This window comes from Camellia sinensis, chromosome 5 (assembly GCF_055761805.1).
Source record: "Camellia sinensis isolate YWXY chromosome 5, ASM5576180v1, whole genome shotgun sequence".
NCBI classification, from domain to species: Eukaryota; Viridiplantae; Streptophyta; class Magnoliopsida; order Ericales; family Theaceae; genus Camellia; species Camellia sinensis.
In genome coordinates, this window is record NC_138965.1 from 169,619,548 (window position 1) to 169,691,636 (window position 72,089).

At 35.6% G+C, this 72,089-nt stretch overlaps 2 protein-coding genes and 1 long non-coding RNA gene across 4 annotated transcripts; 2 read left to right on the plus strand and 1 right to left on the minus strand.

Moving 5' to 3' along the window:
• The first annotated feature begins 34,112 nt into the window (after positions 1–34,112).
• On the plus strand, positions 34,113–45,714 carry LOC114310972 (sugar transport protein 14-like). The gene is made up of 4 exons (XM_028257065.2): positions 34,113–34,834; positions 35,819–36,141; positions 37,157–37,786; positions 45,169–45,714. The coding sequence occupies exons 1-4, from the start codon at positions 34,693–34,695 to the stop codon at positions 45,604–45,606; spliced, it is 1,533 nt and encodes a 510-aa protein (XP_028112866.2). The 5' UTR covers positions 34,113–34,692; the 3' UTR covers positions 45,607–45,714.
• LOC145790980 (uncharacterized) lies at positions 36,895–49,247 on the minus strand. Its single transcript, XR_014330481.1, has 3 exons — positions 49,036–49,247; positions 45,150–45,580; positions 36,895–37,779 (listed from the first exon to the last, which is right to left on the minus strand). It is a non-coding gene; the product is annotated as an uncharacterized LOC145790980 (long non-coding RNA).
• Positions 49,248–54,815: 5,568 nt separating this feature from the next.
• LOC114287507 (putative gamma-glutamyl hydrolase 3) lies at positions 54,816–57,217 on the plus strand. Of its 2 annotated transcripts, none has more exons than XM_082870401.1 (4): positions 54,816–55,123; positions 55,887–55,976; positions 56,164–56,226; positions 56,975–57,217. In XM_082870401.1, the coding sequence occupies exons 1-4, from the start codon at positions 55,073–55,075 to the stop codon at positions 57,020–57,022; spliced, it is 252 nt and encodes an 83-aa protein (XP_082726527.1). In that variant the 5' UTR covers positions 54,816–55,072; the 3' UTR covers positions 57,023–57,217. The 2 variants fall into 2 exon arrangements, with proteins under 2 accessions (XP_082726527.1, XP_082726526.1); XM_082870400.1 differs by having other exon boundaries at positions 54,817–55,123; positions 55,822–55,976.
• The last annotated feature ends 14,872 nt before the right edge of the window (positions 57,218–72,089 follow it).

Consider the following 72,089-nt stretch of genomic DNA (forward strand, 5'->3'; position numbering starts at 1 on the left):
TGTGTCACTTAGGCCCGTAGCCCGATTTAACAAGGACCGTATCCTTTTATACTTAGTACTGCAAAAGTTTAGAGTCCTCTAGCACAAGGGACTTTCCGAGGATAACAATCAAACAAGGCTATCTATTCATGCTTAGCAAATACCCACGTCAAAGCAAACAAAACAAGATTTATCAAAAGCAAGTGTAACATAGCTTTATTAGAAATACCACTCACCTAGTTCTTCAGGTGTAGATTCAAGCAAATATCAAGGACCTACAATCACATGGCAAGTCACATTCTCAAAGCAAGCTCCATATACATGCAAATGATCTCGGCATTCTTGCCAGATCCAAGTCAAAGACAAAGCAAAACAAGCTGGGAGCTTAATCACTGCTCCCGTTTCTCGAAAACACACTGGGTACCGTCCAGGACTAAGCCGAGGTTCCGCTAAACGAAGTCAGGAAAAACCTGGGTTTTCCTTTGAAGAATATGAAGAACATGATCATTTGAAAGATGGATGCAAGCTCACAACTTGTTACAAAAATCTGAGTTTTTATGCCAAGAGTTCAAAATATATGGGCCTGGGTACCTCTTAAAGAAAGTTATGCAAGAACAAACACAAAAACATGATTTTCGTTCCAAACTTTTCGATCAAAATGAGACTTTCTTCAAGAACACATGGAAAACCATTTTCTCTTACCAAAACCAACTTCAAAACGATGCATGACATGCAACACAATTCGATCATGCAATGCAGCTAGATAATCCATAACAACATTCAAAGTAGATCAAGAATCTTACCCCAAAGCTCGAATCTAACGGTTCAAGCCTCGAAGATCAAGCTTGGAAGACTTACTCTCACTCAAGAACTTCTCTAGAGCTTCTCTCTCTAAAACAAAGATTGAGACAAGAAAATGATTTGTTTCAAGGTCTGCCGGCTGCCTTAACAATCAGCTCGGACACGTGGCGTTATCAGGTTGGTTCGGCTCCAAAAAGTGATTGATAGACAAGACAAGTCTCTGACAAAGCTTATGCAACAAGCTCGGGTAAGACACATCGGCAACAAGATGACATCGGCTCAAATCAAGGATCCAGCAACAGGATAGAAAAACATCGGCTAGGGAGGACGACACCTGACTAAGCTGTGCCACACCTTGGCCGGGGTGTGCCACATCTCGGCCTAGGCCATACCTGCCCAAGGACAAGGTTCACTAAGTGCGAAGCATCTCGGCAATGAATGCCCGAGGTGAAGATGGGTTGAACAAGATCTCAAGATAGTTCTAAGTACAAAGGGTCAAAGGCGGACTAAGCTCAAGATGACCTCGGCTACGCACACACATACACTAAGCAAAGAACAAAATCATGCAAGCAACTTTAAGCAAATCAAGGAAAGACAAAACCTTCAAATTAACATAACAAGCAAGACCATGCAAGAATGTATGCAAGCATGACAAGAATAAGGTGAGGGTTGTTACAGAATGAGATAGATAGAATGAGTTTTATGCGGACGGGTTAGGCAGGGGCAGGTTAAACCCGCAACCCACCCACAACCTAAAAATTAGATAAAATTCAAACCGCATTCTACCCTAATGTGCTTGCGAAGCCACCCATATATGCGTGGTTCGGATCGGGTAGGGTGGTTCGGATAACCCTATGTCCAGCCCTACCCAAAACCCAATCTGCATAAACACTCAAATATCTCAAAATAATTATCAGAAATTCAAGTTAATTAACTCATGCAGAAGCAATTTAGAAAGAAAAAAAAAAAAGGGATAATTATTCAGGTCCCAAATTAACATATTTACAAAAATAAGGTAAGCAATAACAGAAGAATCATTCAAGACTAACAACTTAGAAATATGAAGAAAAAAAATGACAAATTCAATTTATAAATAAATCTCCCATCACCAAATCATGCATGTAAATCCAACAAATTAGCAACACAAAGGTTCACGAATGACAAAATGAAAAAAAGAAGAAGGGGCACTACAAGAATTCACACTTTTGGCAACAAAAAAATTGGTCGCTAAAAGTCTATTTTTGGTCGGCAAAAGTTATCCACGACTAATTTTTTTGGTCGCAACTTTGGTCGCCAATTGAGGGTCGGCAAAAGTAATTCGCAACCAAAATTTTAGTTGGTCGGCAAAAGTTGGATTTGTCGACTAAATTTTTGGTCGCTAAATATTTAATTACCGCGACTAATTCATTTTGTCGCTAAAACACTTTGGTCGCGAAAAGTGATATTTTCCCGACCAAATATCTTAGCCGCCAATTGACACATTTCGCGACCAAAAAGTTTGGTCGCCAATTGTAACATTCCACAACCAAAAAATTTGGTCGCCATTTGTTACTTTTCGCGACCAAAACTTTTGGTCGGCAAAATTGAGATTCCACGACCAAGAGCTGTTTTGGTCGGCAATAGATGTATTTTTTGCGACCAAAACTCTTGGTCAGCAATTGTCATTTTTTGCAAAAAAAAATTATTTTTTTGTCCCGACTAATAAATTGGTCGCCAAAAGCAAGAAAACAATACACCTGTAATTCCTAATAATTCATTCAATCCATAATAAACGTATAATTTTAAAGCATCATCCATGATGTGAATGACACAATGATTCATCACATCCCTGTAATCTTTGAAATATTTGATAGAAAACAATGCACAATTATCTATTAATAACATTTCTATTCACATTCATCACAGATCAGCTGCATGCCTGCATCACCATCTTCTTTGCCATCTTTAAAACACAAACTAGAAGTACTCAAGTGCTAAATATTGATACAATATAAAATAAACTTTCTATATATACATATGAGAAGGTACCATAGAAACATTGCAAATTCCAAATTCAAGATGTTATGCAAACACCTTGACTAAAATACAAAGCCCAAAAAACTATTAGGCTGTGAATAAGCTAGATATGTTTCTAAGCAATTGCAACTTCCTCCTGATAAGAGTCCGTTTGTGCTTTACTACAAGATTCCAGAGTATCCTGTGCTGATTCGATGACAACCTACCCATTGACATAGTGCTGGCGGCAGACAGGCATATAGACATCAGAACCACCAATTAGCTTAGTCTTTGTCTCATTAGTCTTCCTTAAGGTAAAAAAAACCCGCTTGCCACAGAGCTCGCACCGAGCTGTCAGTTTGGTTAAGGAAAGTCATTTGTAATCTAGTCCACCCATAAAAGATGCCATACAATTCAACATGGTCAGGCAAATGCACATTCTGAACAAAACAGAACTCATGGAACTCCTTCCACAATCTCGAAAGCAGAGTAACTAAGAAAAGTTACATAATAAGAGATGATATCCAAGTGAAAATCAAGTAGACATAAAATTATATATGGACATAACAGTGGTCCAAGATAGGAATTCACTTCACGCTCAGTTAAAATGTTTGGCTTGAAGCATCCTGGAGCACGTCAGAGAGGTCTCTCTGGAAGACATTTGTCATGATTGTCAAAATAACCCAAACGGCAGAAAAATGATGTCCTGTACAGATATCAAGGTTAAAAAGGACCTTATGCATTGGGTGGTCATGACCATCCTACATGAGCAAATGGCTTAGCAATGAGGGCAGCCGGCCTTTGATTCAGATTTGTTTCACAAGTGAAGATAAAATTTCGCCTTTCATATTGTCCATTAGCATATTTTTTCCCTCGTCATTTTCTTTTTATAAGTACAGCATTGAAAATACCTAACTACAATAAGAAAAGTGATAAATAACATTAGTTAGAAGAAATCGAGGGTGCAAGAGAGATTAAAGATTGGAACAATTTATATAATGTAAAGACCAAGACAAACAACAACTGAGTACTAATTAAATAGTGACAACTAATGTTGCTGCTTACTTTTTTGGCATAGCCTTCTCATCAGATTTATAACTCCATTCTATTCCCTTAAGTGCAGCCTTCTCAAGAGGATCACCGACCTACAAGCAACAATGAATGATATAGTAACTAAAGCATAAGGCAATTCAGTACAAAAAAGTTCTAATTAGAGATCTGAAATATGAAATTCTCAGTGCTCAATAAACTTTTAACAACGATTCTATATGTATTAGGTAGCTGCCTCTAAGCACAAGGCAGTTTAGTACCAAAAAGTTACAATTAGACAAGACTGGTTTGCTCATGATGTAGAGAATGCAATAAAAGATAGTGTTCAATCCTGCATCAAATCAACCTAAACAATACCTGCAGGATATGCGAGAAATGTCAATCAAATCTAGTAATAATTTTTTGGCTGATATGATTGAAGCTCTCACCCAGGTCATTTTGTTTTGACAGGTCCAGTTCTTTAAAAAAAAAAAGTTTATTGCCCCATAATATAATAAACTGGACAACTGATATTAGTGGCTACCTCAGTGCTCAAAAAAGATACCTCAAATTTTCTAGGATATTACTTTATGTGGGGAGTTGGTGGATATTCTTGGCTGCCTTTATGCCATTCTCCACATTGGAGGGGAAGAGGATGGGATGCATTGGACGAGATCAAAATTTGGAAGCTTTAAAGTAATAACTTATTATAAAGTCTTGAGCAGTCAACATTGATCTTTCTTTTTTTCTTGGGAAGGAGTTTGGGTCTAAGGCTCCAACTAAGGTGGCATTTTTTTTGGGGTAGGTTATGCTCCATATGTTTTACATTGATTTTTTGTGAGGTAGGTTGACAGCAACAATTAGTAGCACCAGATCTTCGCAATTAATAGTCTTACAGATAACGTCAACTTCTCTATCAATCGAATTAGCCCGTTGGTTAACTTTTGGCATATTAGCAAGCCCAAAACACAAATAAATAAAGTTTAGAAAAAAAAAAAAGAAAAAAAGGGCAAGTTCTCCAATATTATCCTTTCAAACAAAGATTAAATCACAATTATTATTGATCTCCAAAAAACTATTTAAAAATGAGTTTGAAAAAGGAAAATAATGGTTGGATGAGCTAAAATCTTTGTTAATAATATAACAAATAATAGTATTACCGTTGGCAATGGTCTAATAAAGAACAAATAAAATTTGGGTAATGATCAATGAAAAGAAATAGGTTGGCCTTTTCTTTACTACCTGGCCAACATGCTCTACTTCAACCTTGTCTCTCCCAACAAAAATTCAATTCTCAATTATTTGTCAGCTAACATATTGGAGATTTAGATAAAGCAATCACTACAATGTACAAATTGCCTGCAAAGCACAAACCTATCAATAAATTACAATCATCATATTTCTCTATATCATATTAATTATATATATATATATATTGTCAATTAGATTGACATATCAAATGATAAGATTAGATGGTTAAAGTAGATAGTCATTGCAATATTACTCCAAATTTATTCTCTTCAACATGCCCACTCATGTGTGACTAGACTCTCTCCAAACACGTTTACAATATTATATTTTTTAATTTTTTTTTGTAGGAGGTGAGATTCAAAGTTCTCCAATAGAGCTTCCTTGCCCCCTATGGGACCATTAATTCCATATCAAAGCCAGTCCTATTCTCCTACAACTTAAAAGGGATATCTCTCTCGTCTTGTGGGTTTTCGAAATACTATTGATTAATTGTCCCTCTTTTGTCTCTTGTTCTAGTTCATGGTTCCTCAAGCCAACCCCCAAAAATCTAAACACAAATATCAATATCAACTAACAATCAGCACATACAAGTATCAATAGTACTTTATTACTTTCGCTACCAAGTCATCTCGGTGTATAATAATTAAGATCCAATCAATTAACATAACATGAAAGTACCAAATATCAACAATCATTTCTTATCCGTAGCCTACACCAAAAACTCACAAAGATAATTTCCCTAACAATGCAAGCTTGCGTATTCAAAGATTAGAAATTACCTTCACAAAGAGCAAGCTTAACCTTCCTTCCCTTGCAATTTTTGAAAGCAAAAAGCTCGTATATATCAATCTCTACTATGTGATTCATGGAACCTATATGTGACTGTGAATCTTAAATGCATCCCCATTATCACATTAAAATGCTTATGAAATCTAAAGAACAAATCATGAATGTTCATGGAATATTTTTTTTCTTTTTTAATTGGTAGAAAAATATGAAAAGAATTACATTCAGAATTATAGTCCAATAGTTGTAAAAACTCTAAAAACCAATCTAATAACTAACCAAGTTAAGAAAGAACACCATAATGGGGATATAATAAACAATACAACAAAGACTATCATAATTATTAAATTTAACATTAAATATTGCATAATTAAATTAAATATGATACGATGAGATATAATACAATATAGGAAATGGATTGTCTACTCTTAACAAATAAAGATAAGCTTTTTAATTCTAAATTAAATAATTCAAAATGAATCAAATCTTTCCCAAGGTAGATACATTTGATCTTCATTTAGAAAAAAATAAAATTAGTAATCTTATTATTAAGTATAAAGCTTTTCCCACGCTCTATTTATATGCAACATATACAAATTTTTCCTACCAACTTTTCATCTAATCACCAAGAGAAAACAAGCATTAAAAAGTGACTAAGGAGAGAAAATTTGAAGACCTTCAATCACTTGACATGCACCATCAAGATCCTGAAATGTCAATGAAGTGCAGATAATGTGAGAAAACCATCCCTTCTCAAACCCACCACCCAGTAACAAAATTAAAAGGAAAATCATGCCAAGCCAAGGAAGCATATTTCACGAAAATTCACAACATTGAATTCTCTGATTCATCAAGGACATGAATCTCTTAAGCCAAGGAGGTTACTCTATAGCATATTAAGAGACTGAATTAATATGTTCCTGATACCAAAATGAGCTTTTGCCCAAAGTTGTAATAGAAGGATGCTAGATGAATATTAATGCTGTTAGGGGCTCTGGTTATGTCTTGTAATAAACTGACAAAAGGAAAGAAAACGTTGAATAGAATAAGAATGCCAATCTTTTTTTGGTTCTTCAGTTGCATCCAATGAAAAAATTATGATTCAAAGGATAGTTCCTTTACCATCTGACATTTACTAATAATCACGGTGAGGTAAGAGTATTCTAGTTGCACTTTTGCTATAAAAAATTTAAAACAAAAAAAAAAATTTCCAACAGTTATTCAAATATGCATTTTGTTATTACTATGATATACATATTTTATTAACTACATATGCATCCACACAAAAAACCAACATAAAATTGAAACATCTTATAAATCCTTCCTTTTGTGATGTAGGATGACATGACATTGACATACAAGGAGAAGAAGAAACCCAGATGCAAATCCAACTCAGTTCCAATTCATTGTTGAAGGCGAGAAATGATGATTATGGATTTCTAAAAATCGACCAACCAATAAAATAAACCCAACTTAAGAAGTTCAAATCATAAGATCAGCCATTAAAAAATAAAAATAAAAATAAAAATCAGAAACCCATATTTAGTTGCTCAGGGAAAAAATGTAGAAAACACAACATATATTATAGTATTGGCAGCACAGATTTTTCATCAAATGAGAACCAAGAATCCAAAAACCCCGATCCCACTGCACCTAGAACGAGATTTTCACTTTTCAATACCCAAATTCAAACAATTACAGGAGGCAAAAACTACCCAAATTCACTTTTCAATACCCAAATTCAATACCCAACTAAGGGGTTTTCTTCAATCCATGTCAATCAAATTAATTACAGGAGGCAAAAACTACAGGTTTAGCAAATTCAAGGTGAAGAAACTCTTGAGAGGCAAAGATCTGAAAAGTTGAAAATTATAGTTACGGTTTGAAATTGGGGGAACGAGAGCGAGAGAGAGAGATAGAGAAAGAGAGAAAGTGTTTACCTGATACAAGAGGTCTGAAATCGAGAGGATTAGCAATGGTAGAGTGTAGGCGGCTCCACGCACTGCTACCTAGTTTGGTCAGTTCGCCGCGACCTCAGTTCGCCGACCTCTGCCTTGGTCAGTTCTCCGCCGACCTCACGGTGGGAAAATAGGGCGACGCCACCACGGCGTGAGACATTTTTGGTGGTGGTGGTTTTGAATGGTGGTCTAGGGTTTGTGCTTGTGTGAATAATAGAGAGAAACAGAAACAGATGGAGAGAGTGAGAGAAACAGGGATACATTGTGGGCATATTTTGATATATTTGTTTGTTTGTTTGAGAGAAACAGATGAGAGAGGAGAAAATGAAAATGTGTGAGCTAACAGAACCCTAAAGATAAAAAATTTCAAAATCCGCCCCACATTTCAAATTTCCCTCACAAATTTTTGGCAACCAAAATACTAAATTAGTCGCAGAAAAGGTACCCTTCGCCGACAATTTTTTTTAGTTGCCAAATCTCAATCAACGACGACTAAAATATTAGTCGCTAAAAGTGCTAATTTGGCGACTAATTTTTTTTGGTTGCTGAAAATAAGTTTTTGGCGACCAAATTTTTGGTCGCCAAAAAAAATGTCACCTTTCGCGACCAAATTTGTAGTTGGTAGCCAAAAGCATACCACTTTCTGCGACCAACTCTTTTTTTGGTCGCCAAAATATAACATTCTGCGGCCAATAATATTTGGTCGCCAAAAATAATGATCATTTGCGACTAATTAATATTTGGTCGGCAAATGTCATTTTTTTGCGACCAAATTTTTTTTGGTCAGCAAAAGTGGTCGGTAAATGTGTGAATTCTTGTAGTGGGGGAGACACAAAAATCAAACCCACCTCAGATAAAAACTAATTAGTGAAAACCCTAGAAACTAAGCGATCAAAAATCTATAAAATCATCTCAATTTTAACAAGAAAAATCTAGAGAATTGTGAGAGAAGGCTGCAATAGCATACATAAAGAGATGATGATACGGTGTACAATACAAAACAAGAGACAGAGAAAGTACCTGAATCATGAGAGAGAGTCAATCAATCCGTAGGATAGAGATAGAGAAGACATGGAAAAATTGAATTGGGTCTCCGGTGAAGAAGGCATTAGGTCTCGTTCTGTAGGGTACTGCTCACGGATCACATTTCGATAATCTGAAACTGTTGAATGTGTACAACTCGTCGAATACTGTATACTTGTAAAAAATCATATTAATTGGATATCGATAGCTACGTAATCAAATTAGTTTTGTATTAAAAAAATAGACGGTAAAAAAATAAATGATTAACAAAAATCTTATCCGATGAGATAACTATTAATATCTGATCAATGTGATTTTTTACAGCCATATAGTATTCGACGAGTTCTACACATAGAACGGTTCGGATTATCGAAACAGATCTCCATAAGCCCAACCATACCTTTCAATTTAATCACGAATTAGAAGGAAATCAATTCTTTTTTATTAATGACTTTTTATTTTTTTAGTTAAAATGTGAGATGGAAAAAATTATATTTGTGATAATTTTTTAAATTTTTTATGAAAAAATATATAAAAAATAAAATAAATATAAAAGAATCTTTGACTGTTAAATATTTATTAATTTTTTTGACTTTCTCAATAATTTTTTAATTTTTAAATTAAAATGTGAGGCTTACCTTACCATTGGTCCAAACACGAGGTTGTCATATAGGAGAATCATTCTCCTCATGTTTAATTCAAGAATTTGGAGGCATATTTCGAAAAAAAGAAAAAAGAAAAAGGAAGGTAAAATATATATAAAATATACTTACATTTCACTTAATTTTACATACTCTTTTACATTTCTTTTATAAATTCAATTGCAAATTTATGAACCAAATACAGTCTTAGAGTAAGTTTAGCCGGTGTTCCAAAGCAGCACTGATTCGGTTCAGTTTGGTTTGATTTTCAAGTAAGTTTAAGTTTTTTTAAGTTTAAATCTAAACTTGAGTCAATTTAAGAGGTTTAAGTTTCTAAATTCCTTCTCAAATTTATGAACCAAATACAACTTTAGAGTAAGTTTTAGCCGGTGTTCCAAAGCAGCATTGATTTGGTTCGATTTGGTTTGGTTTTCAAGTAAGGTTTAAGTTTTTTAAAGTTTAAATCTAAGCTTGAGTCAATTTGAGAGGTTTGTGAAGTCTATCAGGCTCCTATTTTGATGGTTTTAACTGTTCATTTATAGAAAAAATTAAATTGATCTAATAATCATAACTTTTTTTCATTTTATCATAAGATTTGGAACCAAGCCGAAGTATGTAAACCTTAGAACCAAACCATACTGAACCAAAAAAAAAAACGGTTAGATTCAGTTTGAAACCACGATTTTTATAAAATACATCATTATTCACAACATGATCACAATTTGCTCTAATATCAAACAATATATTATCATTTTATAAATAAAATTGTATAAATGATTGTTTAAAACTAATTCCACTATTATATAAGAACACACTTGCAAGAGTTTAAGGGTTACTAGCTTATGAATATATACGAGATACTAATAAACCTTTCAGGTGTCTATCTACCTTGATAACAAATTATATATAGTCTTGCTAACAATGTCTCTTAGGCACAAGTAAAAGATAGAAAATTTAAAGAACACACAAAACACTTTTTTGCTAATTTCAATGAACTTTTATTGAAATCAATACACTTTTTAAACATTTTTACATGTTTGCAAGATACTTTTTACACTTCCTAACATTACACAATATCTATGGGACACTTGTTAACATTTGCCAATTATATATCTATATAATAAGTCACAAAGGTTTTTGAATTTATGTCAAAAATGTATGTGAGATACATTTTGATCCAATGGCTGAGATGAATCCTAAAAATATATTAAGGGTGCAGATCAATTTGATTCCCGCTCAAACCTTCTCTGCTCTCTCTCTCCCACGTCTGCCCAAGCACGTCTCTACAACTCCCTCCCTCTCTCCCGCAACTGTCCCTCTTATCTCTCTCTCACTCTTTGTACTTCTGCTTTAACAAACCCTCTTCCACTCCCTCCTTCTCTCTCTCCCGCAACTGTCCCTCTTATCTCTCTCTCACTCTTTGTTCTTCTGGTTTAACAAACCCTCTTCCTCCTCAACGATAGGAATTTAATCTCTCCCCCGCTTAAATTCGATCACTTTCTCCCTCTACTTCTCTGTCTCTCTCCGTTTCTGTATTTCAAAACCCTAGATCTGGATTTCTAGCGATGAACCGCTCACTCCGACGTTCGCAATCAGGACTGCTACCTACCCATCACCAATCGCCAACATCAGTCGGATCATGAAGAAGGCGTTTGGCACTGTCTCTATTCACCTTCTCTCTCTGCTGAAAGAAAATCACAAACCTTTGCTGGCAAGCACCTCCTCTCCGCTACCCTCGAGAAGGTCGGCGTCTGGCACGTCCACCAAGGTGTCTGCACCAAAACCCTAGCCCCTTTCACTCCCTCTCAAGCCCCCCTCGAGCCACCCTCGTCGTCACCACCAACGCTTCCTCTCCCTCCTCTCTGGTAATCTCTCTCTCTCTCATGCTCTATTTCTCTCTCGAAGAACACAGTAAAAGAACTATAATTTGCAGAAAACAGAATTCAGAAGAAAATCAAAGTTTCACAACTCTGCCATGGAACTTCTGATTCAAAGAAAAAGAAAAAAGTTATTTCCAAATAAAATACATCAGATTACACCCCTTTTTCCTCTTCTTTTATAAACTTCATAACCTAATTTAACTGGGTATAGTTTCCTTCTCTTCGGCTTCACTTCCATTTGTATCATATAAATTTTGTGTATTTGAAATAAAGACACTTGCCACCATAGAAATATTCATAAACTTAATTTTCTTGCTGAGGAAACGGGAAGAATGAAATACTGTTATGTTTTGGCTCGGGATTGCCCGTCCACATCCTTATTATTTTTGAGAAAAGGTTGTATGTGGTGCTACGGTTTTGGGGTTTCTATGTGACAACATTAGATGCATACCTTTTGCCTTTAATGTCTAATTTGGTACCTTTCTTTTCTTTTTTTTCCTTTTTAATTGGATTTCACCAGAATAAATAGAGCCTGATTGCAAATGGTATGCTGGTAGAAATAGTTGGTCAAAAAAATGAGGTTAAAAAAAATGTAAAAATAATGGTTAAATCAATTTATGATTGCATTTGGATTCGTGGATTTCAAATCAAGGGAAATGGTGTTGATCATTTAAATGTTTTGTATCCAATTTAGATATATAATATTAAGTTATAGATTTTAATAATGATTTAAAAGCTTCATATAAATGGTTTTGAAATAATACTGCAATAATAGTTATTTGGATTTCTCCCCAACAAGGATTTTAGAAGCACAAGGATCCTTATGGGATATAGATTATAGATTTGTCTACCTTGACCTCAAATCCCCTAATTTCAAATTCATCCATCCAAATGCAACATAAGGTTTTAAAATTTTTATCATCTAATGCTTATGAAGCCTTAAAAGTTGCCATTTACGTTAGACATTAAGTCTCAAGCAATCAAGCTACAGTTAAGGAGGGTTTCTTATGTTGGTGGCTGTTTTAAAGCAATGTTCTGGCCTATAATATCAATAATAACCTTGGAAACCCCCTTCCAGAGGGTTTATAGTATTGCCAAATTTGCTTATATGTCATGCAAAAATAGTTGGAAGGGAAATGCAGCTGAGTAGGTTTTCTATAACTTTTTTATTCTTTCATTTTTCAATTATCTGTTCTGGCTTCAATATGTGGAATTATCACTTCCTTTTTTCCGATGGGATGAATCATCTGGGTACATACTCTCACATGCAAATACTTTAATTGTTGATAATTTGAGTTATAATTTTAGTTTGGCCCTCAAAATTTATATATCTGGGTTTATATACTCTGGTTAGCCTCCATCACTGCGTCGCCTCCATTAGCTTGCTGTGTTTTTTATTTTGAAAAAATTTGAAAGAGGATAACTCCAAAAAAAAAAAAAAAAAACCCTTATTTTTCAGCTATCAAACAGAGGGTTTGGAAATCTGCGTAGATAGGGTGCTTCTTTTGGGAATTTAATTGTAGTAGAGCTGAGGTTTAAAGAGTAATGAGATTTGTTGTTGTGCTTATGTTATTATATGAACCAGAAGCACGCAGATTTAAAGATGCATTTCTTCTGTATTTGTAACTGTTTTTTCTTGCTTTGTTAATTGCAATGTAGTTTTGTTGTTTCTTATTTGTGGCAGGCATTCGATTTGAGTTTTTGTTTATGATAGGCATGCTGTAATAGAGATGGAAGAAAGTCCCTCATCAACAGTTTGGGGTGGGAAAATAACTGGAATCAAGTTTGGTTTGGATTTGTGTGTGTTTGGATTTGTTAAAATAATCAATTGGTTTTGAATTGGACATGGAGGGTTTGCTTTTGGTTCGAAAATGTTGGAAGATTTGGCATTTGTTTTCAAAATTCTCACCAAATGTGGATTGATTTTTAATTTTTAATTTTTTTGGTTATTTTGGTATGGGCTAAAAACCTCTTTTGGTACCCCACAGGGCATGGATGTTTGGGAATTTTGGCTTTAGGGATGTTTGGGTTTGGGTTTGTGTTTTCTAAACCTTAATCCATATATTCAATGGAATCACAGTTGATATATACCTCAATTTGGTTTGTTTCTAAGATTTGGGTTTCCATTTGTTTTTCTAAGATTTGTTTTTTTAAACATTCAAATTGAAAAAGAGAGGAGAGTGAGAAAAAGAGAGAATGGGTGTTGATTTCCTATGAGAGGAGAGAATGAGAAAGATAGACCTTTGTGGAGAGATTAGTGAGAGAAAGTGGGGAAGATGGAGAGGGAGAATGAGTGGGAGACAGTGTAGAGAGGTTACGGGGTCACTCGGCATAACACCATACAAAAAAAAGTGGGTTTAAATTATTTTTTTTTTTAAAATCCACTCTGTTTGAAAAATGTTTGTAAAAAATGTTGTTTTTTTTTTTTTTGTGGATAAATTACTCAAAATTTAAATGGAGTTTAAATTGAGTTCTGTTAAAAAAAATGGTGAATTTAAATTTGTATGAAAATTGAGTTTAAATTGAATTTATGAGTTATGTTTATGTAGAAAATGTTTTTTGTTTGTTTGTTTGTTTGGTTTTTTTGTTTTTGTTTTTGTGTGTGTGTGTGTGTAGATAAATTTAAACTCAAAATTTACATTAGGTTTAGATTGGGTTATGTTAAAAAAATGATCATAAAAGTGAATTTTGAGAAAGAGAGGAGAAATAATGGGAGTTGTGTGATTTGTGAAAAAACTGAAAAGAGGAGTTTTTTTATTGATAGAATTTTGGCTTCAAATTCTTATAATAAATTATATTTTTCAATTTTTACTTTAATTTCATTGGGGTGTATTTATGTTTGAGTACTCTTACAAAATTCATTTCAAACTCAATAAATTTGATAAATTACATTTTAAATCAGTACTTTTAAATTTAATTATATTTTAATCTTATAATTAATTTAGACACGGATATACACTAGGTTACACATTACTATTATGAGTAATACATTTTTAAACCTCCAAACCAACCCTGAGGACTTGCCTGGTTAGAATTTATTGGGAAATCACAATACTATATTTATTATTATTTTTATTTTTAGAATCTTAATTTATTTAGCTTTTATTGTTTGTTGAACAAACTACAAAATTTAAATTCTGAAACAACATAATAATTATTTATTTGGTAGTATTTTATATATCAATGGGTATGAACAACAGAATAATTATTTGTTTGTCGGCAGTGGGAGTATTTCAGTGCTTCTCTGTGAGCTGCTTCACTGGAGTTTTGGGTTATTTCGTTGTTATTTTATTCGAGTTTTATAAAGCGTATGACACAAGTAAAATTGTTACAATTTTTTAAAAAGAATACTATTTCTTTATATTTTTTCAATATTTTTGTCAAAAAATATTGCAGACTTCATAAATTTTAATATGATACGTATGAATTACAATTGTATTTTGATCACAACATTATTTACACCGTGCCTTTAGGTGTAATAAGATAGGAGGGTTTTTGAAAATGTATAAAATGTTTCAGAGATACATTTAAGGCTCGGATCAACTCTAATAAACATCAATGGTTCAAATCAATAGATGATTCTTGCCCAAACAATTCCCCCCATCTTTCCACCTACCCATGTCTCCTCCCCACCTTCCCTCTTTATCTCTCTCTCCCTCTTTGTTCTTCTTTTGGATCAGTTGAAATCTGATCTAGGTTGAAGAAGAAAAAGCAAGAGAGAACAATCGCAGGGGAGAGCAAGAGAGAAGAAGTAACGAAATCGCAGGGGAGATCAATCTCAGAGTTGGCTAGGGTTTCCGATTGAGTAAAAGAGAAGAAGCAGCTGTCAAACTCACCGAGTTGGCTCCTCGGTTCCCTACCACCAACTTCACTACCACTACTACATCGACACCGCCGTCTTCTTCTCCTCCCTCATCGTCTTCTCTTTCTCTCTCTGCTTCGAACCCCCATGGGAGCTCTCTGGTACCCCTCTCTCTCTCTCTCTCTATATATATATATATAGATATATATATGCTTCAAGTTTTTTATTTTTAATTTTAGTTGGATAAATTGTTGTTTGTTGGTGGAAGGTTATCAAAGAGACAATTGATTTTTTAAATTGTAGTTTCTCACATTTTAAATTGTAGCCAATTCAAAGGTTATCAAAGAGATAGCTTTTTTCTTGGTTAGTAAATCTTTCTCTTTCTCTCTTTATATGGATGTGTCTGTTAATATTTTTGTGATATATCATAGTTTCTTGGGTGGAAGCCACATTGATGAACTTTGATAACTCCTTTTGGCCCTAAATAAAAATTGACATTGTAACTGTGTACTGAAATATGCTTCAAGTTTTTTATTTTTAATTTTAGTTGGATAAATTGTTGTTTGTTGGTGGAAGGCTATCAAAGAGATAGCTGAATTTTTAGATTGCAGCTCCTCACATTGTGAAGCTGAAGATATCCATGTTATAGCCAATTCAAAGGTTATCAAACAAATAGCTTTTTTCTTGGTTTGTAAATCTTTCTCTTTCTCTCTTTAAATAGAAATTGACGTTGTAACTGTGTACTGAAATGTATATATTGAAATTTCTGACTGTAGGGGCGAAGTTTCAAGATCAAAAAATGTACCCATGTGTGCTCCCTACCACAGTTAGAGGGACTGTGTGTACTGAAATTTCTTTCATGAGTTGGCATATCTAAGTTTATACTTCAAAGAAATGTACCCATGTGTGCTCCCTCACTCTAAAACTCATTAATGTACCGATGGTTGCTGATTTTTTTTTCAAGTGCTAAACTTTTTCTGTGTTTTCGTTCTCTTCTCATTCTTATTTTATTATTTTTTTTATAACTTTGTTTTCAACTCCATGAGGAGTTATCTTTGTTTGCTGCAACATTGTCATCTAATTGTGATGATATAATAGATTTTACTTGCAAGAGTGATTGTGTTTTTCATGTTAAAAAATTGTCACTCACAATGGAGGGTTGAAACAGTGATTGTATTTTATTTTATTTTTTGATCAGAGTGATTGTATTTTATTTTATTTTTTGATCAGAGTGATTATGATTAATTGCTATTTACTGTCTGTTGATGAGAACCTTATATAATGGTCTTTCTAGCATGATTGTTAGTAGCTGATTGGTGTGCTTGGTTTAGTGTGTAGTATTTTCTTTTTATTCATTTTTTTTTGGGGGGAGAGGTCCCTAGCAAGAGTGCTTGGTTTGTTTTTCTATATGCTCATAGAAATTATTTTTGTGCTTTTTTGGCACTCATATTTGCGATTTGTGATGTCACATTTGTTTGGTTACTTATTGGTAGTTGTAAAGAAGTAACCTCACTGTAAAGAGATGGAGGCTTCCCTTCCCTTGCATTATAAAAGGGAAAGGTGAGAGAAATGGATAAAAAATTTAGCTTATATTTCATTGACATTTCCCTTACCTTTTTTCGGTTTTTTTTCTTTAAATTCCTATCCAAATCCATGATCTGTACTCTCATTTGGAACATATGATTTTGTTTTTATTGTTTTATAGGTGTAACCTATGTTATTTGATTTTGTTTTTGTTTTTGATGATTATTTGAGCTTCGATAGAGTTGTTCTGTGGCAATTCACTTCCCCTCTTCCAAATTCAATTTTTTTCTTTAATAAAAATGTTTTAGTTGAACTGAAGGTGTTAAATGTTATGGTGATTACAGAATTTATCATTACTTCTTATTTTTAAATTTTTTTGGGCCTTTTATGTTATGGTGATGATGACTTAAATGCTTTTTTAAAAAAAAATTGGATACAAAAGACATAGAGCAATTCAAGTATTGGTTTCTATTGTGGGTTAATATTCCTTATATCATAGTGGTACTTTTATATAATTTTCATTTTGTTATTCATATTTAGGGGCTTCTCTAAATTTCATCAATTTACATACAAGTTTAATTGTACTAATGCATTGTTCACAAGTTGTTTGACAAAATAAGTATGAGAGATTTTTTTTTTTCTTTTCAATCTCTGAGATATATTATTTTTGAGTTTTTGCTGAAGTTCAAATGGAACCAACCGTTGGAATAGAACAGTAGGGATTCATTAACTAAGGAAAAACGACAATGGTGCTATAGGGAATGCTAGCTTTAAATCTCCTCTTGAAAAGGCACAATTTTCTCCTAACTGGTTTTTAGATGAGTATTTGCTCATAAAAAAAAAAAAAAAAATTGTATGTTGTTTTTGTGTTTGTTAATGGAGCAGAGTTGAAATGTTATAATAACAACAGTGGATAGTGGAAGGAGAGCTCCGCAATAAATTTCTAGGCTTGAATGAGGAGAAGAGCTCTATTGGTTTTGATATAAGTGGGATTACCTTAAAAGTTAGTTTCTCGAACTCGGCTCACAAGGTAACGTGAACTGGTTTGTATCTCTCTATCTGGTTGTTTGACTATGCCAAAATCCAGTCCAATGTTTTTTTCCTGGTTTCATTCAGATTTTAGTTTTTTTTTTCTCGATTTTCCTTGCTTTGTTTTCGACCCAAAATAATCTACTGTTGTGTGTGCAATCTTTTTTTATTTTGTAGTCAAAGTTTGATTTTTTTTATATGGAAAAGTATTTGTAGATGGAAAGTAATTTTTTTCAAAACATAGAATCTGTTTTGTTCTCTCATTTTTGGGTGTTTGGGTTGTTTTCATGCATCTTTTCTTTCCAGGTCAGTTTTTTTTGGGTTTTGTTTCACTCATCTGTGTTTTTATTTTTGTTGATTGATTGTTTTAATTGATAGGAACGTTCCAATATCCAGGTTAGTTTTTTTTGTTTAATTTTTAAATGGAAAAGTATTTGTAAATGGAAAAGCATTAAACTTAAATCTGTTGGGTGTTTGTTCCATTGGGTTGTTTTTTTTTATGATTTCCCTGCTCTGTTATTTTATTTTATTTTATTTTTGTGTTCAAAGTGTGATTTTTTTAAATGAAAAAGTATTTGTAATGGAAAAGTATTTTTTTAAATGGAAAACTTAGAATCTGTTGGCTTCAAATTCTAATGGAAACTTAGTATATGTACAGAAAAGCATTCAAACTTAGAATTTGTTGGGTGTTTTGTAACATTGGGCTTTTTTTTTTTTTTGACGATTTCCTTGCTCTGTTTTTTTATTATTATTTTGTATTCAAAGTTTGATTTTTTTAAATGGAAAAGTATTTGTAATGGAAAAGTATTGATTGCTAATGAAACTTCCAATCTGTTGGGTTCAGATTGTAATGGAAACTTAGTATATGTATATGTATATGTATTTTAATATCAAATGGGTTTTATTCTGTAATGTGTCCATTCATATTTTTTTTAGAATCTGTTGGGTTCAGATAGTAATGGAAATAACCTGTTTGTTTTTTAGAATTTGTTGGGTTCATATTTTTTTTAGAATCTGTTGGTTTCAGTCTTTTTCCCCTTTCAGTGTTGTTGTCTCTCCCTTTCTCTCTCTGTCAAGCTATGACTGATATAAACAAACACGTTATTTTAGGGTTTTGTTTACGGGTCATTTATGTTTTTTTTTTTTTAAATCAATCTAATACATATTAGTTCACTGGAAACTCCCACAACTTTTGATTTTGTGATTTTTTTATTTTTTTATTTTAGATAACAGGGTTTGGTCAAAACCTTCCACTTGAGGGCATTGTAAAAATTATACATGATAACATTGTATTTTCCAGTGAAGCAGTGTTGATGTGATAAAATTGTCACTTGGCTGGTTCGGTCTTTTATTAAATGGAATGATCATTGTGATTTTTTTCCCAGTTAAATTTTTTGGCATTGTAAAAATTAACTCAACTAACTGGTTGGGGGCTGAGAGTAGGTTTTTACTGATCCCATAAGCTTGAAATATTGAATATCCCATCTCAAAAATTTTAGAAGATAATAAGCCTGAAGATATGCAGGTAAGGATGTCTAAAACCTACCTTTTTTCCTTCGCGTCTTTTCATTTTTGTGATGTTCCCATTGAAGTTTTTCTTTGTTTACATTCTTTGCAGCCCATCCCCAATAAGAAGATCCACTGGAGATCGCTTCATGGTCTCCCTAACAGGTAAATCCCTTTAATTATAACTATTAAATTATTTATTCCCTTAAGTCTTTTTATTGGCTGTTGTAAACTCCCACAGCTTCTGAGTTTGTGAAACTCCCATAATTGTTTGAGTTTGTGAAATTGTTTTTCCAGTGATGCAGTTATATCTGATAACATTGTATTTTCCAGTGATGCATTGTTGATGAGCTAAAATTGTCACTTCTGTTTTTGATTAAATAAAATCATCATTGTAACTTTTTTTCCCAGTTAAATTTTTGGGTATTGTAAAAATTAATTCAACTAACTGGTTGGGGGCTGAGGGAAGGATTTTACTGATCCCATCTCACAGATAATAAGCTTGGAATATTGAATTCTCTTTATCCCATCTCACAAATTTTAGAAGGTAATAAGCCTGAAGATATGCAGGTAAGGATGTCTAAAGCCTACTGTTTTTTCCTTCACGTCTTTTCATTTTTGTGAGGTTCCCATTGAAGTTTTTCTTTGTTTACATTCTTTGCAGCCCATCCCGATCCCTAACAGGTAAATCCCTCTAATTCTAACTAATTAAATTATTTATTCCCTCAAGTCTTTTTATTGGTTGTTGTAAACTCCCATAGCTTTTGAGTTCGTGAAACTCCCACAATTGTTTGAGTTTGTAATTTTTTTTTTCTCTAGATAACATTGTATTTTCCATAATATAATCAAATCCAATTTTTTGACTTTCATTGGAAACTCCCACAGCTTCTGAGTTTATGAAATTTTGTAAGTTTGTGAAACTCCCACAATATTTTTAGTTTGTCAATTTTTTTTTCAGATAACGTTGTATTTTCCAGTGATATAGGGTTTGGTCAAAACCTCCCACTAGAGGGCATTGTAAAAATTATATTCGATTACATTGCATTTTCCAATGATGCAGTGTTGATGTGATAAAATTGTCGCTTGGCTGGTTCTGTTTTTTATTAAATAGAATGATCATTGTAATTTTTTTTTTCCAATTAAATTTAAGGTACCTAATTGTCTTATTAATATAATAACCCACATTCTGTTGGACCCTTTTTATGAGCTTGCATTTATCGATTCAACAATCTTACAGGGTCATCCAAGAGCAATATAAGTATATCTTGATTTGACCTGAAAACAAATTCATTCCAATACAAATTTTGCTACATGACATCTGTCTAATATAAGTTTGTCATGCTGAAAAATGCTAATATGTGAATATTCCCTCCTAGCTGTTTGGTACCCATAGGACTACCGACTAATTGGGAAATCTTATGGTGTGATTCCCAAATTGGTATGGTTTATCAATTCAATAGACAGATATCTGAATGTCTTATTGGTCCCTGAAGGGTAGAGTTTAGAGAAGATAGTGAGGAAGTGTGATTAGCAGAAGCTAAGCTTTAATCTGCTCCAAATTCATGCAAAGCTGATGCTTTATGGCTTCTTTTAGAACTATGATATGCTCCTTGGTTCTTCTTTGATTTCTCTCTCCCTGTTCCGTCACTAGGATACCTATAAAAAACATCGTATTTTCCAGTGATACAGGGTTTGGTCAAAACCTACCACTTTAGGGCATTGTAAAAATGATATTTGATCATTGTAATTTTTTTTCCCAATTAAATTCTTCAGTTTCAGTTCCTTTTTTTTGCTTTATGTATCTGTTTGCTAGCCACATGTTTCCTCTCATTGCGGTTTGAAATTATTTAGCTGAAATTGCTCGCTCCTCTTTCTTTGTTGACTTCATTGTCTTTACCAGTTACCAAACATAAAATTCCGACTCTGGAGCATGAACTGAACTGATTCTCACCAAGGTAATCTCTTTATCCTCATTTTTCTGTTCTGTTTTGTTACCCACAAAAGGTGCAAAAAACAAAAACATTTGAACAACTCTTCTGGGTTTAGGTTTACCTACCATTAAAATAGCAATTTGTTAGAAACCTTTTTTTTTTTCTTCAAGTCACTACCTAACTCTTAGTGGTTTGTTTGGTTGCTCAGAAAATGGTACAAAAATAAAGGAATCTAATTCTGAATAATCTGAACTACTAACCCCAAATGTTGACAAAACTTTAGCCTTATGAAACACCAAAGCACCACAATTGTATTTTCCATAATGCAATTTCACAATTTCTATGGAATTTCAATATTAATTTCTTTATTATTTGTTTTTATACTTACTTATCTGAATTAATAATTTTAATCTCACTAAAGATTTATCTGTAACAAATGCATGCACGCTCAATAATCTCATCTCATGCCCTGTAAAACCCAAAAACATTGCAAAGACGTTAAAGACGTTGCTTGCACGATCTCTTGAACAAACAAACAATGGAAAATAAAATTGAGCAAGCAATTGAACAGACTCAAAAACAAGATGGTACAAAGAATGCATACTAAAGCAGGAGCACCATAATCATCATTCAAATATAACAATTTTTATAAATTCTATCATCATAACATAAATCAATCAAACCTAGATGAATTCACATACATATGTATCGACACATTAAAAAAATACTTTCAATTATTTAGTAAAAGTAAATCAAATCCGCCCACATTAAAAAAAAATACTTTTTTTTTTATACTTGGAATGGACGCATTTGGTGGAGAAAACGAAAATTGAAAGAAAACGCATTACCTTAAATTCTATAGTGACTTATTAATGCTTCTTAATTAATTATTGAAGTGATTAACAATTTCAATTGTGTTTTTAATTGAATTATAAGATAGGCGATAAATTTATTTTATTCCCTTCCTGCAATTCAAAACAGTAGGTATGGTTTAACCAATGTGTTTTTTTAGTTTTTTCCCAGTATGTATAGTTTGTTTCATTGTATATTCAATTGTATTTTTAATTGTTTGTTTATTCAATTGTATTTTTTCCATTTTTTATTATGAACTTGGGGTTGTTTGTTCTATTGTTTTTGGGAATGTTCCATTGTATTTTCAATGTGTTGGGTTAGTTTTACTTGATAGTTGGTATAAATTGCTGATGAAACGGTTTTTGTTTTTGTTTTTTGTTTTTTTGGCATAAATTTATGTTTGGACTTTCTAAATAATAAATGGTTAACGGATTTTAATTTCATCTCTATAAAATTAAAGTCAGTTGGGAAAGAGAAGAATTCAAATTTGGACAATTGTTGTGCTCCGATTTTAATACTCTTTATGTTGCTAGAACTGATTTTAATTTTATCATTTTAATGTGATTGTTAAAATACATCATTGATGGGTTTAAAATTATACCAAATACAAGTTCTTAAAAAAAAAAAATTTTAATATATTTTTATAACTGCATTTTAATCTTAATATTATTTACACGGGCATACGCTGGTCTATATAATAAGGGAGAAGAGTTTTTGAAAATGCCTAATTTGTCTTAGAGATACATTTTGATCCAATGGTCTATATCATCCCTAGATATATATCAATGGCTCAGATCTATGTAGTTTCCGCCCAAATATTTCTCTCCCTCAGCGCTCCACCTACCCATGTCTCCTCCCTATTCCCTCTTTATCTCTCTCCCTCTCTGTTCTCACCAACTCTCCTCCTCATTCCCTCTTTATCTCTCTCCCCTCTCTGTTCTTCTTCTTTCCTACCCTCCCTCTTCCGCTGCTCTCCAGTCTTCTGCCTCTCAAACTCGGCTTTATCTCTCCCGACGCTGCTCGCAAGGTAAGATTTCTACCTCTCCTTTCTCTCTCTGTTTGTGTTTGCCTCTCTAGTCCTCGAACTCGCATTTTTCTCGTTTCATAATTCTCTCTGTCGGGCTGTGAACAGGTTATTTTATGGTTTTGTTTTAGGGCTATTTTCTGTTATTTTAGGGCTATTTTCCATTGTTTATTTTGGGTTTGTAATCCTAACATTCAAGCTGTGAACATGTTATTTTCGATTGTTGTTTTAATTGTTGTTTTGATTTTGAAATCAGAAATTACGAAGAGATGCTTTTCGGATGATTTATTGTTTAGTAATGTTTATTGTTTATTGTGTTTTGATTGCATTGATTATATATGATTACACCATTTTTGGAAATCCATTGAGACAGATGGGATTAATCTTGGTTTATGCTTATAAGGTGTTTGATGAATTATCTCTTCACATAACTATGTAACAACCTTTAACTACTACTTTTTTCGTGAACCGTATAGTTATAGGTAAATGAGGTTTGTTGTTTACATATAACTTTATATGTTAGGGCTTACCCAATTTGATGTGTTGGTTTGATGCTGTTGGGGAGCAATCATGTGTGTATTGTTTAAATGTGTTTTCAAATATAATTGGGTTGTTCTGTTGCATTTCTGCCGTAGATTTGTGTTTTCCTTCTTGCCTTTCGTTTTTGATGGGTTCGATCTGCAGTTTGGTGTGAAGTTTTCAGAACCACTATCCAAATTTTTTATTTTTTTTCCCCTGAAAAGCAGAGAGATGACTGAGATCCATTCTTTTCTTTTCTTTTCCTTTCCCTTCGAAATCATCTGAACTGTCCCAGGTTTTTCCGTGTTGATCTGCTTGTTGGGTTTTAGATCTCTTATATACATAAAGAGTATATCATTTGCAGGATGTCTGAAATGATTATTTGTGTTATTTTCGACATTATTATTTTGGTTCCTTCTATCAGGGTTTTGCGTGGGTTTTTCTATATATATGTTTTCCCTCCCTTTTTCTTGCCCTAGAATTTTTTCGACTCTTTCATTATATTGTGGGATGAGATTTAGGACTGTAGATAACAGATTTTGAGAATTCTGTTGGTCTGAAATTTTTGTTTCCCTTCATGAGCTAAATCACACAAAGGTGCAATTTTTCCTTGAATGTGTCATCAATTATCATCATGGTTTATTGTTATGGTTATCACTTTAGCTCATTAGTGATGTTTGTTTTTTAAACATTTGGTGTTGATTGCTTTTTCTATTTGGTTAGATCATGCGGATCTGATGGGACCGTGTCTTTTTGCAAACATAGCTATTTGAATTAATGAAAAGTGTGACAATTTTCCAGTTATGTTTCTCCAAATCTGTTTATGTTCTGTTTGATTGTTGCCAAAACAAAAGAAAAGATTAACCTTTTGACTTTTTGTGATTAGAACCACCATTGAGGCTTATAACTGTTTCGAAGTGTATCTCGGCAAGTAGCAATTGGACTTATGGACCTGTTGTACAATTTCCGTTTTTTTTTTTAAAATTTAAACATAGCCATTTTTTTTTTTACTGTGATAGAGTATACACTTACTTTTCCCTTTTTTGTTTTGACTTGAATGTAAGCGCTTTGAACCATATATGTGTATGTATATATGTATTGTGGTTTATGAAATTGCATTATTGTTCTTTTGTTTGTTATGAATAAATAGAGTAACTTATTATACTCAATTCAATAAAGCCTTTCCATGAATACTGTCTTGCCATTTTACTTAGTCTATTATCCTAATATACCATTCTACCATGTCTTTTCTCATTATTGTGACCCTAGTTAATTTTAATCTTCCCCTTTCCCTAGCATTACCTTCACTGGTAATCTTTGTTTTGTCTACAGGCTGAAGCAAAATTTGGCTATCTTTTGGAGACTTTAGACATGGGTGCTCCTCCACATGGTATGAACTGCTAGCTTATATCTAACATAACAACAAATTACTATCATTTTGGGATAATTTATTCACTGTCATGCATAATCTGAACTTGTATTGGTTAGGTTGAATCATTGTTCTGCACTATTGATGAACACAAGAATTTTTTAATGCTAGGATGTCCAACTACTGCTCATCTGTCTATTTTTCTGAGTTCTCTTGAACATTATTTGGACCATGGCCTCAGGCCAACAGATAGTTATCTAATATTGGAATCGTCTAGACTGGAATTAAGACTGCTCATCTGCTCATCTGTCTTTTTTTTTACGTTCTATTTTTCTCTTTCTCTGTAATTGGTTTATAATTAAGCTTTAGCAAGAGAGAAGTGTAATATGAAGAGTCTGAGACTTAAGCTTAGGAAAGTGAAATGAGTGTGGTAACTAACTAATATTGTAATATTACTGAGACTGAAGTGTAATATGTTCATGAGTTTGCTAATCATACATTTTACTTAACTAACTGATACATTTTTCCTACTAAACGTTGGGCTTTGATATACTTCAATTTTGCATAATGGGGGTGAGCGACAGTGTATGATTTTTCTTTCCATGCCTTTTCTTTTTAAACATTAGAGATGGTTTGTTAATATTGCAATCACGGAGATTATATTCTTTTCTAATTTTAGCCTAAGTTCAAATGAGACCAACCTCTTCAATTAGAACAAGAAAGATTGATAACTTTACGAATAATAGTGTGATGCTATAAGAAAGGAACAATTTTCTCCAAAATTATTTTGTAAACAAATTTTCCATGTACTACATAAAAGATTAGATAGGAGAAGATAAAACTCAATATAATTTCCTCCATGCCTTTAGACACGAGCATACACTAGAAAATGTTGGTTTTCAAATCCACTTCAAATGTTGGTTTTCAAACCCACTAGAAAGTGGGTTTAATTTTTTTTTTCTTTTCAAATCCACTCTTTTTGGAAAATGTTTGTAGAAAATGTTGGTTTTTTTTGGTGGATAAATTTAAACTCAAAATTTAAATGGAGTTTAAATTGAGTTCTGTTAAAAAAAAATGGTGAATTTAAATTTGTATGAAAATTGAGTTAAATTGAGTTCATGAGTTATGTTTATGTAGAAAATGATTTTTTTTTGTGTGTGTAGATAAATTTGAACTCAAAATTTAAATTAAGTTTAAATTGGGTTATCTTAAAAAAATGATCATAAAAGTGAATTTTGAGAAAGAGAAGAAATAATGGGAGTGGTGTGATTTGTTCAAAAATTGAAAAGAAGAGTTTTTTTATTAATAGAATTTTGACTTCAAATTCTTATAATAAATTATATTTTTCAATTTTTACTTTAATTTTACTGGGGTGTATTTATGTTTGGGTACTTTTACAAAATTTATTTCAAAGTCAATAAATTTGATAAATTACATTTTAAATCAATACTTTTAAATTTAATTATATTTTAATCTTATAATTAATTTAGACACGGATATACATTTTTAAACCTCCAAATCAACCCTGGGGACTTGCTTGGTTAGAATCTATTACTAGATAAATCAGTAGTTTGAAGGTGTTAAAATCTGAAGGTGTTAGAATCTATTACCAGATAAATTAGTAGTTTGAAGGTGTTAAAATCTGAAGGTGTTAGAATCTATTGACAGAAGTTGAACTTTTTGAGCACTTTCAAGTTGTTGTAAGCTTTAATGACTGGAAATTGGGTCATCAAAACGAAGACCATACGAGCGGAATGTGATTGGTTGGACGGAAAAAGCGAGCAGAAAAAGCGATAGAGAGTGAAGTCTAAAATAATAAATAAAAAAAAGAAAGAGCTTTGGGTGACCCACCATCAACCAGGAAGAGGTTAGAAAATTCCACAACTTTTGAGAAATCAAAATATTGTATTTACTATTATTTTTATTTTTAAAATCTTAATTTATTTAGCTTTTATTGTTTGTTGGACAAACTACTAAATTGAAATTCTTAAACAACATAATAATTATTTATTTGGTAGTATTATATATATCAATGGATATAAACAGTAGAATAATTATTTGTTTGCCGGCAGTGGGAGTATTTCGGTGCTTCTCTGTGAGCTGCATCACCGGAGTTTTGGATTATTTCGTTGTTATTTTATTTGAGTTTTATAAAACTTATGATACAAGTAAAATTGTTACAATTTTTTAAAAAGAATAGTATTTCTTTATATTTTTTCAATATTTTTGTCAAAAAAATTACAGACTTCATAATAAATTTTAATATTACGTATGAATTACAACTGTATTTTTATCACAAAATTATTTATATCGTGCTTTCAGGCACGGGTATACGCTAGTATATATATATATATGGTGGAATCATAACTATAAAATCCTAAATTGAATCACGAAATATGATTTACCTATTTTAAGAACCAGGATCAAGTCGTGCATTGAGAAAAACCAAACCATGCAATTTGGTTTTTCAATACAAAACAGATTTAGGGATTAGTTCAAACCGGACAATCAATGATTTAGTCGATTGAGCCAGCCCATTCAGTCTAATTTTCAAAAAAATGGTATATATATATACAAAGCAAGTACAGGTTTAAACCAATGAAGTGACTGCGGCTCTTCTCCTCTCCATAGGAGTTGGATCCAAGGCCTCACACCATAAATGGCATTACACAACACAGAGCCAAAAATCTAACTTACTAACCCCTAAATTCTAATCGTATGACCAAAAATAAAAAAAAATAAAATAAAAATTCACAATTGTGTTGTGTATATTATGAAATGTTATAATTAAATCATATGAGAATCATAATTAAAAAAAAAAAAGAGTTATAATTAAAACACTTTTCATTTCACATCAGTTACAGACAGAAGGGGACTTATGGGTGACCATGGCCCTGCAAACCGTCAAAATTTCATAGATGTTATAGTGTGATTTCATCTTGGATGGTGTATTATGAAGGGATGCCCCACACATTGAAATAATTTTACCATTGCTCATCAAAGAAGTGGCCCGGAAATTTATTTTATGTTAATAAATTTTTATATATCATTGAAATATTATTATTGTTATGATGAACAAGTATTAAGAATTATTTATTATTTTATATTTCTTTATTGTATTGGAGCTGATTCAATACTTAGTTGTGTCATCGGGTGGAGATCTTTGATTACCAGACCAATTTTCATTCGAATTTTGATGAATTCCCTAAAAATTGGTAAGGGTCGAATGCTGATGTTCAATGGTAAGGTGTGGCCTCTCTCTTATCCCTACAACAAACATTGTGTGATCCATGAAGATGAAGAAGCCACAATTGAAATATCACAGTTCTTTCCTAATGAATGGCCAGACAATGAAACCACAATCTTAGACTCTATTCATGGACTGGCCGGACAATGAAATCGCAATCTTAGACTCTATTCATGGACTGGCCGGACAATGAAATCGCAATCTTAGACTCTATTCATGGGTTGGTTGCGATCTTAGACTCTATTCATGGGTTGGTTTGCATTTTCAGTGAGGGTTACATTGCACTTTGGAATCCATCTATCACAAGGGTTAAGATGGGTTAAGATTTTGCCGTTTGGGTTTCAATAAAAAATTCAGGAATGCCCAATTAGCCTTTGGCTATGTTACCACCACCAATGATGTAAGGTTTACAGAAGCTTTGAATAAACTGTTGGTCTATCCATGAGAATTGTAGCATTCAACATGGATCTTATCAACATCTTCAATAGATTACCATTGGAAGAGTTGATTCGATATTTGAGTGTGTCATCAAAGTGGCCATCATTGATAACCGGACCGATCTTTATCAGAATGCGACTTCAACATTTTTTGGACTCTAACAAAGGTCAAATTCTGATGTATAGGGATAGAGACTTGTTGAGTACACGGTACACTAAGAAAATTGACATAAATATAATAAATATAAATAACAAACAAACTGAATACAAAATGTTAACAATACTTTATTCTCATTACAAATCCTATTTGGGTTCGTGGTTTCTAACCACACTAGCCTACTCTTATCTCATTTCTACACTATTATATTATTGTTTTTCACACTAGCCTTTCTCTTTATATAGTTTTTCACAACCTTAATGGATGATTTAGATTAACTTGATTCAAAGACTATCATTACCTTTTTAGAATATTATAAAATATTTTTGCCCTTCTATTATATTATAGAATTCTCTAAAATATTTCAATACGTAGTGAAATTCTCTATATTTTTTTAAAATATTCTAAAACCTTTTGAATTCTTCTAAATTTCTGCAATATTCAATTAAATTTCATATTGTTCTAGGGGTTCTACAAACTTTTAGATTTCTCTAAAATTTTATGAAATCATCTAGACACTCTCACCATTACCATTGTAAAATGGTGTAGGAGACTCTAGAGAGTCTATGTTGAATGCCAACAGGAATCCCAACAGGACTCGCCTTTGTGCTCTCCCTACAATAAACCTTGTCAATAGGAGGCAAATGAAACCACAATCTAGTTAGTGTTTAATCATTCAAAGTACCTTTGTAAAAAAAATCATTCAAAGTGAGTAGACTTGTAGTAGGACTTATTAATGGATAGGTTTAGTTTTTAAATATTTGTTATTTATTTATTTTTAAATTAAATGTTATAAGTTAATGCGATTACAGTTATTAAATTGATTTAATTTTTTTCATATATAATCTACTATAACTTAAAAAATATACACTTCATATCATCGAAATAGAATTTGTAATGTCTACAAAGAAAAGCTTGTCCCTTGTCAAAATACTACATGGGGGTAGGGGTGCTTGCGATTCGATTACGATCGGAAAATCTCTAATCCGCCATCCGTCTATCAAATTGGCGGATTGAAAAAAATCAAACCCCATCCGTCCACCGGATTGACGGATGTAGATTGAGCGGATTGACGGATTGACAGATGAATACGAATTGGTTTAGCAGTTTAAACTTTTATATTTTGAATATAATACAACAACTTGTCAACATTTTTTTTTTATAACAATCCAACTCAATATAACCAAAAGATTATCAAGTAAATTGTCAAATATCAACAATAAATACATATAAGAAAACCATATATTATCAAAACTATTTCACTACTTTTTTTTATTCAAAAACTATTTTGATTTTTTCAAAAAAATGACAAAATTAAGTCTTATATTTTTTACGCAAAAATATCAAATATCAACACTTTCCATTTGACAAAAGGATTTCTAAATTGAAAATAAATTGAAAACACAATAGAATATCTAGACTCTTTTTCAATTGAAAATACAAACAGAATATCTAAACAAATTGAAAACATAAAGTCTTACAAATTATTAGGGGTGCTCGTAGTTTAGCGGTTCGATTGCGATCAAAAGAATCTCAAATCCCCCATCTGTCCAAAACTAGACGGATTGAAAAAATTCAATCTGTAACCGTTCGCTTATCATCACACATGCATTCAAAATGTAACGGATCGATTCGATTCGATCAATTTAGACAAATTAAAATATCTGGTGAACACCCTACAGAAGGAAAAAATTTTGGGTGCTAGGAGGGCACCATGTGGCATGCTACATGCTACATGGTACCTTCAACCAATCACAAATATCATGACCCTTCATATTTTCTCCCCATCACTCAACACATAAATATAATTCCCACTCTCTCCACCAATAAGAGAAGAGGAAGGTAACACATGACACCTACCCTCTATGCACACACAAATTTCTCAGAAGATGAGTGCCATAATTAATGCGCTTTCCAAACCGTTGGGCACAGCCAACTTGCATGAAGTCACAAGCAATTATTTTTAGTGTGTAGAATTAAAATACATAAAAGTAATTAAAAAAAATTAAGAGAAATTATTGGAAAAAAATTTAAGGCTCTATTTGGAAGAGTTTTGGAATTGTGATTCCAACTCTTAGTTTATATATAGTGTTTAGCTCTGGCTTTCAAAAATTAATTTCACATTCACTTTTGAAAACGTGTTCGGAGGCAGAAAGATTTGGATTAACCGATCATCCTACCGGACGTCCCACCGATCATCCGGCCGGTTAACCGGAACAGTATAATTTTTTTTATTTATTTTTTTTTGCAATTGATAGTTGTTAATTTTTATATATTCAACAAAAAATATTTTTCAAATTTTTAAAATTTTTTTTATGAGTTTTAATAAAATTTTGAGTTGTGTGTTTGGTTATAAGTTGTAAGTTTTTATATCAAATATTATATGTTATATCAAAAATTTTCTACTCAATTCAAAACTCATTTCAAAACTCATTTACCAAACAAATTTTCCACACTCAAATCATAATTCCAAAACTCACAAACTCAAAATACAACTCTATTCTCAAATCATATTTAGAAAATTTTACCAAATGCAACCTAAGATTTGACTTTTATAATAAATTTTAATTTTAATTTTATCAGTTTAAATTTTAATATTTTAATTTATTTTAATTTAAATTATTTATCTATTTTTGTTAAGTAAAATTGACTAAAAAAAATCATTAAACTAAATGAAAAGGGGTATTTTAATCATTTTATGTACACCTACATTAAGGCCTCGTTTGGAAATAGGCTAATTTAGTAACTTTTTGGCTATTTGGCTAAAATATGAGTTAAAAAAAATTAGTATGTTTGGGATGACTTTTTGACTTTTTACGTAAAGAAGTGCAAAAATTAGAGAGAAAGAGAATCTTTGACTTTTTGATATGAGTTGTTGGCTTTTTGATTTTTTTAATAACTTTTTGACTTTTTAGCTAAACCGACTTGTTGCCAAACGATGCCTAAATTTAATGCTAAAATATCACTTTTTCTATCGATTTTACTTGATTGAAATTGACGAATAATTTAGATAAAAAATAAATCAAAAAATTATAATTTAAATTTAAAAAATAAAAAAATATGATTTATTTTGTTATTAGGGTCAAATTCTGTTTTTTTTTTTATTTATTTATAATTTCTCCAAAAATATATTGTATACTTATGATTTATTTGAAATGTGATCTACATTACATTTAAGATAACTTTTTATTCTATCTGCTTAATCACTTTTTAATTATGCTCATCTAAGATTATTGTATTACCCACCTCAATTGCATGCTCCCTCAAAAGTGGAGGGAAAAGCTTTTCCATACTACTATGTGGCAATGACGGATAATTATTCAGTAATTCTAGAATATGAATACGTAATATTCTATAGTATTATGATTGATGAAAAAAGTGAGTAGGCAGGATATTGTGTTGGGTACTTAAGGAACATAAATAGACATATTGAATGATAATTGATTAGGGAGTACAATATGTAATACTACGAGAATATTGAATAATTTTCTGGCATTGACATTGTCAATTAAAGGGTAATAGGATACCAGATTTGTTTATTGGGTTAGTTAGTTACACTGATACCCTTATTTATTACTTAATCCCCTCAATTATAAAATCATATATCTAACCCCTCATTTATAAATAATAATAAAAATTTATGCATACACACCCTTTTTATTGGGTTGAAAGTGATGTAATCTTATAATTGAAGAGTTCAAATGTATAATTTAATAATTAAGAAGGGTTAAGCAATAAGGGTGATAATTGGGGGCATATTCATGTAATTAATCCTTATTTATTTATTTTCTTTCATATTTTTAATTTGTCCTTTTGGCAAGTTACATAGGCCAAACTTTTAAATCTCAATAACGAAACTAGTGTTATTGGACCAAATAGTAATATGAAAATCAAACAAGGCAATCATTCAGGTTCACTTAGGAAATGATTTTTTGATTTCTGTAATTAAAATATGAGGTGAAAAAAAATAAAAATAATAAAAATAAATCTTCGACAATTTTTTAATGATCTTTTAAAAAAAATTTAGGCTCTGTTTGGTTGTGAATTCAAAATGTAATTCCACATGTGTATTTCAGTATGATGTTTGGTTGTGTGTTTGGAATCAACTTTCCAAACTTCTGCAGAGAGCTCTGTATTACAGCCGCATTTTTTGTTCAAATTTTGGCCAGGGGAAGACCACCCGGACGTCCTTAGGGACTACCGCCCGGACGTCCATGGGGACATCCACCTGGATGTCCTCTGCTGTACAGGAAATTTTTTTTTTTTTTTTTTTTTTTTTTTTTTGCAATTGATTTATATAATTGGAAAAAAAAATTTCTGAAATTTTTTTAATTTTTAATGTGCTTTAAAATAATTTTGAGTTGTATATTTAGTTATGAGTTGTAAATTTTTGTATCATATATCAAATATCACATCAACAATTCCCCACTCAAATCAAACATCTTTTCCAAAACTATTTTCAAAACTCTTTACCAAACAAATTTTCTACACTCAAATCATAATTTTACAACACACAAATTCAAAATACAATTCATACTCTCAAATCACATTTACAAAACACAACCAAACGCAACCTTAATTATTTAACTCTATACCAAACAATCTCTCATCGCAGTCCAGAAAAAAAAATCCCCTCATCAGTCCTCAATTTTAAGCTATTTCACTGACCACTTACATCCAACCAAGATTTATCTAAGCTAAGACATCATGATAATAATTTGGTTGTTGTCTCATGTACATATATTTGATCACGCACCGGTGGCGGTCATCAACTTCAACCTTTTCATAAAATAAAAATAAAAAACCTTAAGCATCTTTTGTAGTATTTATAGTTTACCAATTTTGTTATCTTGATTATTAAAAAATTGGATACTTATTAAATATAAGGGTAAATTAAATTTTTTCATTTTATATTTGATCACTTTCTTACTTTGACTTTTAAAATTTAATTTTTCACACTTTGACCTTTTATATTTCAATTTTTTTCACATTACTCTTAAAATTAATTTATGTTCAAAATTAAATAAATTATATATAATAAAACATTTTTATATTACGTCACTATTAACATCTCATTTTCATTTTAAAAAAATGTATATAATAAATATCAATGTGTCATTTTGATCTGGTCAAAGCTGTTGTAACTCACTGGAGAGACAGATGAGGATCTTATTTTATTTTCTTTGACAATTAAACACAATTGGAATTCTCGATAAGACAAAAATTGAAGATAGTAACAACTTTCTTCATTGTTTATTAGAAAAGACAAACAAAGAAAAAAGAAAAAAAGAAAGGGATTAAACTAATAATTTATTTTAGACCTTTGTTGACAAAAACTAGTTTATAATTATCTACTTTCTTGTCCTGATCCTATCCTAGTATTCCTTGCAAGCCCAGATTAAACTATAATCAGTTCTCCATCCAATCAATACATAAATACCACTTGATTCTTACAATTTTTTTCTTTTCCTTTTTTTTATTTTATTTTTTTGTATATTTCATTTTTGGATAAATTACACTCTGTCCTTTCATGTTTGGCTATTTTTTCACTTTGGTACTTAAATTTTTTTCCCCGCTTTGACCTTTCATATTTCAAATTTTTCTCAATTTACTTTTAAAACTAATTTATATTCAAAATTTGACAAAAAAATGTCATGTTAGCAACTACGTGACATAAAAAAATATATCATTGTATTGTGTTTAAGTTTGTGTCATAAGTGTGAATTATATATAATAAAATATTTTTATACCACGTAACGGTTAATATGTCATTTTCTATTAGATTTTGAATATAAATTAATCTTTGGAGTAAATTGGAAAAAATTTAAAATATGAAGGACTAAAATGAGAATATAGCCAAATATATCGGGAACAAAGTGTAATTTACCCTTTCATTTCATGCATGTAAATATAGGTTCTTGCAGGGAGAGAGAGAGAGAAAGGAGCTGATCAATGGCAGGTGGAGCATTTGGTGATGGAGGAAATGAAAAAAGGGCACATCTTTATGAGTACAGAATTACTGGTTATTTCATATTTGCTTGTGTTGTTGCAGCTCTAGGAGGGTCACTGTTTGGATATGATCTTGGTGTTTCTGGTGAGTTTTTCAGAAGTTGAAGAATTTTTAGCCATTTTTTTCATCTGGGTATTATAGTTTTTTGTGATTTTAAAACGTAGTTTGTGACTTTTACTATTTTCTGAGCTGGGTAATATATGGGTTTTTTGTGACTTTAAACATGTCATAGTCAATCACACAATTGAGTCAGATTTCAATATTAACAATGGGTTAATGATAATTTTCGTTTTGATTCGAGAAAAATGCAAGAGGTTCTATCTTTCTCTGGACAAGGTTTCCAGAGAAAATGGGGAGATCAGAAAATATGTTTTCATCTGAGAAAAGTTTCCCACTCAAAGCAAATCAAATTTGACATGAAAAAACCTTCTGTTTCTTTTATACTCCTTTTTTTTATCAGCAAGAACCCATTTGTTTGGCAAATTGTTTCTGAAAACAACCCACCTTTGTTTCCGAAAGCACGAAAACAATAAAATAAAAACGAAAAAACAACCAAATAAAAAATGATTGGTAACCCGAATTTGAATTTGCCCGAAAGTCCAAATTTGTGCTTGCCAGTCAATTGTTCGAACGATTATCCGGACGACCAATACAATACTTATCTACTGTGATTGTTACCTTCTTGTTGGATGATTGGCCAGACGATCAATAAGCCAAAATTCAAATTCAAACGATTTCGAACAAACTCATATTCGAAGTACCAATAAATACAATCTGGAATGATGTTTTCATTGACTGATTTGTCACTTAAGTGCCTGCACTATAGCTTGAGTGCTTGAGAATTTTACGACACAATAACCAATGAAATCAATGGATTTCCAATTAAAATTCACATTCTCAGGATCAAAATTCTCTTCTGATAAAAAAATAAAAGAAGCATACAATAAACTTAACCCAATTCATTTGTCACTGCACATTCTGATCCTATTTTCATAGAAAGCATCGTTTTTCACATTAACATATTCGACAGAAATGAATAAAATTGAAGTTTATTCCGTTTGATTACAGGTGGAGTGACTTCGATGGACGATTTCTTGAAGGAATTCTTCCCAAAAGTGTACAGAAGGAAACAAGCACATCTCAAAGAGACCGATTACTGTAAATATGACAACCAAATCCTCACGCTTTTCACTTCCTCTCTGTACTTTGCAGCCCTTGTCTCGACCTTCGCGGCTTCAACCCTAACCAGAAAGAAAGGCAGGCGAGCGAGCATCCTCGTCGGATCAGTTAGTTTCTTTTTAGGAGGAGTTGTCAATGCCGCCGCACAGAACATTGCAATGCTGATCATCGGTAGAATATTTCTAGGTTTTGGCATTGGATTCGGCAATCAAGTAAGCTCAATGTTCTCAGATTCTGTTTGAGATCTCCTAAATTAACAACTTTTTAGCTAAAAATATCAAAAGCAAATAAGCCTGTTTGGGATGGCTTTTCTATAAAATTTATAAAAAAAAAAAAAAAACGTTATTTGAACAAATTTATGAAGAGATGATTTTACCCTCAATGTAATTTATAATATTTCACTGTGTCCCTACGAGGGCTTCACAATATTATGAGGATAATATGGTAATTTCCCATCAAAAAGCAAGTTTGAAAAGACCTAAAAAAAAAAAAAAAGACGATTTTTTTTACAATTACCAAACGCATTAATTTTTTAGATCATAAAGCAAACAAGCTACGAAACTACTAAAAAAACAATAGCCAAACCCCGAGTCCATTTTTTTTTGCCTTATTTGGCTAAATTAGCCAGAACGTCAAAAGGCCATTTGTCATCATAGAAAAAAGTAAAAGTCAGAGACTCGGGGATGTTGCCTGCTGTGAGACTTCATGTGGGCTGATTCGGATTTATTTTGATGATTTGAATTGTTTATATTGTAAAGTTTATGAAGTAGATTATTTATGAAAAAAATCAAATTAATCAAACATTTGTAGCCACATAACAAGATCGCATTTGTTTTTAAATAAATAAACATCAAGCATGATTTTGATAATAGATTATCTATATATATATATTTTTAAAATTAGGACCTTGATCATGTGGTTACGAATATCTAATTAACTTGATTTTTTCTACTGATATTCTAATCAACAAATCCTCCAATATGAATGGTTTGGATAATCGAAATAGACCCAAAATTGACCCACAAAAAGGGTCACAGAAGCACCACCAAATCCAAAAGTCACTCAACTTTCCTTCTCACAAAAAAATAAAAATAAAAAATTTAGCAACTTCCCAAATGCATTAGTTTTTTTAGATTCTAGAAAAGTCAAAAAAATCAGAAAGTCACTAAAATAGTCAATGTCAAACCACCTCATATTCACCTCTGTTTTCTTGTCCTCCTACTACAGGCAGTTCCTCTGTATCTTTCAGAAATGGCGCCAGCAAAAGTCCGAGGAGCGGTTAACCAACTGTTTCAACTAACAACCTGCATAGGGATTGTTGTCGCAAACTTCATTAATTATGGAACTGAAAAGATCCATCCTTGGGGGTGGAGATTATCACTGGGTTTAGCCACACTCCCGGCAACTTTCATGTTTGTTGGAGGACTTTTCCTCCCGGAAACCCCCAATAGTCTTGTAGAACAAGGCAGATTAGAAGAAGGTAGAAAAGTACTAGAGAAAGTAAGAGGTACCAAGAATGTTGATGCAGAATTTGCCGATCTTGTAGATGCAAGCGAAGCAGCACGGGCCATAAAAAACCCGTTCAGGAACCTCCTCAAGCGAAAGAATCGCCCACAGTTGGTGATTGGTGCTTTGGGGATTCCTGCTTTCCAACAACTCACTGGCAATAACTCTATTCTCTTCTATGCTCCTGTAATTTTTCAGAGTTTGGGTTTCGGTTCAGCAGCGTCGCTCTACTCGGCTACCCTCACTAGTGGAGCACTAGTTGTGGCTGCTTTGATATCAATGGCATTTGTCGACAAGTTTGGGAGAAGAGCTTTCTTTTTGGAAGCTGGTGCTGAAATGATAATCTGCATGGTAAGTTCACATTTGAGACTCTTCCATGTTGCCTTTTTGTTAAGAAACTGAAATGCAGGCGTAACTGGTTTGAAGTAGTGTTATCAGAAAAAGCTAATACCTTAGGCTATGTTTGGGTTATGAATTTGGGTAGGGATTTAGAAAGAGAAGGCGAAAAGGTAGATACATTTCACACACATTTTCCTTTTCCCTTTTCCTTTTCAAATCTCTACCCAAATCCATAAACCAAACACACCTTAGTGAATTATGTTTTGAAACACGCATTCCAAAACATGATACATTTTCATTCTAAAATGATAAATTTTTAGCTATCCAAAGCGATCCCTAAAGTTTTTTCCAATATATTTCACAAAAGTTCTTTTTGTTCCCTACCTTTTTCTTTTCCCTCCACAAATCACTTACAAATCTACAATTCAAACAAAATCTAAAGTTTTATTTAAGAAGAAAAAATCAAATATAACATACTAAAATCTAAGGTGAGAGAAATTTTGACAAGACAAAAATGTCAAAAATGAGTCATAATGCTCATAAAAATGTGTTGCTATGTGACTAATTGGAGATCCTACTTGATCTCCATCCCTTGATCCTTGAGGGGGAGGAGGGGAAGGTTGAGGCATGGAACGAAGCTCTCAAAATAATTGCACTTTTATGGAGGTGCAAGTAAGCCTGTGTCTAGTGCAAGTGAAAGTTGTGTTAGAATTTACCATCACCTACCACCAATTTACCATCACCTACCACCACCTACTCCTCACCTACTACACTCACCCTCTCCTATATAATGAGCCACTCACCATTTGTAATATATCATCACACAACATTCAATACATCAATCAATAATACAATCAATATCTATACAATTCTCTATTTCTCTATACATCAATTTTAACATGGTATCAGAGCAAGGTTAAGAATCTCATAATTTCGTTTTACCGGCGGGCGGCAGCCTCGCCTTGACCGCCCGCCGGACCTGCAAAAGACCCAGCGATTAAGCTCTCTTACTTCCACAGATTAATTATTGCAGTGCGCACACACTCGCTCACCACAAACGAAGATGGACACGAAGTTCGCCGGAAAGTCCATCGCCGCCGTACACTCCGGCCTCACCGACATCGATCAGATGGCGGACATAAAGAGAGAGAGAGAGGAGGGAGAGGGGCGAATGGAGGAGGCAGTTGTGAAGGTGAACATAAAGTTCGGCGGAGGATCCATACCTGTGTCCCTCTCTCTTGATTCCAGCGTCAGAGATCTCAAATCTATACTCCAACCCCTCACCAATGTCCTCCCTCGCGGTCAGAAGCTCATCTTCAAAGGGAAAGTTCTGCTGGATGAACTCACTTTGAGGTCGTCCCAGGTCACCGATGGGGCTAAGATCATGCTCATGGCTTCCCAAGGTTTACACCAAGGGGATGGTCCCATTAGGAAGGAAGCACCGGCTTCATCGAATTTGAGGCGGATGGCCGATGCAAATCGAGGCAAGGAGGGGAAAAGGGATGATATTGCTGCTGTTGCAAAGCGCCAGTTTGAGCGTTGGAAAGCTACTGGGGTTATAGCATTGTCTGAATGCAACTTGAGATCTATACCTGATGAAGTATGGACTTGTGGACCTTCTGCGAGGGTACTTGATCTCATTCCTCTCTTTATGGATACCCACCCAACACAAAACAAAAAAACAAAAAAAAAACAACAACAAAGCCTGCCATACACACACAGGTACATGGGACATCACCATACACACGGACAGCACACATTGAGACATGCATCCAATGACTCTCTCTCTCTCTCACTTTTAACCCTCTCTTTCCTCTCTTTTTATTTTAATATTCACATCCACTACATTTTATCTTTCAAATAAATCAGCTGTCTGATCCCACCGCCCATCACAGACTTATTTTATCTTATTTTATTTTATTTTAACTCCCTCATCATATTTTATCATCATCATTTTTCCCATCATCATATTCTACCCCATTCTTTTCTTTATCACACCTATCTTTATCTCTTGTCTATGCAACTCCCACCAGCGCATATGCTTTCTACATTCATATATTATTATCATTATTATTCTTATTATACAAAAAAAAAAAAAAACAAAAACAAAACTTATTCTTTCTTTCTTTATTTTTCTTTCACATTATTTTTAATCTTTTTCAAATTCCATTCATACCATCTAGATTTGCACACCAAACCTTGTTTTATTCATCTCCGGAATCTACTTCCATCGCGTTCCCACCAGAGAGTTACCAACAAACACAAAAAAAAAAAAAAAAACAAACAAACAAACAAATCTGTCATTTCTTCTTGCCGGGATCAAACCCGATGACAATTTTCCACATTAAAAAAAAAAAAAAAAAAAAACCAACAAACAACCACAAACAAAACAACTACATCCCCAGGAGGGATTTTTCTTTTCCCTTCTCTACTCTGCCGCCGGTCTCTTCTTCTTGCCTCCGTCCTGAGCGGCCCTTGACGGTGTTGCCTCCGTGTTTCCCACTCCACTGGGCACGATCACTACTCCCTGCTCCTCCACTGCAGCATATGGCGGACCTCCAAATCGGAACATCACGGTGGCCTTCCGCTTCAGCTCCGTATTTTCCGCCTTTAGCACACTTATCTCTGCTCGCGCATCCTTATACATGCGCTGGAGCAGAGCCAGTTGGGCGTTTAACTGTTGCACCTCATTTGTCCTACTCTGCAGCCGGTGCGACAGGTTTGTGACCGCCGTCATGGTCTCCACACATGACTTCAAAGTATACTGATTGGCCTCAATATCCGTTTGCACCGCCATTTTTTGCTCCACCGACCGCATCGGAAAGTTCAACGGAGCAAAACTAGAGGCGCTTGGTTGAGGTTCACTGGCCACCGCACCAGTTATCTCTCTTGTTGACTCGTTGAGGTCGAGAAAGAGGGTGAGCAGTCCACGGGAGGACGAGGACGAGGCCATTTTCTGGGCAACAGCGTGTTACAGACTATCTCTCTCAGCAAAACGCACTATCTCTCTCAGCAAAACGAAGAGTTTTTTCAGAGGTTTTTCTCAGTTTCTTGTCTCAGCCTCTGCCTCGGCCTCAGCCTCCGTCTTGGTTAAATAGCCGAGACAGCCACGCGCCTCGCGCGCCACTTGACGCCAGCCGACAAACGGGCGCGCAAGCCAAGGCGCCCACGTGCCTCGCCATCATGTCCGGCACATCTTTTTATGACTTGGGCTCGCCTTTTGATGGCACGCCTTTTTATGGATTGGGCACGCCTTTTTGAAAAATTGGGCACACCTTTTGAGGGTGCGACTTTTTAAGGGTCCGACAAGACTCTGTAAACTGTCCCGACATTGATTCCGGTTAGCTCCTTTATGGGTCCGACAAGACTCTGTAAACTGTCCCGACATTAATTCCGATTAGCTTCTTCATGGGTCCGACAAGACTCTGTAAACTGTCCCGACATTGATTCCGGTTAGTTTCTACAAGGGTCCGACAAGACTCTGTAAACTGTCCCGACATTGATTCCGGTTAGCTCCTTCATGGGTCCGACAAGACTCTGTAAACTGTCGGCAAGACTCTGTAAACTGTCACAACAACTGTCACAACATTGTCTGCTACAACGGTCCGACATGACCCCATAAACTGTCTTCTACATCGGTCTGACACCGCCATCCAGTGTCCTCTACACCGTTATGACACCACCATACAGTGTCCTCTACAACGTTATGACACCCCCATACAGTGTCCTCTACAACGTTATGGCACCACCATCCAGTGTCTTCACCAATGGTCTGACACGACCATACCGTGTCTCCTATCCTTTTTATTTTTATGTATTTTCTTGTTTTGTTACTCTCTCCAAACTCAAGTTGGTTAGTTTCTATCCTCCTTGAGTTTGCGGGGGGCTGTTAGAATTTACCATCACCTACCACCAATTTACCATCACCTACCACCACCTACTCCTCACCTACTCCTCACCTACTACACTCACCCTCTCCTATATAATGAGCCACTCACCATTTGTAATATATCATCACACAACATTCAATACATCAATCAATAATACAATCAATATCTATACAATTCTCTATTTCTCTATACATCAATTTTAACAAGTTGTGCCATGGAACATGTTAGAATTTACCTACACCTACCACCACCTACTACCACACCTACTACACCTACCACCAATTTACCCTCACCTACTCCTCACCTACTACCCAAACCCTCTCCTATATAATGAGCTACTCTGCTTTGTAATATAACACATCAATGTATCAAAAAATCTTGTAATCAATCAATCAATCAATAAATACATCAATTTTAACATGGTATCAGAGCAAGGTTGAGAAGCTAATAATTCTGCTTCACCGGCGGGCGGCAGCCTTGCCTTGGCCGCCCGCCGGACCTCTACCCATACCTTCACTCCGCTGCTCTCTCTCTCGGCAACTCTCTTTTCTGGGCAAAACCCAGCTTTTTTTTTTTTTTGTCAAGGATGAAGAGTTCCTTCAAGGGCATACCTTTTCATACACTTCACTGGCATGTTTCCAGCTCACAACTTTCCATATGTTCTTCAGGTAATCTGGTCTTACATTCTTGTACTGTAAGTAGTCACTGAGCCAACCCAAGCATCAGATCAACCAGCTTCAGTTCCCCAGTGACGAACTCTGAACCTAGTCCGCTCGACTTTTCTAGCTTCAAACCTTCCTTAGTAGCAAAAACAAGTTTCTTCCTTCAATTGCCCAACAGCATACTCATCAATGGCGTCAATCATGAAGAGCACTTCATAGTCCTTCTTCTTGAGCCGCTCCACAAATGGCTATATCTGCAACAGAAACAATCTCAAATTTCAAGGTAGGTATCAAATTAACAAAAAAAAAAAGTTGAAAATCCAAACACCAAAGAAATGTTAAACTCTATCCGGGCACTAGTTGGAATCCAAACTCAGCATCCTGCTGTCTATGCCTTATTTGCAATGTTGTTTGAAAACCAGAAGGCACAACTGCACCAACCCATCTCCCTCTTCTCTCTCTCTCTCGACATCACCAACCCCCTTTTACTTTTTTTTTTCTTTTCTTATTTCTTTATTTTTTTTTCTTTCACTTTACTTTTTCCATCACCCATGTTCCCACTCAACTTTTTTTCTTTTTTTAATTTCTTTTACTCCATCTTTTGACAAACAAAAGAAACACAAACTGACTTGCCCCTCTTTTCCTCATGGGCTTGTTCCCACCGCACTATTCTACTATATTCTATTATTCTTATTATTATTTACAAAAAAAAAAAAAAAAAAAAACCATTGCAGGTTTTCACAAAACCGTGGGTCACGAAACCTTGTTTTTATTATTCTTTCTTTGCACACAAAATACAATAAAAAAAAAAAACCATAAAAAAAAAACAAAAATAAAAAAAAAAAAAAAAAAACAACAACAACAACAACAACAAACAGCAGAAGAAGAAGAACTGCCCACCACACTCATTTTATTCATGTTGGGGCTCACCCCGATCACCATTTTACAACAAAAAAAAAAAAAAAAAAAAAAAAACAACCAAAACAACACACCCACACCCACAGTGGGATTTTTCTTCTCTACTCTGCTGCAGGTCTCTTCTTCTTGCCTCCGTCTTGGACAGCCCTTGACGATGTTGCCTCCGGATTTCCCACGCCACCGAGCACATTTACTCCCTGCTCCTCCACTGCCGCATATGGCGGTCCTCCAAATCGGAACATCACGGTGGCCTTCCGCTTCAGCTCCTTGTTTTCTGCCCTTAGCACGCTAATCTCTGCTCGCGCATCCTTATACATGCGTTGGAGCAGAGCCAGCTGGGAGTTTACATGCTGCACCTCATTTGTTCTACTCTGCAGCCGGTTCGACAAATTTGTGACCGCCGTCATGCTTTCCACACATGCCTTCAAGGTATACTGAGTGGCCTCCACATCCGACAGCACTGCCATTCTTTGCTCCACAGACCGCATCGGAAAGTTCAACGGAGTATACTCCGGGGCGCTTGGTTGAGTTTCCAGTGCCACCGCACCAGTTCTCTCCCTCGTTGACTCGTTGAGGTCGGGAAAGAGGGTGAGCAGCCCGCGGGAAGACGATGAAGCCATTTTCTAGGCAACAGAGTGTTACACAGTCTCTCTCTCAGCAAACTCTCTCAGACAACCGAGTGTTACAAAATCTCTCTCAGCACTCTCTCTCAGTTTTTCTCTGCCTCAGCCTCTGCCTTCGTCTTGGTTATATAGCCAAGGCAGCCACGCGTATCGCGCGCCACTTGCCACCAGCCGACAAACGGGCACGCAAGCCAAGGCGCCCACGTGCCTCGCCATCATGTCCGGCACACCTTTTGATGACTTGGGCACGCCTTTTGATGGCACGCCTTTTTTATGGATTGGGCACGCCTTTTGATGGCACGCCTTTTGAAAAATTGGGCGCACCTTTTGAGGATGCGATTTTTTTATGGGTCCGACAAGACTCTGTAAACTGTCCCGACATTGATTCCGGTTAGCTCCTTTATGGGTCCGACAAGACTCTGTAAACTGTCCCGACATTGATTCCGGTTAGCTCCTTTATGGGTCCGACAAGACTCTGTAAACTGTCCCGACATAGATTCCGGTTAGTTTCTACAAGGGTCCGACAAGACTCTGTAAACTGTCCCGACATTAATTCCGGTTAGTTTCTACAACGGTCCGCCATGACCCCATAAACTGTCTTCTACAACGGTCCGACATGACCCCATAAACTGTCTTCTACAACGGTCCGACATGACCCCATAAACTGTCTTCTACATCGGTCTGACACCACCATACAGTGTCCTCTACACCGTTATGACACCCCATACAGTGTCTTCACCAACGGTCTGACACGACCATACAGTGTCTCCTATCATTTTTTATTTTTATGTATTTTCTTGTTTTGTTTCTCTCTTCAAACTCAAGTTGGTTAGTTTCTATCCTCCTTGAGTTTGCGGGGGGCTGTTAGAATTTACCTACACCTACCACCACCTACTACCACACCTACTACACCTACCACCAATTTACCCTCACCTACTCCTCACCTACTACCCAAACCCTCTCCTATATAATGAGCTACTCTGCTTTGTAATATAACACATCAATGTATCAAAAAATCTTGTAATCAATCAATCAATCAATAAATACATCAATTTTAACATAGCTCCCACTTGCACCTTTATAAAAATGCAATTAGTTTGAGTTGTTCCCACTTAAATGCAAGTTTCAGAAGGCAAAATTTTTTTTATTGGATGTCTAGTCATTGCAAAGAAAAATTTTCAGCATAGAAGTGTAATCTATATTGTATCATATTTAGAGCATGTAGTGTACCACATTCATGTTCTTTGTTCCACGTTCCAGAAACATAGGTTTGAATACTTACTCAAGTCTTTGATCTGCAGGTGGTGGTGGCCATTACGTTGGCTCTGAAATTCGGACAAGGAGCTCCAATTCCAAAAGGAATCGGCATCTTCCTAGTCATTGTAATTTGCATATTCGTCTTGGGTTTCGGAAGGTCATGGGGTCCACTGGGATGGTTAGTTCCAAGCGAGCTTTTTCCCTTGGAGACGAGATCAGCTGGCCAAAGTCTGGTGGTCTGTGTCAATATGATCTTCACAGCTCTCATCGCGCAGTGTTTCCTCGTGTCTCTCTGCCACCTCAAATATGGTATCTTCTTGCTGTTTGCGGGCTTAATCCTCATCATGAGCAGCTTCATCTTTTTCCTCTTGCCAGAAACAAAGCAAGTTCCAATTGAGGAGATACATTTTTTGTTTCAAAACCACTGGTTTTGGAAGAGATATGTTGGTACTGATGCTGATGAGAATCCCGGGCATGCATGAATTCCCAAAAACATTGTAATAAATCGATGATTCATCAACACTTGTGTTATGAAATAACTTCTAGTTCGGTCAATATTCAGAAAAATACAGTGTTTCCTTTAAGCAAAATTTAAGCTTTGGAAAAATGTGAATTCTCCTCAAGTGATTTTCCAAATAACTTGGGAAATTATGAAAGTTGCAGAAATTGTATGCAATATGGGATGTTCTTGCTGATTATGGACCTGATTGTCATCATGAACAGCTTCATCTTCATCCTTTTGGAAGAAACAAAGTGACTCCAGTAGAGAATTAGATAGGAAACCAAGGCAGTACTTTTGAAATTTTAAAGAACAGGGACAGCTGTTAAGGGGACAAAGCAATTCCGATTGTTTGTTTTGTGAAATCTAGTCTTGTAATCTTGAGTCACGAATAAGAGGACAAAAAATGATCGAGATTAGGATACTTGGTATTCAAATTATGTGCATAAGATTAGGATACTACATACGGTGTAGCTATATTTACTTAAATTACGTGTACAACTGTTCATAAGTAATTCTAACAGCTGTTATCTTGCAGTATGTTACAAGTTGGACGAAACACAGAGAAAAGTTTTAAGTTTTAATTGATTTCCGGGGAAACTAACATTTTCAGTGCTGGTGTTATATCCGTGTCATAGCTGCTGACTCAAAATTATCACAGCTGTTACTATGCAATTTGGTTTTGCTTCCAAGGCTTTTGGTCTAGGGTTCAGATCATCACCAACACAAGAAGCAAACTTAGATGGGGTTCAAGACTAGCTTACTTTTCTTTCAATAACTTGTGTTCAAGCGTTTCCTTGAGGGAAATGCAACTAATACACATTACAAATATACAAAACCCCAAGGGAGGGTTACTGCAGGTTAATGGTTTCTATCGAGGTCGGTGATACTATGGGTTCCTCTCTGTCACCTAAAAACATGGAGAGACCAACCTCTAATTGTTGGTGCACATGTCTATGTCAACTGTACAATACCATTTGAGTTGAGCCATATCTTTCTAAATGCAAATATAGTTAATCCTCGATTACTCAAATGAGTTCAATAAAGGAAGATGTATAAACCTACAATGCATAGCATTAGAAACATGTATTCATATACTAACCAGCAAACAACACATTTCTGAGAAATAGAGTCCTGAGCGGAGCAATCCCACATTCCAATCGTACAATTTGTGTTGATTATTCATAACATCGACAGAAAAGCATTTGTTTCTCAGGTAATAATAAAATAACATAATCAATGAGTTGGCCCAATTAGTACACAATAAGAATAAAAGCATTGGTTCAATGGTTAAGACTTTGCCTAATAACCTTGAGGTTATAGGTTCAAGTCTTGGGACCACCACTTTGTCAGTAAGAATAAAAGCATCGATTCAACGGTTAAGACTTTGCCTAATAACCTTGAGGTTATGGGTTCAAGTCTTGGGACCACCACTTTGTGCATTAGGCCAAAAGTTAGGTGTGTGCTCAATCTTCCCGTCTCAAACACACATTACTGTGTACTAATTGGACGTTGTTTTTTAATCAATGAGTATAGCACATCCATTCAAATTCTACAACTCACATAGATGAGTTATTAAATTAAAATGAAGCATAACTGAGATACAAATAATGTAGAATCAATGTACTAAAGACATACACAATGTCAAATTATACAAACCACATGCATGCACTAAATCCACATACTTACGTATATAACATAGCCAGAAATATGTATACATACACACAATGAATTGATGAATGAGAGCAAACCCATATGCAATTGCCGCCTAGATTTGATGCAACACAACTGAGATACAAATAAGAGCAGGATCACTATACTAAGAGCATCTCCAACCCTTAGTCTCTTTTTTCATCAAATTTTAGAGAAATTTTGGTTAAAAGCTTGATCTAATATGGAACACTTCAAACCTTACTCTCTTTTATTTCATCAAATCTTTCTAAAAAAATCCAAACGTATCCTAAAGATCTGTTTTAATCATTTTTAATAAAAGAAACGCATATCCAATAATTACTCTTTTTGAAATTTCATTAAAAATATGACTGTTGAATATTTGGTGAAATTTTTTTACAAATCCCTTGATTTGATTTAGATTTGATGAAATGGTTTGATCTGTATTCAGCCATTTTTTCATCAAATTTGAATTTGATCAAAACATAGGATTTAGTGGATGTCTGTGGCTTGTATAATTTGAAAATGGATATGTCTTAGAGCATCTGCAATCCTTATTAAGAGTATACCCATATTCAATTGCCGCCTTAGATTTGATGTAGCACAACTGAGAAACAGATAAGAGCAGAACCAATGTACCAAGACATACCCATTTTCAAATCAAACCACAAGCGTACAAACTTATGTATATAATGACACAACCAAAAATATGTATATAAACAATGAATTGATGAATGAAAGCATACCCATGTTCAATTGCCCGTGTTAGATTTGATGCAACAGAACTAAGATACAAAAAAAAAAAGAAAAGAGAAGCAGAATCACTGTATGAAGACATACCCATTTTCAAATAATACAAGCCACATGCATAAACTAAATCCACAAACTTATGTGTATAGAAGAGCATCTCCAACCCTTCACCAATTTTTTCATCTAATTTGATTCCAAAATTGAGTAAAAAGTTCGATTTGATATGAACTACTCCAATCCTTTCATCATATTTTCACCAAAATCATTTTAAAAGTTCTCCTCTCATCCCAAATTTACTTTTTTCATCAAATTTGATAGATAAATAAATAAATAAAAAATCATCTCCAATGCTTCATATTTTATAAATTTTCATCAAATTTAAATTGAAAGAAGAGGTGAAGTAAGAGCATTCCCAAGCCTTCACCAATTTTCATCTAATTTGATTCCAAAATTGAGCAAAAAGTTTGATTTGATATGAACTACTCCAATCATTTCATCATATTTTCACCAAAATCTTTTTAAAAGTTCCCCTCTTATCCCAAATTTCCCTTTTTTTTATCAAATTTGGTAAGTAACTAAATAAATAATCATTTCCAACGCTTCATATTTTATAAATTTTCATCATATTCAAATTGAAAGAAGAGGAGAAGTAAGAGCATCTCCAACCCATCACCAAATTTCATCTAATTCGATTCCAAATTTGAGTAAAAAGTTTGATCTCCAATCATTTCATCATATTTTCACCAAAATCTTTTTAATAATTCCCCTCTTATCCCAAATTTCCCTTTTTCATCAAATCTGATAAATAAATAAATAAAAATCATCTCCAATGTTTCATCTTTTTTAAATTTTCATCAAATTCAAATTGAAAGAAGAGGTGAAGCAAAAGCATCTCCAACCCTTCACCAATTTTTTCATCTTAAGGATCGAAATGCTCTTAACACATCCAAACATATGTATAAACACAATGAATTGATGAATGAGAGCATACCCATATTCAATATTGCAGCCTAGATTTGATACTCAACCCTTCAATGAGTTGAGTTCTGAGCTTGTTCGTACTCGGAGGCAGTGGATTCAGCCCTTTTTCAAGCAAAGATTTTGCCATTTTGAGTCCTGTTTTCTTCAATGAAATTCTAACAACTGGTGGACTTGAAAGAAATTCTGTGAAATCAAGATGTGAAGCGATCTTACATATTAAAAATAAGAGTAAATTACAGATGCATTTTTGATATTTGATTGAAATACCAATTATTTTTTTTTGTAGATTTTTAATTTCATAATAAATAGTTTCTTTTATTAATAAAATATTAAGTTAATTAATAATATTAAAAATATATTTTAATTAATAATTCAAATAATTTTATTATTGTATAGGAGAGTAATTATAAATTTTATTTTTTGAGTTAATTTTGCTAAATAAAAAATTATAATAAGTCGGTATTTGTAATTTTTTAAATCATAAGAATAATTTATATTTTAAACAATTTAAAAAATATATTTATAATTTACCCTTAAAAATAAAAGATGACTTTTTTGAGTTTAGTATTATTATTATTTTTTCCCCCAAAAATAATGTACTTTCTAAATTTTTCTAGACTACACGGATCTAAGAGTTTTTTTTTTTTTTTTTTTTTTTTTTTTTTTTTTTTTTTTTTTTTTTTTTTTTTTTCTAAAAAAAAACAATTTAGAGAAATTTTCAATTTTTCAAATTATTTGAGAAACTAACTTGATTTTTAAAATCGTATTTTGAAAATACGATTTTAAAATTGAAATTGCATTTTCAACATGTAATTTCACTTTAAAATCACACGTTGAAAATATAATATCAAAAAGTGAAGTTCATATCATCATAAATTGCATTTTCAACATGTAATTTCAAATGAAAATTACACGTTGAAAATGCAATTTCAATTTCAAAATCGTATTTTTAAAATGCGATTTCAAAAACCAGGTTAGTTTCCTAAATAGTTTGAAAAGTAAATCAATTCTCTAATTTTTTTTTATAGAATATTTTTAAAAAAAGACTCATGGATCTAGCATTAGTTTAAAAAAAAATTAAAATTAATTTTTTTTTAAGTTATTGCCAAAGTATTAATAATTTTTTTTAATAAAAAAACACACATTATTTAAATACCTAATAAAAACAAAGAGATGATAAAAGTGCTGCTTTTAGCACCTACCAACATTTTTTGGACCCCCCATTTCTTTGGACCACAACCCTCAACACTAAATTTTAATAATATTTTTTTGGACACCCCACTTATTACCAAATCTACCCATATTCATAATATTTTTACAATGAAATGCAGACCCACCTAAATTTTCATCCCTCTCATTCCCTGACTCACTCAATCTTTAGAGTTTGGAGCTTTGGTCCAGTACAATTCCTCCGACCTCCTCATTACGTAAGGATGGTAATTCACTCTCATACCCTTCTTCACTACTGTCCCATCTGGCAACACGTCGTTCTTTAAAGCTTGCTTTCCGTCAATGGGGATGGGTGGGTAGAATCTCATGGTCTCGCTCAACGAGGCGTGTGTGTAAACCATGTCTTTCACTTCTTTGTAGATCGGAGCTTCGGATTTCTCATTGATTTCTTTGAGAATCTCAGTTTCTACATCTGGGTTTTTGGAGACAAGCCAGAAGAACCAGATTAAAGCTTTCATCTAAATGTCCTGAATTCAAGAATCTCGACAGGAGATCAGCAGATTCGAGTGATGATTTTGAATTTGTTCACCACTATGTAGCCGAAAAAATGTATTTTGTTCAAAACGGTTTTGTCGAACAATAATGATCCTATCTGCACTGTATGTCTGAACAAAATTTGTTTATCACTGTGTTACTTGAATCCATTCCAATTCACAACTTAAAATAACATGAATTAAATCTATTCAAAATACATAACTTAAATCCATTCCAATTCACTCTTTTCCATTCTAAGTTAGTTTAACAAAGAAAATTACATAACTGACTATCTGCATTAATGTTCGGAACCTATGTATTGAACGAAAGGATTATGTTCAGTACTGTATTACCGAACATAATTCTAATAGTCAGCAAACCAGTATCGAACAGCTTGAACGAAACAAGAACGACCGAAAACGACCGAGAATGTTAATACAAGACAGATAAACTCATTAATGGAACGCCGGTCTCACTAGAATTGTTGTCCTCGTCCTCCATTGCTCTACACAGTAAAATAAATGATGAAGTATACGTTATACTTGAAGCAAAACTTTCAAGTTCAATAGCGTTGATGATGGTGATGAAGATGACACATTCAGGATTTAAGATGATTATGAAAAATAATAGATTTAGGGTTTATATTAGTTGGTTATGAAAAGTAATAGGTTTAGGGTTTACAAACATGGAATACGTATAGTTGGAGTTGGAGGTGGGGGTGGGGGTGGGGGGTGTGGGTGAGTGTCTAATATTATAGAGTATTAGTTATTATTGATAGGTGGATGTTCCATTTAATAATGTCTTTTAATGTAATTTTACTTTAGGGTATAATTGTAAAAAAAAAAAATTTATAAAATGGGGGGTCCAAAGAATTTTGACAGGTGCTAATAGTAGCACTCGATGATAATACTATCGGAAATGTTTTACTTTCGGTGATATATAATTGGTAAGGGTAGAAATTTACGACGCCACCCGATAACTCGATTCAAATTGTATACAAATTAGTGGATTAGAATTCATCATTTTTTAACACAAATATATATATATATATATATATATATATATATATAATATGATCCAATAACACAAATATTAAATAAGTGAGGTTAGTATCAAATCTGTATAACACAAAATTAACACGAATAACTCGTATATTGAATAATTAGTTACACATTTTAATATTTTTTCACTAAAGAAAATCATGACATTTTTTAATCACTTATGTAATTACATCTTATTTATTAGAAAGTATGTAACATATGATTTTAAGTTTAATATGGATTTTACTTTTGTTTTTAATTAAACTTAATGTATTTTTTTTTATCTATTATTTGAGTTAATCTAGTAGAAAAATAATAATAAAATATAATTTTTATAAATTAAGAAAATAAAATTAAGTTAAAAAATCACATATTTTTATAAATAATTTCATTTAATTGAGATTAGTTTCATTAAATTTAACTTGTGAATAATTTTTTAAATTTTTTTCACACATTTAATATTTTTAGTTAATAGTTAAATTTTTTAACATGACACGTTAACACGACACGAACTAGATACCGATCGAAAATGACAGAACACAATAATATAAAATAATAAACAGATCAAATTAATGTTAAAATAATTTTGACATGAATCCAATACAACACGACACGAGGCCCGCCCCTAATAACCGGCCCCAAATAAAAACCTTTATTGTTCATAGGCATCAAAAGGTGAATACAACTTTTCTTTTCCAAAGATTCTTAAAAAAAATCATTATCTAAATGCTTTCAAGAAAAAAAAAAAAAAAATCATATTCTAATGGTAAAAACCTAAGAAATTAATATTTAAATAAAAAAACATTGGACTTCTCTTAGTATGGGAAAACTTAAGTGTCCTATAAGGCCTATCACAAGTCTCATTTTAATGATTTGTGTTAAGTTTTTGTAATTGGTAATCCTATTTGATAAAATTTCTTTTAGTTGTAATTTTATTTGATCTTTTATTTAAGTGAGGCTATGAGTATTTAAATGCGAATCCAACTCGAATTGTGTCTATGCAGAGAAGTTTGTGATCTTAAAGCTATCATGTTTGCCACTTCACTAACTATGTCGAGGATCTAGCTGAAAGTAAAAATGCAGTTGAAGTTGTTTGTTTTTGCTTGAGCGCAGGAATATGCGCTCGAGCGAAGAATCTTGGTCCCAGAAGTTTTCACTGACTGTAAAAATACTGAGAAGATGCATTTCTTGCTCGAGCGACACTTTGGTGGCTTGAGCGAAGATACTTAGAAAAACACGCATTTTAGTCTCCTCGCTCGAGCAAGCATTGTGGCCCTGGTCTCTATAAAGCTACGTTTTAGTCTGATTTTAGGGCACGACTTCCAAATAATCTTTTTAGGTATTAAGGTTTTCATCGGGAGCTTCTTTGCTTGTTTCTTTTGATATATGTGAGAGTTTATATCATGAATTAAGTGGATTATATCAAAAGATTTGTTTGTTTTCTTTTATTCACAAAAGAGAGAGTTGTTTTTCGGTGGATTCCGGAGAATTTGGGCCTGAAGCTTTGGTGGATTTTGGAGTGGCTTATTGTCATGATTTGACATCGGCATTGTGAATTCAACGTTGGACAAGACAATTCCGCGGTGAAAACGGTGATGGAAGAGGCATATTGGGGTCGGTTCAATTTGAGAGTGGATTTGTTAGGTAATTGAGACTACACTTATGTAATTCCTTTTAGTTTTCTAAGTGGATTGTTTTGTGACTTTGGTCCGTGATTTTTTATCACAATTAGAAGCGCTCAAATTGTGATTTTTCCACGTTAAAACGTTGTGTTGATTTGTCTTTGATTGTTTGATTGGAATTGTTATTTATTGTTTAAAATTGACACATAATTACAAATCAATCTCTTGGGAAATTTGAGATTTTTCAATTTGAAACCGTTTATTTTTTAGAGTCATTAGTATATATTATCCATAAAAAAAATTAGTTCGATTTAATAACTATAACCTTTTTATTTTATCGCATTTGTCTCAAAAAATATAGCCGATAAATATATTTTTGTAATTGATCATCTATTTTTTAGAGACAAATGCAACAAAATGAAATTATTATGATTATTGGATCGTCCTAAATTTTTTCATGAATAATAGACATTAAGGACCATACAAAATGAGTGGTTCAGATCATTAAAAGAGACTCGTGGTGAACCCTACAAACCCCTCAAATATTCTCATGTTGAGATCCTAACATGAGAATTTTATTTATTTATTTTTATTTGAGCTATTTCCATATAAGCTTTAGACACAAAAAAAAACTTTGACACAAATTAAAATAAACATAAAAATGATAAGTAACTCCGTAAACTGTACTAAATAGTCTTATAATTTTTAGACATTTATTTATTTAATTATGTTTTGATATTTGCCTATGTCAAATTTTTTTTTTGATTAAGGTTGTATTTGAATTAACAATTTGGGTGGAAATTTTCACTACAAAATGCACCTTTTGCGATCAAAATTGGCAACTAAAATTTTTTTAGTCGCCAAAAGTACAATATTTAGTTACTAATTTTTTTTAGTCGGGATATATTGATTATTGGCGACTAAAAAAAAATTTAGTCACTAAAAATACAAGAATTGGCGACAAAAAAAAAAAAAAAATTTAGCTGCCGTATATTGAGTTTTGGCTACCAAAATCATTTAGTTGCCGAATGTAAAATAAAAAATTATTTTTTATCTTTGGCGACCAAATGTTTGGTCGCCGAAAACATATTTTCAGTGACAAAAAATTAGTTTAGTCGCCGTATGTTGCGTTTTGGCTACTAAAATCATTTAGTCGCCGAATGTAAAATTAAAAAATTATTTTTTATCTTTGGCGACTAAAAGTTTGGTCGCCAAAAATATATTTTCAGTGACAAAAAATTAGTTTAGTCATCGTATGTTGCGTTTTGGCTACTAAAATCATTTAGTCACCGAATGTAAAATTAAAAAATTATTTTTTATCTTTGGCGACTAAAAGTTTGGTCGCCAAAAACATATTTTCAGCGACAAAAAATTAGTTTAGTCACCAAAAACTAAAATATTTGGAGGGATTTATTTCAAATTAGTTTCCCCTCTCTCACCACCGCTCCACCAGCCGCTCCTCGTCGTCGTCGTGGGCAACCGGAGCACCGATTCACCTAGATTTGTCATATTTTCTCTCTCTAAACTCCATAGCCAATCATGAAATTCAGATCTACACAACACTACCCATTTCAAATCTTCCATTGAACTGAACTTCAATGGCGAATCTCGTGGTCCTGGTGGTGGTGATTTTGGGTCTGATCAATGGTGGGTATTGCCAAGAAACGGACCAAGAAGCTCCATGGAGAATCCACACGTTGTTCTCTGTGGAGTGCCACAACTACTTGTTCAGGTTTAGTTCAATTCTTCAAAAAGTGGTGCTAGATCCTTATATGTGTTTTTATTCTCATCAGTTTCGTATGTAATTATGTTTTGTTGTTTTTTCCTTTGGTGTTTATCCCTATCTATGTATAGAAAAGAAGGAATAAAGCATATCTTATATTCATGCCTACCGGGTATTTGACAAAATGCCTCAAACTATGGTGGTATTGATTAAAACATATCAGAATTGTTGTTCTGCAATTTAATAGACTGACAAAGGTATTAGTTAAAAAATGGACTAGTATGGATGAAGTTTTTTGGTTTAGGTGTTTCTTAAAAATCAATTCTTGGGTTTGTGGCTCCTTTGTGTTAAGAGTTCTGAAAGGGCTCTATGTTCACATATTGGGCTCCAAACCCATGGCTCATTCCAAAAGGTACTGATATTGGAAATTCACTTCATTCTCGTGTTGCTTTACATCTGTATATAGAAGTTCATATAACAATGCAAAAAATAATTCAACTTTGGTCAGTTTATGAATAAAAAATTGGGCACTAGTCACTATTATGTACCTTAGTGGATGTTGACTTATCAAGAATCCATAATGGTCTATACTTGGAAGTTTTCATATAGATTTTGAGTTATGTAGATACAATAGAGACACAACTAGTTCTTCGTATTGTTTCTGTTCTATTTTTTTAGACCCATATATGCCTGCTTAATCTTAGCAGGCGTACTTAGATTTGCAAAGTACATAGTAGTTGACCTTAGTGAGTTGAATTCCTTTATGCAACAGTATGGTGTATCACTAGAAAGGTTTGGAGAGTACAAAGAACTATGTAGTTTCTTCAAGGTCTTAACAACTAGTGCAGATTCAGATAATAAGGTATTGACTACGGGCAATTTGTTATATTTTATCAATTATAAATCTATATGATATTCCAGCTAAAATTTTCTCTATATGAATTATCAATTGATTATTTATTTTTATCAATAAATAAGTTTTACTCTCCAATTTTTTTTTCTCCCTATATATTTGAACATTCTAAATTTAGAACATTTATTTGTATCAGGTCTATGTCTCCACAGTCCATGCACACAATTATCCTATTACTGCCTTCCAGTGGCATCCAGAGGTACTATCTTTGAAGTGCTTCTCATCATATTTGTATTGGGAATGTGAGATTCATGATTTTGTTTATTGGATGTTGTCCTATGTTGTTCATTAGCCATTATGGTCATCACTATTTTTGATCTAGTTATGTTAACCTCCTTGTGTTCTAGAAATGATGCCAACCTTTCCAGTCAGTGTGGAGACTATGCCAATGAAGGGAGCTAATTAGCACACTTTTTAATTAGCTCCAATTGTTTACACTTGCTAATTGATGCATAGGAATGACACTTTTTATTGATGCATATCACCTTAAGCCCATAATGAGACAGACAACGATGGTATAGATCAGCTTTGTATTTTTAGATTTTTGATGCAATAATATTTGAAACGTTGTCCATTTGTTTGTGTTTTTTCAATCTTCTTTGCATAAGATATTCTAATTTGATTTTCCCTAGTTTGGTGAAGTTGTGTTCATTTGGAGAGAGTGATTAGGGAAGAGAAGAGATTAAGAAAAGAGAGATGGGAGAAAATGAATTAGTAAATTTTTCCTTGTTTTAGTTGAGAACAAAGTAGATAAGAGTTGAGGGGAAAATATATTTATTTTGTTGTTCCTTGAGTATTGTTTGTACCTAAATTGAATTGAATTCCCTCCAAATTTGTGTTCAATGACACGTGGGAATAATATTTAATAACTTTCTCAATTATTTTTTTCTCTTTTCGTTTCCCTTCTATCAAACAAAGCATACCATTGTTGAGTATTGTTGTTGCAGGAAATTTCTGCCCTGAGATGGAACCGTTCTGGAGAAAAGATTCCTTGATAGATAAAAATGAAATTTGCCTGTGTTTAATTCTAGTAACTTGAAAAGCCAATTTATGTTGTGAATTCACAACTGTCCAAAGTAAAAGAGAGATTTATGCTGGGAATACAAGTTACGATCACGAGTTTGTTGGTTTGGATAGTATATGTATTTGTTGGATTATACTATATTTATGGATTTTTATTTTGTTTGATATGTACGGTAAATAGTTAAGTTTTGTATGTGATTGAAAATTGAATGGTACAAGTTGTGGAGAAATATTTTTATTGAATGGTTAAGAATCGAATGAATAAATGAAAATTTTTGTATATGCATAGGTTATAGATGGCGCCAAAAAAATTACAGAATAAATTATAAAAACTAAATGAGACGTTTTGGTGACTAAACAAATGTCACGGGTTGGCTTTTGGCTACTAAAACTTTAGTCGCCAATTGTAAAAAAGTGAAACTTTTGGCTGCTAAACTGTTAGTCGCCAATTGTAAAAAAGAAACTTTTGGCTACTAAAATTTTAGTCACCAATTCTCAAAAAGTAAAATTTTTGGCTACCAAATAATTAGTCGCCAAACATATATGCTCAATTGGCTACTAAATAATTTAGTTGCTAAAATTAAATATATTTATATATTTAATTTTTTTAAAAAAATATATGGCGACTAAGGTTTTAGTCGCCAAAAGGCCACTTTTGGCTACCAAAAAAATTTTAGTCGCCGATTGTTTCCCTGACAAACTATAGGCGACCAAATATATTAGTCGGCAAAAGTGATTGGCGACTAAAATTTTAGTCACCAAAAGTGAAATTTCTTGCAGTGTTTGAAGTAAAACGGAATAGGAATGAATTATTTAAATTTTATTTAATTTTCCTTTTTTTATTTTTGTAATAAACTAATGGTGGACATATGTGTAATTTATAGGGGATTTTTTTTAGGCTCCCTGGTATTAGACCTAGTAATATCCCAGGATTGTCACTAACATCATAATTCCTTATTGGTCGATTCAATTTTGACTCGACATCATCCAAATACCATGAGCAAAAGGTCATACACTCTTTAACTAAGTATCTCTCTGCAATTGAACCTTCTGGATGACTTCGATTACGCATAATAATTTAGATAATAAGTATCCCACTGTTGAATTACATTTATATAATAATTTGTTTTAAGTTTTGGGTATGATTAGTTACAGACAGGTATACAACAGCGGAAATAAGATAAAATGGATTCACTACCATTTCTGTTGTTTCTCAATCAGAATGATGAAATGGGGATGCCCAAATCTGCTCTTAAATATTCCATAATGAACAATGTTTCATGCTAATCCATCAAAGATGAAGATTCTCTAATAAAGATTCTAATGAAAATTATAAGCACAAAAAATATAGACCAAGCACACTTGCCAAACATATAATTAATTGTAAACATCCAAATACTCCCATACATTGTCACTCTGAGATCATGAGATCATCTATAGTATAAGCTATCTAATCCCAAAGTGTCTTGCAAATCAATTACCACCCCCTCTCAAAAGTAATGAAAAACAAACAAATCTACAAAATCTTAAATTAGAGAGTTAATTGATTTGAAAAACAAACAAAGTAATGAAAAACAAACAAAACTACCAAAGAATTAATTGATTTGAAAAATGACCTGAGATGAAGAGTAAGAGAGATCGATCTGGTTCAATGATATGATCTGATCTAATTTGAGGATGAAAAAAATTAGAGAGTTAATCAGCAGATTTGACAATGAGAAAGTAAAGCAACAGAGATCGATCTAGTTCAAACTCGAACACTGATTAAGAGAATGAAAAATGTAGCTGAGATAAGAGCAACATAGATCAATCTGGTTCAAGAATGATATCAATTTTGGATCTGCGATTTGATGAAGAACAGATCGAGTTTGAGTTTGATGAAGAACAGTTAGAGCAAAGCCCTCGAGCAATAGATCGATAAATATACAATGCAAAATCTGTAATTGAGCGAGCGAGAGAGGGTGTGTGTGTGTTTGAAATTAAAGGAGAGAGCTAGAGCTAAAGCTTCAAATCGAGGGCTTTGAAAGAGAGAGAGAGAGAGAGAGAGAGAGAGAGAGAGAGTGAGTGAGCTGTGGAAGAGACACTAAGAAAGTGAGAAACGGAGTATGGACGGTGTTAATATATACACCCAATATGACTTTGTTTAACTGAGATCAAAGACAATGTTTTCAAAACTAACATGTGATTTCTTCAATTGATTCCTTGTGGTTAACTTGTTTGATGACATCTTGAATCAACAATCTCACATTCAAGTATGAAGAACCCTTTTCTTCTATTGGCTTTTTTGCCATCTCCCCACGCACTCTCGCTCTTCTTTTTCTCTTTTCCCTTTCTATTCTTTCACCCATTACTTCCTCCACGGCTTTGTAGACACCTCATTTTTGACCGTCCTCAAGACTTGGACGTTATCGTTTGAACACTCGATGATCACCCATGCTCGTGTTTGTTTTGAGTTCCCGAAGGTCTCGGCTGCGCGCCTTGCCTTAGGATCTCTCAACTTGTTTGTTTTGTGCTTGGTTGTGGACCAAGGACTTGTGGTTTTGCTTCTGAGGGGAGAGGGTGGCTTGTTGGTCATCCCTACAACCCATCGGCTAAGGCATTGTGCCATCGGCCATGTTTTCTTGCCATCGGCCATAAGTGTTGGCCGATTGGCACTCTTTTTGGTCGATCGGCACTCTTTTTGAGCCGAGACCTTTTCATCTGCTTTTTGCAGATATTTTGTGCTAGCTGTGACAGCTGGTGAGCACAATCCTCACCCTCCATACACGTGTATGGAGGGATTGCATTCAAGACTCAAGCTTGTTCAACAAGCTTGAGAATTGAAATTCTATAAGAAGGGAGCCTCCCCTCCCTTTCCAGAGGTTCTGAGAATTTGATATACAAGTTCTATATCTCTCTCTATATATATATTTTACCTCTCTCTCTTGATTTGTTCTTGTTTGTGTTCAAAAGTGTAAATCCTTCACACTATTGCACACAAACACCTACTAGAACACCATCCTTTTGTTGCTGAGGTGCTGAGGAGTTGATTTTAGTGTTTTTGGGTTGGTTTGAACTCAGAAAAGCTGTTGCAGTTGTGTTCTTGAAGGTGTTCTTCAAGGGTGAGTCAACTACCTTTTGATCCCTTATTTTGGCTTAAGCTTTTAGACCTATTTGCATATTGTTTTAAGCTTAACTCTAAACTACAAAAAGTTCTGATTTTTCATGCTTGTGATGTTTGTTTAAGGCCACTTTTTGGTTAGGGGTGGTCTACCCCCTCTTAGGCCTTGTTTTGAGCCATCCCTTTTAGCCCTTGTTCTAGCCTTTGCATGACCTCTCTACCACTGAAATCCAAAGGATTTTCAGTGGTGGAAAGGTGGTTTTGGAGTCTTGAATAGGAGAGGGACACCCCTCTCTCCTTATGTCTTGTATGCTAGTATAAATGGCTCATAATAGTAGCATGTTTGCTTAGCTTGTTTTGGCTCCATTTCAGCAAGTATTTGGTGTTAGTTTTCCATAATATACCTCTGTTTTAAGTTGGTTTGATAACATCTTGCATGCTTCACATACTTGTAGAGCAATCTTGCATGTTAGCATGACATGCATCATGTGTTTGGACCATCATTCTTGCATGTTTTGGCTCAACCCAAAGAAGCTTTTAGCCTTGTTTTACCATGCTTAAGCTCTGGTTTGTGTTGTCTTGATCATATATGCATTGTTTTGTATAGCTATGGTTTAATCTAGCTTGTTGGCTTTGAGTGTCCAAGTCACTAGCATGCATTGCTTAGACTATTATCATGATTTGACATCATTTGAAATGATATTTCAGTCCATATAGTGTGGTCTTGCACTCACATTTGTCACATTTTCCATGCCTAGGAGAGTTGGTGTTTTATGCCTTAAGAGTGGGTCATCGTGCTTGCCTCTATGCCTAGGCCTTTGGGATGCCATCTAAGTGGGTTTTTGGGCTTATTTTGACATGCCATAACTCTAATTTTTATTGGTTAAGTCATGCCATGTTTGGTTGTAATAGGTGTAGTGTAATACCCCTTTGTTAGCCTTGCATGCTTTATGCTTTTGGTCTTTCGTTCTAGCTTGTGTTGGCTAGGTTCAAACTTGTTTTTGGTCTTGTCTTGACCTGTCTTGGGACTGTTTTGGGTGCCCTTGACCCTTTGGGGCTTGCTTTGCATGGCCATGGTTTAAGTTCCTTTGCTAAGTTTCAAGCTTTGAGCTTTCTTGCATGCTATCCTTGTGTTATGTGGTTGATTTGGCATCATTCCATGCTTAATTCCAGGGCCTATCGTATTGTCACTTATCTACACCTTTCACTCTTTAAGTGCTCTTAAGAGTTGGTGTCTTCATGCCTTAATTCTTGGACCAATTGGCATGCATGTTTGTATGTGCATTTCATGTCATCAATTCATCACTTTGGCCACTGTTTTTGGCATGGCTGAGGTCTGTCCATCTGTGGTTTAAGTCCATTATATATGTGTCTTGCATGTTGTTGCATGCTTGTTCCATTTTGTGGTTGTTGCATGCTTGTCGCATTGCATGTTGTCGCATGCTTGTCACATTGCATGATTTTTGCATGTTGTTGCATGCTTAGGTTGCATTGCATTTTGCATGCTTGTTACATTTGCGTTTGGCATACTTATGTTGCATTGCATAGCATCCCCATGTTGCATGCATTGCATTGTGTTTGGTTTAGGGTGTTAAGCCAAACACGAGGAACGAGGGACGTTTCATACTTGAAGTAATGAAACGTGCCTTAATCCTCGGTCGCCGACCCTCTTGATCATGCATGATAGAGGTTAAGGCATTATGTGTTTTTGTGCATTTCATTCACATTGAATTACGCGACTCGGTCTCTTTGGCCATCATGTATGGAAATGCGTGATTGATGGCTCGAGAGTCGAGCACTACACTCCTTTGAGTCTCAAACATGATAAGGGGTGTAGTTGCACAACATTTTCTTGCAAATGTATTGCCATGCCTCTGTTTGTACTCTGCTGCAGCAAAAGGAGAAGTTTGCAGGAAGAAATGGCCGATCGGCTATCCGGAGTGCCGATCGGCTAACAATTTTTGGTCGATGGACTCAAAACTGGTCGATGACCCTTTTCCCTTGGCCGATGGCCTCTCAACATGTCCATGAGGTGGTTCAGAAGCATCACAGAGATTTGTACAGTTTTTAGAGGTGCAAAACAATGCAAATAGAGGCAACATGAGGCATGGCAACGGATTTCCGGGAGGACCCGACCGAGCATGCATCATTCATCATTCTGAGGCAGAGCTGTGGCAGCTCAATTTTGCTTCTGTCCTTCCTTACTTAGTTGGTTTTTGTAACTTAATTAATTTGTTTAATTAGTTAAGAGTTTTGTAATAATTAATTAGCTAAGGTAGTTAATTAATTAGTTGGTTTGTATTATTCATTCGGACCCTCCGTCGAGAGGGCGAATTTTGTAATAAGTGTGCGTGAGTGTGTGAATGGCTTCCAACCCCACGTCTTTCTCCCTTTTACTTAACTGCTTACGATGGTTAGTTCTAGGTCATGTTTCAATTAGCATCCTTATGCTTGCATGTTTACATCCATTCATCTGTATTGCATGCACCGGGCTTGCCGCATCATACTAACTGCATTGTATTTCAATTCCTACATTGAATACATGATTATTAAGTTGCATCTCATATGCTATTTTAGGATAGTCGAGCGTATTTTAGTTGTATTTTTGCATGTGTTGCATTAGGCATCTTAACATAACTAGGATCATGCATGATTTCTAACTAGTTGTTGTTTTGGCTCGGAGTACACTGTAAGTGTTTATGCTTTAGCATCTTGCATGTGTGTGAGTGATTGCCATGATAGCATGCTTGCCATGAGGCTAACTGCTTAAGTGACTAACTGCTTGAATGCCTGTGGGTGAAGGTTGGATTACTTGAATTGGAACAATTCATCAAAATGTGTGTTTTAAGCCCACTTGAGAGTGGCAAAATCATGTTTTCTAAGCCTACTTGAGGGTGGCAAATCCACGTCTTAGCCTACTTGCGAGTAGTACATTCAAACCATTTTCAAACAAACAAACATGAGATGTTTTGTTCCACCTTAGGCGATCTAATCTATACTTGTGTGTTGTGCGCATCACATAGTAATTCTAGGCTAATAACCGGAATAAGAACGTATATGTTTTCAAAAACAAGATATCATGTTAGTAAAGGCTGATCCTTTGATCGGGCGAGCGGGGGTGCTCATTGCATGACCTTCCCCTCTTGTACCCAAGTTCCCGAGCTGAGGCAACTTTGGTGATGACGGACACGTGACCTTAGGCAACGAGTTAGGGTTTCCTAAATTTTTCCGAAAATAAAATATTTAGGTGGCGACTCTGTATTTGGCAAAGCAGTCCATATTTGGCACTTCTTTATAAAAATCAGTTTTTTAAAAAATTTGTCGGATTTGGACTCTTTGGTGATTCATCGGTCTTGCATTGCACTTTGCAGATTAGATTCAGAACAGTGACATTTGAGTCCAAATTGTAGTATGCTAATGAACAAAATGGATTTCGCGCCTTCGCGCGCGGAGCCGTGACGTTCGACACGTCTACAGTTTCTGGCGACTCTGCTGGGAATTTAGAGAACTTGACTCGAACTCATGATATCTTGTTTTGACTACACTTATGTGTCTCTTTGCATTGCATTTGCATTGGTGTGCTTAGGACACCGTGTTTGTCGTATGTTATTCCTGAACGGTTTGCCGGAGGCTCGCTTTGAGAAACGTGCCATAAGGCTGACCGATTGCGAGCTCTGCCACGATGGGAACACAAACCTCAGTTTTTACCGGGGCACCCTTTCTGACCATTCGACCTAGTGCATATCGGAAACTGTAGTGACCATTCCAAGCTAGGACAGGTTGCTTACTCGATTATAGGTTGTTTGAAACCGCTGCGTGCGTAGTGAAACCCTAGCTCCTGACAATAGGATAGGGAAACTCCACCCCTCCATAGGGGTGTTTTGGCTCTCACTTGCTTGTTATGTGCTTTTAGAGTTGACCTCTACTGGAATGCACATATCAGTTTACAAGTCTGGGTATCAGGCTTGCGGGTATCAGTATTTGGGAATCAGTTTTACCTGCGGGTATCAGATTCAGATTTGGGGCGGTGATTTGGGAACAGTGATCAGTGGTTGAGAACAGTTCTTTCAGCTTATGTTTGCCAACTGTGTGTTGTCTTTATTTAAGCTGTTATGCTGTCCGTTTTTCTGCTCATTGTTTTCTTATTATGCTTTATTTATCTTTTTGCAAGGTAGTTTAGCACCATTGCATTCGACCAGGCAGATATCCCTTGAGCACTCTAGGTTAGAGGTCTTAGACTTAATCGATCTAGGGATCTAATAGACGGAAAAGCAGTGTTCCTTTCTTTACCCCCGGTTACCAGACGGAGGTCAAAAAGGCACAGTGTATCGGTACAGCGGTCGCCATATCAGTGGTCTATCCTACCAGTGAATAGTCAGGTTGAGGTCTCAGTTTCTACTACAGGGACAGATATACCGGTTGTTCAGATAGACCAGCACAATATGGCAGGTATAGAGGAGATGATGCGTCAGCTCCAGGAGAGTATGAAAGCCATGCAGCAGGACGCTGCCCGCCAAGTAGAATTTGCCCCACGCCAGGCCGAGGTTATGGCCCAACAGGCAGAGTTGATTACTAGATTGCAGCAACAACAACCACCACAGCAAGTCGGAGCATCTGCTTCACACCAGGCTCCTCCCCCACTAAGAGTTTCAATACTTGGGGAGACAGCTAACGTCCAGGACAATACGGACGATCCAATGGGGCCGGCCCCGCCCCCAATCCTACCCCAACTATCCAAAGCGCTGACCAATATAGTGGACACACCGTTTGAGTTCGAGGTGGATCCTACAGTGCTAAAAGTGAGCAAGCTAGAAAAGCTGTTCAAGAAGTCTCAGGGCGTGAAATCCATTCCGGATATTGAGGATGGGTACACCGACTTGGTTGTGACTCTGTCAGACTAGTTTAAATGCCGCACATAGACCGTTTCGATGGGTCTGGAGATCCTATGGTGCATTTGCAGCTGTTCTCGGATATCTTAAGGCCGATGGGCCTCTCCAGATTGCAGAAGCTTTCCCTGTTTGGCCGGACCTTGTCGGGTGTAGCGGCTATTTGGTATGCAAAACTGGAGGACTCTGTTAAGAGGAACTGGGAGGAAATAGCTGAGGCCTTTGTAGCTCAATACTCCTACAATACACAGATCGAGATCACAACCCGTGATCTCGAGACAACTAGGCAAGAGCCGAAGGAGAGCTTCTCTGATTTTGTGACCCGCTGGAGGGCTAAGGCCTCGATGATGACCATCAGGCCTGTTGACAAGGACCAAATACAGATGGTTGTGCGCAACCTCCAACCCAAGCTCATGCAGAAGATGATCATCCTTCCCCTTCCCACCTTTGCAGATCTACATGAGATAGGGGTGTAGATCGAGGACGCTATAAAACAGGGCCTCATTGATCATGAGAGAGAGTAGCCCAAGAGGGCATTCAACCGTAGTACAAATGCAGGCACAAGCAGTGCTGCAGCTGCCAGATCTTCAGATGTGGGTATGGTCACCACCACCACCCCAAGAATCCTTACAGCTACACCATTCACCAGTGCATCTGGAAGTAGCTCACAAACAACCAAGTTTTCACCCCGAGGCCAGAGAACCTTCACCCCACTATATATGCCTTTGTCCAAGGCTTTGGGGGTTTTGATCAGGAAAGGGCACTTGAAACCCCTAGAGCTGCGGCCATTGCCAGAAAAACTTCCCCCCTTCCATATCCCGGCGAAGTACTGCGTTTTTTACCAACAGCATGGTCATGACACCGACCAATGCTATAGATTGCGTCACGAGATTCAGGATCTCGTCGACAACAGGGTGATCGTGCCTCCGGAGAAACCGAATGTCACAACCAACCCTCTCCCACCACATAACCAAGCTTCACCTCCCAAACGCATCAATTTGATCCAAACTGGGGTTGTGTCATACGACCCTAGTATATGTATCACCCCTTCTCACCTACCCAAGCTGGAGGTGTTCATTCCTTGCAGCACTGACTTATGCATGTTGGACATCTCCCAAACCCAACTTGAAATGGTGATGGTGACTATTAAAGATAGAATTGGGTCGACTATGGAGGCAGATGAGAATGATTATACAGAGCCTGAGGGGTCTGCGAGCTTCATGTACAACCTGAGCGGTTACATTACATCAGCAGGCCAGGCTAGGCCAAATGTGAAATTGTCAGTGGGGGCAGAGATTTGTGTAGTCCGGGAGGATGGACCTAATCAGGGGCTAGATGACCTAGCGAATCTGGAAGAGGACATTGCAAACGTTCAGTTTTTCAACGAACAAGACTCAGGGGACGTGACTGTCAATTGGTTTGGTCTGGAAGGATCAGCGGAAGCTACTGGGTGGCTCAGCGACAAGCCGGATGTTGTTGAGCAACCTCAGCCAGAACAGGGTCCGTTAGAGACAAGGACATCAGCTGTGGCCGAAAGGGCCGGGAATCAGTTTTCATCGTTGGAGAGCATCGGTGTTAAGAATTTCGCTCGAAATCCAGGCAATTTGAAAATAGGAGATGTTGAACAGCAGGCTGCGCTGAAGCAGTTTGAGCGGGAAATGATCGAAGATTCTGAGAGGGTCAGAAAAGCCAAAGCCCCTGAGGGGACAGAACGTGCTGTGTGCACAAGAACAGAATGTGCTGCGAGCACAGGAACGCAAGGTGTTGTGGGCACAGGAATAGTTGTGACGGAGCCAGATAGGTGTTTGTCGGCTACTGATGGCATGTGGTGGGAAGATAACGACCTATGTCTTGCCCACACCAATGAAGACTGGGGGCAAAGCTAGCCGGATGATACCTAGTGTGTTGGCGAGGTTGACCACATGACTAGGAGCGGGCGGTATTTCAAACCCCTGCACTTAGATCAACCAGAGGCGTCCGAAAAGGACAAAGAGGTAGACAAGCAGAAAGAAAAGCTGCTCGAAGAGGAGGCTGTGCTGAAACAGCTTAAGAAGATACAAGCAGACATCTCCATCTGGGGGCTGCTTATGGCCTAAAGAGTACATAGACAAGCTGTCTTTTCTGCAATGGATAAGGCCAAACTTTCAATAGATACCATGCCTGAGCAGCTGGTAGGACTGGTCTTTTCGGGAGGAGCTTCCTCGATGTTGACCTTCACTGACAAGAAGCTGCCGCCTGAGGGCGCAAACCATAACAAACCTCTCTACATCTCTGTGGAGTGTAGAGACAAATGGGTACCAGTGGTTCTTGTCGGCACGGGATCCGCCATTAACGTGTGCCCGTCGAGGACGACATATACAATCGGGTTGAAGCCTGCAAATTTTGTGCCAACTACCCAGGTGATAAGGGCCTACGACAATACCAGCAAAGAAGTGATGGGGACCGTGAAGATTCGGACTCAGGTTGGTCCAGGACAGCAGGATATTGACTTTCACATCTTGGACGTTCCTGCAACCTTTAATTTACTCCTAGGGCGGCCATGGCTGCACCAGGTAAAGGCGGTCTCTTCCACCCTGTATCAAATGTTGAAATACCCCCCACAGGAAGGGGGTGGCTATTATTTTTGGGAATTCGCCAATCCATCCATCGCCAGGGGTGTCTACACTGGTTTTGGAAATCCAGCATGTCACGGAGGATGTGTTCCTGTCAGGATTTACCCTAGCCGAGGCCCGGGTCGTACAGAACATTTTGGCTATTGATGAGGGGTTATATGTCAGCGCACAGTCAGTGCACCTCATGAACAAGCTCCAGCATATCCCTGGGATGGGACTAGGAAAAAGTGACCGGAAGGGCATTGCAGCATCGGCCGAAGTGCCGCACAGCCCGCATACCTTTGGTTTAGGTTATCTGCCTACCAAAGAGGACTAGGTGAGAAAGGGAAAAGATATGGCTAGAAGAGCTAGAGCCAAGCAGACCGGGAAGCATTATGAGTTGATGCATCGGCCTATCTAAGACACCCTGAACGGATGTTTTGTCCGGGAAGGAGAAGACTTTCCATTTTGCGGCTTCCCAGAGTCATGGCTGAATGCCGAAAAAAGGCGCCTGTCGGGATTTGAGATATTCTTTGACTTGCAGTTGTCCGGGGATGATGTTGCTGAAGAGCAGACAGACTCACCAGCTGAGGCTTAGCAATGTAAAGAAGAGGATTCCGAGAGCACTGGGATTGAAATGGGGGTAGCACTGGCTTGTCTACTCTCAGATCCTCCGATCGTACAAGAGTTCTTGGGGGATAACTCAGTGTCCATGATCGGGAATGAAACGGCTGCGAGCCTATCTTCAAACATTCTAGATGCGTCCATCGCACCCTCCCTCGTCTGGCAGTACGAGGAGGGAGTCTTATCGAGCAGCACCGGGTCAGGTAGTGAGCCAGAATCTGATTCCACTGAGTCTGTAGAGTCAGAATTAGGTTCCAGCTTGTCTTAGTCTAAGTCCGGTATTCTTGGGGGTGACAACCTGGATGCCACAGTCCTGTCTAGGTCGTCTTTTTCTTTTTCCTTTGAGTCTGTTGCAACAGAGGAATCAGGCGACTTGGAAGTGATTAATGAGAATGGAATGGCTGTGGCTTTCGAGTACTTTTCTGTGCCTTTGATTTATTGTATTAATCAGGACTTTCAAAATTTCGATGAAAACGACGAGGAAGAGATTCCTCCAATTTTGAAATATTTGCTAGATCAAGAGCAGGAGAGGTTTGTTAAACCGCTGGTTGATGAAATCACCTAAATTAATGTTGGTACTGAGAAGGACCCGCGGTTGGTCTAGATCGGGTCCACGTTGTCTTCGGAGGAGCGTGAGCGCTTAGCCGCTTTATTAAAAAATTTCAAAGATGTTTTTGCGTGGTCTTACGAAGACATGCCTGGAATCGATCCTAAGATTGTACAGCACTGGATCCTTCTTGACCTAGAGGCTCGACTTGTTAAGCAGAAGCTCAGAAGGATCCGTCCAGACTGGGCTTTCAAGATCATAGAAGAGGTCACCATGCAAATTGACGAAGGGTTCCTGCTAGTGTCTGAATACCCAACTTGGTTGGCCAATATAGTTCTGGTGCCGAAGAAAGACGGCAGAATTCGGGTATGTATGGACTTCAGGGATTTGAACAAAGCCAGTCCGAATGATGACTTTCCTCTGCCGTATATCGACAAATTAGTGGACTTCACTGCGGGGCATGCATTTCTCTCGTTCATGGATGGGTTTTCTGGCTACAATCAGATTTTGATGGCACCCGAAGACCAGGAGAAGACTGCTTTCACCACCCCGTGGGGGACCTATTGTTATAGGGTGACGCCGTTTGGGCTGAAGAATGCTGGAGCTACATATCAATGGGCTGCGACCATAATATTGTACGACATGATCCATAAGGAGGTTGAGGTGTATGTGGACGACATGATTATCAAGTCCAAGGAAAGAGAGGGCTACTACATAGCCTTGCAGAAATTCTTCCAACGGATCAGAGAGTATCGGTTGCTGCTGAATTCTCAGAAGTGTACATTTGGTGTTACAGCAGGGAAAATGCTGGGCTTCTTGATCACACAGAGAGGTATCGAGGTCGATCCTTCCAAAATCAAGGCCATCTTAGAAATGCCACCACCAAGGACTGAAAAGGAGGTGCGAGGCTTTCTAGGTAAAGTGCAATTCATAAGACGGTTTATTGTAAAATTAACCTTGACTTGTGAACCACTCTTTGGTCTCCTAAAGAAAGGAAAGAAGTTCCAATGGGACGGCCGATGCCAAGCTGCTTTTGAACAGATCAAGCAATATTTACAGAACCCACTTGTGTTGTCACCACCTGAGTCAGGGAAGCCGTTGATTCTGTACCTTTCAGTGACTGAAACTACAATGGGCTGCATGCTTGCACAGGAGTCTGAGGACAAAGTGGAGAGGGCTATCTACTACCTGAGCAAGAAAATGCTGGATTACGAGACCCGCTACACTCCGTTCGAGAAGGCTTGTTTGGCCTTGGTATGGGCTACCAGGAAGTTGCGGCACTACCTGTTAGCTCACTCCGTAATACTAGTTTTGAGATTAGATCCCATCAAATATCTTTTTGAGAAACCGACACTTATGGGTAGGCTAGCTTGTTGGTTGCTTCTGCTTTTCGAATCCGATCTGAAGTATATGACGCGCAAGTCAGTGAAAGGGAGAGCGGTAACGAAGTTCCTAGCCGATCACCCAGTGGAAGGGGATGAAGCAGTTGAGTATCTATTGCCAGACGAGGCCATTCTGCATGTCGAAGAAGAGACCTGGACGATGTACTTTGACGGAGCGTCAAACCAATACGGGTATGGGATAGGGGTGTTGCTGATAGCACCCGACAATTCCCGCATACCTCTAGCATTCAAACTCCGGTTCAAAGTATCGAACAACGAAGCAGAGTACGAGGCATGTATTGCTGGTTTAGAAGCCACCCTAGAACTAGGGGCAAAACAGTTGGACGTCATCGGGGACTCGAACCTTGTTGTATCTCAAGCTAAAGGAGATTGGAAAGTCAAAGAAGAAAAGATGAGAATTTACCACCAGACCTTGGACATGTTGATTCCTCGGTTTGAAAAACTGAACTTCACTCATCTGTTGAGAGAGAACAACAGGTTCGCCGATTCATTAGCAGCTCTATCTTCTATGATAGACATCTCTTTTGGAGTCCGGATGCGTCCGATCATCATCGAACAGAAATTTGTGCCGGCCTACGAGCTGATTGCTGCCATAGATGAGGTACAAGACGAGAACCCCTGGTATTACGATGCCGGAAACTTCTTGGAAAAAGAGGCGTATCCACCGGGGGGAAAATGCCAAAGATAAGAGGGCAATTCGAAGAATGGCTGCTCAGTTCATCGTCTGCGGGGGTAAACTGTACAAGAGAGGTCATCTTGGGATGCATAAGCTGTGTGTTGGGGCCAAAGAATCGAAGCGCCTGATGGAGGCCATCCATGGAGGAGAGTGCGGAGCACACATGAACGGGGTGATGCTAGCCCAGAAAATTCTCAGACAGGGTTATTACTGGTCCACTATGGAGGAGGATTGTATTGGCTTTGTCCGGCGATGCCACAAATGTCAGATCCAAGCAAACCGCATGAACATTCTGCCGTTGAAGCTGTACAACATGACTTCGCCATGGCCGTTTTCAGTCTGAGGGATTGATGTGATCGGGGCTGTCACTCCGAAGGGGTCCAATGGGCATAAGTTCATTCTGGTCGCGATAGACTATTTTACGAAGTAGGTTGAGGCCCAATCTTATGCGGTGTTGAAGGCATCGCATGTTGCTAAGTTTATCAAGAACAACATCATTTGTCGCTACGGGGTCCCGAACGAGATTATTCCAAATAATGGTTCCCACTTCAAGAAGGAGGTGATTGACTTGTTGGACAAGTACAATGTGGCTTTTCATAAGTCATCTACATATCGGCTGCAAACCAACGGAGCTGTTGAGGCTGCCAACAAGAACATCAAGCGCATTTTGTAGAAGATGGTGGAAGCCTACTGAGACTGGCCAGATAAGCTGCCATTTGCTCTGTGGGGCTACCGGACTTCAATTCGAACTTCTACTGGGGCAACTCCGTATTCCTTGGTCTATGGGATGGAGGCTGTTCTGCCTATCGAAGTTGAGGTTCCATCATTATGGGTATTGGCTGAGTGTCAGATAGCTGAGGCAGATTGGCAGCAAAGTAGGTTCGAAGAACTCATGCTCTTTGACGAGAGAAGGCTGAAAGCACTGTACCATGTTTAGGGTTATCAACGAAGAATCGCCAGGGCTTTCAACAAGAAGGTTAAGCCCAAGAATTTGAAGGAAGGGGATCTTGTGCTCAAAGACAACCGAGCTCCCATCTACGACCCTAGGGGCAAGTTCAGACCTAATTGGACTGGCCCTTACATCATCAAGTCTATCTGGTCAGGTGGAGCTGTCGTTCTGATGGACCTAGATCGCCTAGAGTTCTCCCAACCGATCAATATGGACAAGTTGAAGAAATACTTTCCCTGAGTGGCTCGCTAGGCTGAAAACCC

Bases quoted from the DNA above. Each gene is read 5' to 3' on its own strand.
- LOC114287507 (XM_082870400.1), top strand. From the start codon at position 55,036: ATGGTGGGTATTGCCAAGAAACGGACCAAGAAGCTCCATGGAGAATCC. The intron at 55,977-56,163 runs GTATTGACTACG...TATTTGTATCAG, and splicing joins GTGCAGATTCAGATAATAAG to GTCTATGTCTCCACAGTCCA. The intron at 56,227-56,974 runs GTACTATCTTTG...TTGTTGTTGCAG, and splicing joins CCTTCCAGTGGCATCCAGAG to GAAATTTCTGCCCTGAGATG.
- LOC114310972 (XM_028257065.2), top strand. From the start codon at position 34,693: ATGGCAGGTGGAGCATTTGGTGATGGAGGAAATGAAAAAAGGGCACAT. The intron at 36,142-37,156 runs GTAAGCTCAATG...CTCCTACTACAG, and splicing joins GCATTGGATTCGGCAATCAA to GCAGTTCCTCTGTATCTTTC. The intron at 37,787-45,168 runs GTAAGTTCACAT...TTTGATCTGCAG, and splicing joins CTGAAATGATAATCTGCATG to GTGGTGGTGGCCATTACGTT.